The sequence below is a fragment of the Amblyomma maculatum genome, chromosome 4 (assembly GCF_055883805.1).
Source record: "Amblyomma maculatum isolate TAMU_Amacu chromosome 4, ASM5588380v1, whole genome shotgun sequence".
In the NCBI taxonomy this organism is placed as follows: domain Eukaryota; kingdom Metazoa; phylum Arthropoda; class Arachnida; order Ixodida; family Ixodidae; genus Amblyomma; species Amblyomma maculatum.
Window position 1 is genome coordinate 90666553 of NC_139347.1, and position 65464 is coordinate 90732016.

The window sequence follows — 65464 nt, forward strand, 5'->3', positions numbered from 1 at the left end:
ATCATTGGATATAGCTTATGCCGAGTATAACTGAATTTTACTCAGACGTGTAATTAATTACTGTTGATTAGTTATTTGTGATTAAAAATTGTACTTTACGCTACAGCTTGAAGTCTTATCGTGTTACAGTTTGAATCACGTAAGCTGCCTCACCTATTATACAGCGGAAGTTGCGGGACCTTCTACCTCAGATATAGAGCGCAACTCAAGAGATCCCGCTGCTCCTCTGAGCAAGATTCAACAAGTCGATGGGGCGGCGACCGCACGTCCTTGACGCGGACGCTGCGCAAAATTAAGCCGAGTGTATAAAATGACAGACCGCAGAACGCTCGCGCTAGTGCGCTCTGGGAAGATTCAGACTTCCTGGCCACTCTCGCGGCCGTTCCGGGAAAGCGTATTGTGTTTCATCGGGCCCGCCATCGACGCATCGTTCTCCTCACCTGTACGGTTGCCGCTACCGAGCAACCCAGCCTTCGACGCCTCAACTAACAAGAAAGCCGTGAGAATTCCATTTCGCCGCCGACTGCTGTTCAATCGAACATTATTTTCGCTTTTGTTAACCTTTACCTGACTTAGTAATATTTTACGCTGTGTTTGCTATGTTAATTTTGACTATACTTATTATATCTAGAATACTTGCTTTGTTATCTTTATGGTCATCTTTTGTCGCAGTGTTTTGTTCATTGTCGAGTTTTCCTCCTCTCATTTAACTAATCATCTTTTATCAATATCTTGTCGTGGCGTTTAATTTCTTTTATTGTACTCTATTATTATGCCCTATAATTTGGACTACTATTCATAAACATTCAATTGTTTGTAAAAAAAAGTGACCTTTTTTGAACTTATTCCTCAATCACACACCGACACACGTACTTTACGGGTTGACCGGCCTAACTTTTAAATGTGTTCACAAAACTCAGAGGGACGGCGGGTAACCGTAAAGGGGATCCCGCGCGTCTTTTGACCGTAAAGGCGGGGGTTTGTGACAAGGTCCTATTTACCTTTAACTAATTATGGATGATAAAAAATTCAACTACACTACAACGCCTTCATATATCAATTTGAAGGTGTCAATGAGTAGAATCCAAAGGCAAACGTTAAACTACGCAAAACGGTGTAAAACCGGACCATCACTCTGTTCACGGCCGGGCGCGGTTCACGGCCGGACTCTGTTCGACTGGTTCTACCATGCAACTCTAGCCACTGTAACCATGCATGGTTAAACCACTGCCATTTTTCCCCCGACGGGTTTTAGGTGGAACTAGCTGTGTACGCTGTCGTGTACTGAAGTTAAATATTAGCTCAACTACTTTCTTTCAGGTAATGGCCCTTATGAAGATAATAACGCATATTCGGCTGAGCTGGAGCGCAGGTAATATGTTGCAAGTCAATGCCTTTTTTACCCTGCCACATTATATTTGCGCCCCACAGCACCGGTGCATAGCCCCAGACAAGTGTGATCGACTCTGCAGACCTCAGAAAAGCTATCTGGAACAGGCATCACAGTATCTCGCAGTTTATTTTTCTTTCGCCATTATTTTTTTTATTTTATTTTATTTATTTATTTTATTTTTTTTTTTTTTTTTTTGCGGTCAAAAAAGCACTCCCGGGAGTACGTCATGCGCCGGCGGTTCTTCTGGCGCTGTCACATTGAGTGTCCGGTTGTAGAGCTCCGTGTTTATGCTGATCCACTTGCGCTGTAACAGAAAGAGCGAGAGAAATATGCAAAAGTACATGGAGCTTGTTGCCTTCACCTTGAAGGAGCGAATATATATATATAGCAATTCTAAACAGCATATTCTATATATAAATATTTTCATCTCATGTTACATCAGACGCCATAACACAGCTAAAAGGCAGCATATATGGTAAGTCTGCACACGAGATGCGTTAAGAAACAAAAGAACCTTCATATTACACATCACTGTAATTTCAAACGCCCCGCCGCTAGCGGTGGGGGTTAGGTCAATCGACTATACTGATCCAGCAGACCCGGTTAGATTTCAGCCGTGACGGCAGCATTTCGATGAAAGCGAACACAAGGCGCTCGTTTACTGTTCGATGTCAGTGCACGTTAAAGAGCCCCAAGTAGTAAAAATTATCCAGGGCCCTCCACTACGGTATCTGTTTAGGACTTTAACACCATAAACCATTCGCTGAATGCTAGTTTCGTAGCTGCAGTCGGCAGACGATGGCCAGCTTATATTCCAGGAGCAGCAAACGACACTTAATAAGTATAATGGCATGTGTGTTTTTCCGCGCAATTGCAATGGCTCTTGGAGGTTTCTCTTCAACCAAAATACACGCTACATTAAACTAAAAAAGATTTTCCCCTCAAATTTCGACGTGTGCAAAGAAACAGCCGAGAATGCCCCATACTGTGGTCTGATCGTTGAGGTTGTTCAGATCCATGGTGAAGCAAGAACGGGTCACCCAGCTGGGCAACTCTGTTCCCGACAAGTTCCACTCCGGATACCGCTGCACCCAGTCGGGGTAAAGGTAGCCCTCGTCCAGGAAGCCACAGAAACCTGTGGCGAAAGAAATTAACCCAAGCCACGCTACGTATATGGCATCAGACGAAGTTTAGCGCACGGCTCTGAAAGCGTGAGAACAAGCTGAAAATCACATATTGAGTTGAGCGGCAATTTGGTCTATGCGTCCTGATTGGAGCGCAAATAATTATGATGCAGCAAGTAACTTCTCGATATCATACGGCACAAGAACATATGCATAACGCTTCTAAAATAAAAAGTTTTGCTGCGAACGCTTTGGGCGGTTCGCCATGTTGGCGGCAAATTAACTATCCCCCCCCCCCCTACAATAATGCCCCAGCGAGAGAGCTGTAGGTACTGCGAATAAATAAATAGATAAAAATTAACAGCTTTCAAACGACATGCCCTGTGTAGCACGAAGTGGACTATGAAGTAGGGGCCCCGGTGGATCCGATGTGGACAACGTGGGTGAACCCTGGTGGGCTAAATGCGAGTTCTGCAAGGAGCTAGGGGCCGACGTAGGTCTGAAGTGGTCTTCCGATAAACACTCCGACGGGTCCCACTTTGCAACTAAAATGCAGGAAGCCCACGTGGCGATGCCCACGTTCTTCATCCCTCGAAATGATAATTGTGGCCATCCCGCCAATTTTCCCCACTGGTCCTACTTTGTACAAATGTGGGTAGCCGCTTTTTAATTTTTTCTACTTTCAATTTTTATTTTACTTTTATTTTTAGTTTCCTTATTGTTTGTTACCCCTTCTATAATGATATTTATTTATTTATTTATTTATTTATTTATTTATTTATTTATTTATTTATTTATTTATTTATTTATTTATTTATTTATTTATTTACATATACTGAAGCCTCGACGAGGCTATTGCAGGAGTGGGGTACAGGGAAAAACAAAGAAACAGAAGACAAATATACAACGTTACGAACAGGCTTCTAAGAATTCCTCTAAGGATAATGAACAAATAATGAAGCCCATTTAGGCTTGTCCACATTATTCCCGTAAGGCCGATAGGTGGGCAGCCGTATAAAGTCGAATTTCTTTCCAGAACCCTTATGGTCCAACATCATGAACTCATTTTTACGTATCTACACTTTCTAAGCAGACCCCATTATAGACCCTTTGCAAAATTTTGGAGGAGGAGGAATCAACATTTATTAAGCCCGAAATAATTCGGTGGTGCATGCTTGCACCAGACGGGGTGGTTCCCTAGTTGCGGGACCCATATGTTTCCAGCAGCTCCTGGCCCCTGTCTGTCAGTGCGAGCTGGATCGATAGGGCGGGGCTGGACAACAAGGTCTCCCATCGCTCAAGGGGTTGGGGATTGGGGGTGTTGGCGGGAAGGGGAGGAGGGGAGTCAGCCTCTCTGAAGAGCGAAAAGCCCTTCACCATGGCGGGCAAACCTGTTTTGGGGGCCAGAAAAAGGGTGCAGCGCTGAAGACATCCACTTGGACAACAATGGCCGCCTCCCTTTCCTGCACCCTTCTGCTTTGTGTTGGTGTCGCGATTAAGAAAGAGTGCCTCTGCCTCGCAGGTACCACTCATAATAGCCCCCTTTCCCTTCCGTTTTTCAATATCGAATGAATGCTAATCGTCAGGTGCATGGCATGAGGCTTCATTTAAGAGCATTTTGTGCTGCACCCAACTTCTGGCCCAACGACTGGTCGCACCGCCAACGTAAAAAGGTTTTGCTATGCAGAAAAGCTGACTTACGGATTCATTGCATATGAGCCACGTTGTCTATACTGACTTCCTGCTCAGCATAATCCAGACAGTTAAGTCATTATGTTGTGTGGCTTGAACGGTACTAACGTTGTTGTGAGTGTAGGAAGGAGGAAAGTAAAATGCACCGACCTGTCAAATGGCTCTAGCTGAGCCACCATGCTCACCATGAGCTGCCTCATGCGGACAGACGGGAATGGAGTGATGAGATGGAAAAAGAAAGAAGTGAAGAGCAAGACGCGCGTTGCGACTGCTAATGCCCGCTACCGAAGATGCATGCACAACAGAAACAAATACGCCAGAGGTAAGGAAACCCCCGCAAAAGGTAAAGGCGCCTACAGTTTCCCGGCATCGAAGGGCTGGGAGCAGCCACGACTTCGCCACCGAAGATATATGCACAACAGATACAAATACACCAGAGGCAAGGAAACTCCACAGCAGAGTACGATGGCGCCTATAGTTTCCCGGTTTCGAAGGGCCAGGAGCAGACACGACATCGACGCTCCCGGGTAATAATGTACGAAAAGTTGAAGGCTGTCAAGGACAACCTCTTAAAAGGTACTGTCACGCGTGTGTATTGTTCAGTCATTTTTTTTTTTTTGCGCATTTTACGTGAGCGCGAGAACCGAAGCCATGAAAATTTTCTAACCGACCAAAAATGCTTACAGTTGTTATACAAACCGTATATAACAACATCTAATACAAATGAAGGATGGAAATATGCATACTCAACGGTCGTACCTTGCTACAACCAATAATGTGACTGACAGCGGAATTGAATCCGTAGCCCCATTTGGGCTGGCGCTATTTTTTCACGGAGTCCACATTTAAGTTGAGTCAGCCCTCAGGTTCGTACGAATTCTGAAGTAGCTAGGCAACATTCCGACACGCGAATTTACTCCCCGCCAAGACCGATATGAGACCTGCAGTGGTTTTTCGTGGGTGGCCCCAGTTGGGTTGGATGATGTTTTGTGCACTTAAAGCCCACCATGATGTTGCACGTGCTTTCAAATTCCCTACGAGACCGATTTGGGTAGCAGATGTGGGCCCGACCCTCTCCCAGCCATATTACGGCCGATGTGGGCCTAAAGCGGTTTTGCGTAGGCGGCCTCATTTGGGCTTCGCGTGGGTTTGCCCGTAAAAAGCTCTCATTCAGATTGCATCGGCCCTCAAGTAATCTACAACGAACCGATTGGGAAAACATGCTGTCATGCCGGTTTTTTTTTTTTTTCCTGCTATTTCCGATTTAGAACCCACAGCGATTTGATGTGGGCGGTCCCATTTCTGCTTGACAAGAGCTTTCCCACATACAGCCCACATATTGTTCGTTATTCCATGACGTTGGGGAGAAACTTTTAAACAACAACAACATGAATTTTAATTATCCAAACTGCACTCACTGTGGACACTGTTCGGAGAGCGTCTCCATGAACTATGCACTGCACTGTTCCGTAAACGCTGAGTGTCTCTTACACTTGAAGGGAGCACGCGCACGAGCGTCCCTCTCTCGCGCCACCCACCAACACTCCACCCAACACACGCGCACACAGCCGTACCCCGCGGTGAAGAATGGGCGATTCCAGTTCGTGCACATCCATCCCCCGTTGTCAGTGGGATGGCCCAAATGTCGTGCCGTGAAGACCGCGGAGGCAGCACCCGGATTATTCAACATCCTCCCCGCCGAATGAGCGCTAGCTCATTAATTTCTGGTTTCCAACGGCTACAAAAAGTACCACCTGGTAAACGGATCATACAGGATCGCGTTCTTCGATCTGGCCCAGGAAACTCCTCCGTGATGCGACCATTTCTGCGCCTGTTGGATTTCGAATGCGCAGAGCAGGCCCTCAAGTCGATCCTTGTTCCGATCACAGTTACGAACAAAGCGTCGCATCCAAGCTGTGACTCGCTGTAGGCGATTCAGATTGCTGAAGCGCTTAATTTCTATCACCGGAAGAGGTGCTTGTGCTGTGATTGGTACTGGGCTCAGCAGACCGAGGGGATCGAAGATTCTCGCTATGGCCTGGATCACGAAGCGTTTAGTGTTCCTGTTGACAACAAGAAGCTCCAGCGCCGTTTTCAGGGAATACTTCAGCTCGTCGTTTCCTCGGTCCCACTCGAGCCCCAACACTCTTGCCATGGCTGAAGTCGTCGTCGCAGTATCAGCGCAGGCATTTCCAACGCCGTCAGCATCGAACCGTTGTTGTAGGAGTTCGTCGGCTGGAACCTTTTCAGCAAAGCCTTCATCTAGGTAGTCACGGATGGCTGCATCATAGACCACTAGTCTGCTCTTGCTGAGTCTCAGACGCGGCTTCAACTTGGCGAGGCTTTCTCTTGCTACAACTTCGTTGCTGGCTAGCCTTTGGTCAAGTGCCTTCCACGGGAGGCTCGCTTCGTATCGCCCATCGGTCAAATTCAGAGAACGAGTGAAGTCTTCTCTCACCTGCTGCTCCTCGCTTCCAAGTAGGCAGCTGCTTGAGGAGATACCGAGGCTCTCCAGCTCCCAGAACGCTCGAAGTTCGTCTGACAGGTTGGCGTCCATGTCACAGACGCTGGTGCGCAGAACGGCAATGGTGGAACACGACACACCTGAAGCAGAAAGTGGTATCGGTCCTTGCAAAGTCCAGCCGAAGTCAGTCTTAAGCGCAACCAAGGGCCCTTGCACTTTCTTTACTTTTGCGTGCACAAAAGTCCAGTAATAATCAGAGCCTATTAGAACTTCGATGCCTTGTGTGAAGAGGCGAGTTGGTGAGATGGTAACATCCGCTAATTTCAAATCAGCCACCTGACTCATCTCAACAGCGTTTTCTGGAAGCAGCAGTTGGTCGGAGCAGATTTCTTCAATTTCGAGGGCTTCGATGCTGTGCTCCTTGCGGTCGTACTGGCTTCGTAGCCGGAGCTTCACTCGGCGTCGTTTTTTCTTTATAACGTTGGTCGAGCCGCCGAAAGGGTAAATGGTCACTTCCTCTTCACCGATCACCTCAAGATCCAGTATTCGCGAGAGCTTCTCTGTTATAAACGATCGTTGACTGCCTCCGTCAAACAGACAGCGAGCGAGGCGTTTTCTTTTCGGTCCGTCGACCCACACCTGCGCCGTCTGCAGCAGCACGGCGTTTTTATTGCTGTTGCTAAGAGACGCTGTTGAGTGCAACCCAGTAGCGGTCTCGCCCTCGGCGTTCGGTGCCGGTGGATCACAAAGCGAGGTGATGTGTCGTCGGCCACACTTCGCGCAACGTAGTGTCCAGTTCTTACACCCTTTCGTCATGTGCCCTTTCTTCGCGCATCGGTAGCACCTCCCTTCCTTTCGCAATTTTCTTTTCTTCTCATCAATTGATATAGGAGCATTGCAATCTGCCACCTCGTGCCTCTCCGAAGCGCAGAAAGGGCATCTTTCCTTGCTCGATTTGGCACCCACCTGGAGGCTGGCCGCTGTGCCTTTGCCGTAGACGCTGTTGGGACGCCGTTCACTGGCGTGGTCCGGTCGCGTTTGCTGAGGAGCGTTCGTGCTTCCTCCGTGCGCCTTTTCCCTGCTCTCCACTTCCAGGCGAACTGATTGCAGAATGGCTTGGAGACTCGAACTGTCGAGCACGTCCTTGTCTGCACTGTGGGCCTTATGGTACTCAACAGCCCATTCGTCCGGCAATACCCGAAACAAAGCCGCGCACAGCATCGCACCATAGCTGTCCGATTTGACACCTAAAGTTTCAAGTCCTGCGATGTTTCGCTGAACATGATCGTGGAGGCGTCGCAGCGCGTTCACGTCACTGAGAGCTCTAACCTGGGGAAGGTTTAACAGCTGCGTAAGGTGTTCTTGCACGAGCACATCCTGACGCCCGAAACGCTCTTGGAGTGTCTTTACAGCGTAGTCGTAATTCTTCTCCGTCGCTTGGACGCCGGTCAAAGCTGCCGCCGCCTTTCCTGTCAACGCTGTCCGCAGGTACAAGAACTTTTCTATGCTGGTCAAGCCGGTATTCTCGTGAACTGCTTGCCGGAATTGTTGCCAAAATGGTTGCCAGTCGAGCTTGCTGCCGCTGAATTTCTGAAGCTCCAGCTTAGGCAACCTCAGTTGTCCCGAACGGGCAGCAGGTAATCTGGACGCGGTTTCTTCTGCATTCAGTGTGCTTGTTGCACCGTTAGAATTCGTTTCACCGCAACGCCGAAGCTTTGTCCGCATTCGTGTCATCAGAGCTTGGCACTGACGAACGCCTTTATATTCTTCCGCGAGGCCTTCGTCACGCACATGCGGCTCAATCAGGGCATCTAACTGTTTCAAATCTCTCGAAACAATGTCCAACTCATCTGATATTTCCGCGAGGAGGTCTCGTTGCTGGGGGCCGAAGTCATCCGCCGTCGTTAGTCGCTCAAGCTCCTCGTTGAGTCGGTTCAGTTCGGCTCGCGTAACTTCTCTCTTCGTTTGGAGACGCTCCATCGCTGTCGTCCGTTGCAGTTGGAACGCTGATTTCAAGTTGCCGTTGTTTTTCGCTTACTCCCGGGTTTCGGCACCAAAAAATATGTTCGTTATTCCATGACGTTGGGGAGAAACTTTTAAACAACAACAACATGAATTTTAATTATCCAAACTGCACTCACTGTGGACACTGTTCGGAGAGCGTCTCCATGAACTATGCACTGCACTGTTCCGTAAACGCTGAGTGTCTCTTACACTTGAAGGGAGCACGCGCACGAGCGTCCCTCTCTCGCGCCACCCACCAACACTCCACCCAACACACGCGCACACAGCCGTACCCCGCGGTGAAGAATGGGCGATTCCAGTTCGTGCACATCCATCCCCCGTTGTCAGTGGGATGGCCCAAATGTCGTGCCGTGAAGACCGCGGAGGCAGCACCCGGATTATTCAACACATATTTAGCTTTGATCTTCCCCCAAATATCCGCAAAGAACCTTTGTGGTCTGGATGCTGGACTGTGGTCTGCGTCAGCCCCAGTAGCGCCAATAAGAGACCCATGAAGCATGAACACGACCCCATCGGGGAGCGCTGCTGGCGTTATGATGGTTGCTCCAGCTGCACTTGCCTACATGGAACCCACTGGGGCCCCATATCCGTTGCTACCTAGGATATATGCGCGAATGAACTTTCCCTCTGTAATACGTGTCCTGAAGAAGAAATTCTACACTCAAAGCTGCTTGCGGTAAGGCGATAGCCTTTGGGGCTATAGTTCTCCCTTTTTCGTTATTGGAGATTGAGCAGTCCGTTGAGTACCATTAGCCTGCCGTCTTTCGTGCGTCCAAGGAGAGACTGGCTAAAAAGTCGCCAGACACCGCCTCACTCACATATCCTCCGCCGAGGCACAGTGGCGCCCCCTACGTTTCTATGGAGTCAGCGGGCTTGTCGCTAGACAGGCAAGCTTGTCGGTGTAGACAAAGAGAATTGCGGTCTGCTTTTCACGAATCCGGCGTGGACGTCACACCCCACGTGACACTAGGGTGAGAGCTAGGCTACCAACTCAAGCGGTCGGCGTAGAGCGGCCGCACCCACATGAAGCTGTGACGTCACTCTCCAAGTGACACTAGGGTGAGAGCTGGGCTGGGCTACTAACTCAAGCGGTCGCAGCCGCGGCGCAGCGTGTGACGTCACACCCCACGTGACACAAAAGCGAGAGATGGGCTAGCAGGAGCTGCCAACTTGGGTCTCTCGTTTCACATGGGACGGTTATGTCAGAATCAGCCTGCTAGGACCCTGACATTCACGTTACCCCTATAGGCCACTAAGGCACGTTCATATCGGTTGGTTAAAGCGGGGCTTTATATGTAGGCTGAGGAAGAAGAAAAAGAGAAGAAGAAGAAGAACGCTTGGTCACCCGCAACTAATGCTTTCGCTCAATATTTGGTTCAGCAACGCTGAACCCTTGTTATTTTCTTTAAACGTCAGTGCTAAGGACATTTTCTGATCATACTTTCTGTACAAGGCGTGAATTAGACGAAATGCTTGCTCCATATAATAGACACTTTCTGCAAGCTTCCTCACAGCACTTTCCTCGTGCAAAGCGCACATATAAAGCGCTGCTCGAAGGCTTGCATTAAACGTTTACTTCTTCATGACACGCTGCAGGGAAAGTTCATTCGCGTATATCCAAGTTGTACTGTGTTATATAGTAAGAGGGTTATAAATGTGGGGTCGGGGAGTTTCGATGGTGTTAAAAGCCCCAAAAGTAAGAGTGTGCGAATAATTAAAAGGAAATCAAACAGTGAATCGAATATGCCCTCATATGATTATTCGAACGAATCAAATATAGCTTACGTTCTAAATTATTTGAAACGAATTGCATATATTCATAACTTTTCTTAATACGAGTGACACGTGGTTCGAATAAGGCCTACCGTATTTATTTATTTATTTATTTATTTTTACAACTTCAAAAAGCAGGGTGCATGAATACCGACGCCACGTGGGTTCAGCGCCACTACACGGCCTATACTCGTGGCAGCGTTTACAATGTTCACACATGGGTTTTATATGACGGGGCAGGGGCTCAGGACAATTCAGCAAACCTTGCCTCGATGTCCTTAGCTTAGGAGGTCGTGATACATGTACAGGGTAATCCACTTCTAGCTATAACACTGTCACTACATTCCAATCAACATTGCGTCCGATGCAGGCGCTTATCAAAGCAAATCGATGCAAGCAGGAAGGGATCCGGAGATGGTGCTTAGCATGGTCTGCCATTTAGCTTTATTCTGGATTGGACGTAATGGCACTTTGAAAGCAGTGACCGTGTTATAGCTAGAAGTGGACGAGGCTGTCCCTGTCGCCACTCTCACGTCCTGAAATATGACGCTAGTTTATTCTCGTCATCAACAGCAAATGTTAATCTTCTTATAATAACCTGACGATCATATAGACTAAATTTACTGACTTCGTGCTAAGACCCATTAGTGCATGCGATTATGTTCTGTATTTCAACGGCTATAGCTATAGCTCCGTAAGCTTTAGCCCCGTACCACAGTGCCACCGCGCTGAAGCTTCAATTTCGCACGATCGCGCGTCTTATACGAATGTCGGCGCAAATTGTGGACATTTAGCAAAAACAAGGAGGTTTGACTACAAATATTCCATTCGTATTCGATTCGGTACCGAAACTGCAGTAAAACTCTCACACCCCTACGAAAAAGGTTATGCGCAGAGTCTGAATGTGTTTTAACGGCCACTAATCGAGATCACCTGTCACGGTGTCACCGTCGTCTTCGGCGTCTGCGTGCGCGCAGCGCGGGAACGTGGCCACTTTGGAGGCTCGTTCCGTCGCCGCGGCTGCAACAGTGCAGCCCGGCAGACGCAGTGGGGCATGGTTGTCTCCTCTGCGCTTGCCATGTCCGGGCCACGTGTGCACCAATCGGCTGGACTTTCCCCTGTTCACGGCTGAATTGTTCTGCAAGATGTTCGGGTGCCCAACGAGAGTGACTCAGGTTTTTGCTCATAAAACATCAGCTCACCCCCGCGGTGACCGCATTTCGATGGAGGCGAATCTCAAAATTCGCCCATTTGCTGAGCAATATCATTGCACTTTAAAAATTCCCATGTAATAGCGAAATTATTCCAGTGTCGTCCGCTGGTTCGGACATAAGCGCGAGCGCTACAGCCGATGGACTGCAGGGAGCAAGAGAGAGCTCTAGTCCGGCGGGCCTGGGATGCGTCGTCGGTCAATGTCGTACTAACTAAGGACGTCACTCAATGATCTTCGGGGCCTTACCTTCCTCGTTTATCAATAAAACTTTTCACCACAAGCGCATCGCGCGCGGGAAAATCGCGCTTTCAGCAGGCGCGACTATCATCTAAACAGCAGCAGCGCGGAAGGAGCGAATTTCGCAACGTTTTACCAAGTCGTGGATAAGAATGCAGCAATCATGGCAGACTTTAGCGCTGAGAAAGTCATGTTTTTTTTTTATTATTATTATGTTTGTAAGTCTTTGGGCCGTTATTTTTGCCAGATAGTAAGGGCTACGGACGAAAGAACCTGGGCCGGACCCTTAGGGCTCGACAACTGCTCTCCACACCTGAACATTCAGAGCGATATATAAAAATAACTAGTTAGATTATCTATATAAACTGAACAAAAAAAAAAAAAAAGCTGGCAGCGGTTTGTTTAAGAGATCTAGAGTTATATAGGGGTGATAGCTCGGTTTTGCATGGTTTTGTGGGGTTTAGCATTTTGTTTTTCGTCGCATAATCGTCGCTCGAGAGGAAAGTATACAAAAGTTGCATCTTACCGATACTCGCCTATATATGGGGCAGAAATGTAGAAGCTAAGGGGACAGAGAGCTATATTATAGTGCCTAGAATATACTGGCTAGTGTGTCGAGCGCGCCGGCTGGGATGGCTCGGAGAGCAATGAAAGCCGCCGGCGGCCGCATAGCGGCGCTGTGGTGCGAGAGGGTGCGAGCCGGTTTCTCGCGCACATTGCGCCGCGCTGCTGAGAGTTGGAAAGGGAGCTGCGCGTTGCTTTGGCTCACGTTTAATACTTTGTTTTAGAGCTCTTCCAGGAGCTTAGGATTGATATAACGTTTTAACATGCTAATGTTAATATCGAATTGCTTTGTACAGATTGCTCGAACTTGAAAGCTCAATCGGTACGTGAGCCACACGCTAACCCGGTAAACGCACATGAGAGCTTTCGCGTTTGGAGGAATTCAAACTCAAAGAATACAAGTCACGAAACACAGATTCGGTTTAATAGAACGAAGGCAGCATGTTTAATCAAAGGTGACAATGCGAGTGGAAGGCAATGCTGGCATGTTCTTCCCACTTATCCAGATATCCTAAAAAGTCTTCCAAGAAACGCATGTCTGGGCTACCCGGCTTAAGTGCACGCTTGGTTATCCTGGAGTTCATTACTCGTATCAGGCGATTGATTAGCGTGACGAAGTCTTCTGTTGGTTGCACCCGAGTGTATATAGTCTCCACATGCCGCCATTGCAAAAAAAGTCCTTTAATAACCTCATCTCCAAAAAGTTGGAATGCAAGGTCAACCTTCATCTTTTCAAAGTTATTGGGTCTTAAGCATAAGCTAGGCTGTTATCCACGGAAGGTATCCGCATCCATGTAACCGGAATGAGAATGTCCTCAAACGAATGACGGCCTCCGTGGTGGTTAGGTGTCTGCAGTGTAGCCTGGCTGCCACTCTGTTCACCCACAATGCCCGCTTCACTGGAGCCGGAGGAGTCGTTACAGTCTTGAAAGCCAGCTTCGAGAAAACAGGAGCCCTCGTTGATTTCCGAGCCCGAATCGCCGGGTCCAGTCCCTGCGTCCCGCTTATGGCGTTTACGAGGTGGTTGCTGCTCGCATATGTTTCTTTCCTTCCTTTTTGGTGCCGTCTTGGGCACAAGGTGTGGAGGGTATAATGTTAACGGTTTGAAAATAACGATGTTAAAATAACCATCTTCTACATGCTTCTGTTTCGCACCCCAGTTATGTAACCCCCCTCACATATTACTCCAATCGGAGCCCGTGAGGTATTTGAATAAAAAGAAAAAAAAACAGCAGAACACAAACGAGGAACCTTTACTTACAGCGGCTAATTAAGGTACATCGCGGCCTGCGATTGCACAAGGTTTTGCCGAAGTCACCATCTTTTGAATAAAGAAGCTGACGAAGTTTCTTTTTTTTTTTTTCTCAGATACGCAATATGCACGAGACGCGGCCGGTTAATCGCGATGAAGCTCGTTGGTAATGCCGCGCTTACGGTGAAACATGCGCCTAATATATAACTGCATCCATATGACATATGTGTAGCGCAAAATGACAATCGAGGGACACAGAAAAGGTACACAACACAGGTGCTGTCTGTAGCGCACTCTTTGCGCTACACACTGCCATGGAGCACCGTTACCGACTCGCCCAGGTTTGCATCCTTGTGAATATAAGTGCATGCTCTAAAAATGTTTCTCGCCAACAAAAGCAGTTGCCGTTTACCTTCAGTCATTTCTATCGATGCTTCGTTCCTATTGTACAGAATGCGTACTTACGTAGCATCAGATAGCACAGTAATACGTACGCTCCTTGTTCTAGCGGTAGCCCCGTTTGCCAAAAAAGACCTTCTCTGTGCACCACCGCTTTCTCTTTGGCATTTTTCTCTGCAGTTTAGTTAGAGGCACTGGGGAAACAACAATCGGGAACCGCGCTTCACCACTGGCGACACAGTAAAAAAAGAAGGGATACAGGCGAGCACAGAACGCGCGCACAAAACGAGGAAAAAAAAAAACCGATGCAATCGTCGCCGAGCAGGTAGAAGTGCGGAACGACTCGTATGAGCAAACACCTACTCCGTAAATAAACTACTGCACCTTCGTGAAAGCAAAAGAGGCGCAGAAGCAGGTTTAACACGCACGCACAACACCAACAGATTGCCGTATTCTGAAGAGAGAAAACTGCGTCGTCTGCTCAGGTGGCACCCTCTTGACAAGCAGCGCCCTCTGCCGCTAACGATTGGCTTTCATTGCAAATAGCACCATCCTCGCCCATAGGGAAGCGCGGGCGCTCGTCACACTAGCCAGTATATTCTAGGCACTATAGCTATATGGAACGAGAAATGGTGTACGTAACATTAAGAAAGGGGAAGCGAGAAATACTCGATTTAATGACATTCTAGACGACATGCATCAAGAAGAAATGAGCATGGGCCGAACACGTATGCGAAGAGAGGATAACCAGTGGTAGCTAAGGGTAACAAATTCGATTCCAAGGGAAGGGAAAGTGTAGCAATGGGCGGCAGGAAATTAGGTGGACGGAGGAGGTGCAGGGGTCAAGTGGATGCAGATAGCACAGGAGCGGGAAGCCTTCACCATGTAGCGGATATAGTCTAGCTGATGATTATGATGACTCGTCGAAACCTTTTCAACGATATATCACTTGACATTGTAGTGTATAGGCTAATCTTTTTTATCACAATTAGCTAATACGCGGCAATAATGAGCTAAAATTGGTGTAGTGCAATCGTACTCAATATAAGCAATCCAGCGATGTATATGACGACGGTGTAGGGCAAAATTCAGTGTTAATTACGATTAACTATTTAACAAAATAAAGTATTAGATGTTCTGTATTAAAATAATATAGAAACGGAAGTAAAAAGTTTTTGCCAGCTCCGGTATCTGATACCTGAAGCACCTGAACTGGGGCGGCGGAAAGAAAGAGATAGCGAGGGACAGAAAAGGGAAATCGAAGAGGTGAGCGACATGGACAAAGGACAGAGGAGGATAAAATAAAATAAAGGTATAATGCAGTATAGTAAAGTTCACAGTATACGTTCTTTGAGGCCCGTCCGCGATTATCTTAGTCGATTGAATCACTCCGCACTGCGGGCGGGCCATTGGTCATTATATCCGGTGTCAGTCAGTCGGCGCTCCACCTCCCCTGTGCGGCCCGAGACGCTCCCCAGGAAGTGGCGGTGTTGAGGAGGAACAGTGCGTAATTATTAAAGCTCGAATATACACGACATAAGCTGTCCAACAATATAACACTTTTCCCCTGCCGAGCGCGCAAACCAACTCCACGCGCGCGCGCGCGCGCGTGTGTGTGTGTGTGTGTGTGTGTGTGTGTGTGTGTGTGTGTGTGTGTGTGTGTGTGTGTGTGTGTGTGTGTGTGTGTGTGTGTGTGTGTGTGTGCGTGTGCGTGCGTGTGCGTGCGTGTGCGTGTGTGTGCGTGCGTGTGTGTGTGTGTGTGTGTGTGTGTGTGTGTGTGTGTGTGTGTGTGTGTGTGTGTGTGTGTGTGTGTGTGTGTGTGTGTGTGTGTGTGTGTGTGTGTGTGTGTGTGTGTGTGTGTGTGTGTGTGTGTGTGTGTGTGTGTGTGTGTGTGTGTGTGTGTGTGTGTGTGTGTGTGTGTGTGCGTGTGTGTGCGTGCGTGTGTGTGTGTGTGTTGAACCGTGGACGATCTCACATGCGGCGGCGTGACCCAAGAAGTGGGTGGGTCGGCCATGATCATGTCCTTGATCTCAGCGTGCCGCCTTGCTTCTCCTTCGAGGCTGTCCACGAACTGAGACGCGTTGCAGTCCACAAACGAGTCTGGCTTGGCAGCGTCGGCAGCGCCTGCCGGCTGACGTGCGCTGGTTTTGCATGACGAGAAGATCTTCTGCGCGGCGCAAAAAAAAAAAAAAAAAAGAAAAGAAAAGAAAAGAAAAATAGATATGGTTTAGCTCTGGTTAACCCTAGTTGAATTGCGAAAGCAACGGCGGAAGCTTCTTTTGCCTGCTACATTATTTCCCTATCACGCCCCATCAGTGTAAGGAGCTATATCATGGGGACACTTAAGCTCATCCTTTAAGAGCATGACGCGAGAGCGTAAGTTACCAGCCCACATATAAAGTCACGCTTCAACTAAGCCGTATATGCGTGCCTGCGTGTCTTAGGGGTAACGAGAATGCAAATGGTTCTGGCAGGCTGATTCTGATATCACTCTCCCATATGAAAGGAGCGACCCGAGTTGGCAGCTCCTGCCCGTGGCATAGGGCGGGTAACGCGAATTCAAATGTCATGGCAGACTGATTTTTTTTTTTATTTATTTTTTTAAGAGGAGACCATAGCTACGCCTCTTTACGGCGTAACTGCCTCTTCACGCCCTAGCTGCGGCCGCCCGAGTTCTCGCTTTGGCTGTCGTAGTATATTGAGTTCGCAATGAAATTGTAACCGGACATTAACGTACTGTTTACGCATGGACGACAAACCAGCTTAAATTTCCATGACGCGCATGCCCTCCTCCTCACAACCTGCGTTAACATACTGCTCGCTGTGAGCCATAGAGCTAATGTGAGTAGGTGCCGAATCATGCAGATAGATAACGATTCTATATCCTACATCAATTCAGTTCCAAATTATTTAGCCTTTTTCATTTCTTAATGTCACGACTCCCGTATGTTCCGCTCTGCACACTAAGCGATAAGAAAGGAATTCAGGAGCATCGGTTTTGTTGCGATTTGTCATCACGACCTTGGGAAATATCAATGTCTGGTGCAGCATTACGACAAAGCTTTCGCCTTCGTCGCTGTGTAAATAAGAATGTGGTCGTGTTTACTGACGAAAATTTCCTGGGGCACCTAACTTTAAGGGCGTGGCAGCGTTAAGTCACTTCGTTCTTAAATTGTGACTCTGTCCCACAATACTCCACAAAAGACCGCCCAACATAGATATAAAGACCAGATTTAAACAAGCCGTACGGACGTCCCTGCGTGGACTAGGAGCAGCGTGTCTGATCGGGATCAAATGTCCCGTACGTTCGATTCCCATCTCACTCTCCTATCTCAAAACATTTGCCTGAGTTGACAGCTCCTGCGAACTTGGCAATGTCATGTAGTCTTGTGACGTCATACAACCCGCCGACTTATCAGTTCTTGCTGCCACATGCCCCGCCCTGCCAACCATATACCCCCTATCAGAGGCATGGTTTTAGTTTTCCGTTCACAATGGTGGCAGCGCCTGCACGAGATGTTCTGGAGGGCGAGAACCTTTAAAAGATATATCGCGATAAAATGTCAGTGGACGGTAAAGATCCCCAGGTGGTCGATATTACTCCAAAGCCCTTAACTATGACAACTCTTTCTCTCCCTTCTTTCACTCTCGTGTTGCTCCTTTCCCTAACTGCGCGGTTCGGGTGTCCACAAAAAAGTGAGAAAGTTCGTTAATTTCCCCAAATCCAGCTTTCAAGTTTTTAATGAAAGCAGTAATTGTTTCACCTTTAAGTGGAGACCTCAATCGCGCTGTGAGGGAGCGCGGGAGGAAAGTGAGAGTAAAAGGAGGAAGAGGTACCATAGTGGAGGTCTCCAACCGCCCGGGACATCGCACAGCACACGGGAACCATCAAAATGCGATCTCTACACCTGATATTTCGATGCTCTGAAAAGATTAGCGAGAAGAAAAGCTTTTCTTCGGATATTTGGAGCTCCCATGATGCCACCGAGCCCCGTTATATGGAAACTCGTTTTGCCTAAAGGGAGGGAAATAATTGAGAGTCCTCGCCTTCTCGTCAATGTCTTTCCACACATCGTCCAGGAAGATGACCAGGCAGCGGACCACCTTGACCAGCGAGGCGTGCTCCGCCGCCTCTGGGTAGGTGGCGAACTGTGCGCCGGGCTGCCACAGCATCGAGGGCCCGACGAAATGACCTGCCAGCGCGGGAGTCGTGTGGCTTCTGGGCACAGCGCGGCACGTGTTGCGCAGCACCAGTAGCCACTGGCGCAGAAGCTCCTGGTGACAGTCGGGGAGGCGCCGGCAGGCCCTACGCACGCAGTCACGGTGTACTCATTTGCACACTTTTCGGCGGTCGCGCAATTCTGTCCCTCTCTCTATAGGAAGGTTCGATAAGTTAGATTCCAGTACAATTAGACCCGGTAAGTAAGGAAACAGCTGATTTCCGCAAAAGAAGGAATTCTGCTGCTATTTTCTTATTGAATTTGGAAATTTTTCATGGGTACCACAACAGTTCATAGGGAAAACTGAAACAAAGGAGAGGTTCGTTTTTCACTAAGGAGTAATGACGGTTTGCATGCGAATAAAATGTTTGCTTTCATTGCGGACTTATCTGCATGAGTTCCTGCACGCAGGGCATGCATGAAGGAACCCAGAGGGTGTTCCTGTATTATAGAGTTACTGTATAAGCCATTTTTAGTAGCATATGCAGTGACTCTATTCCTGTGCGCACAACGCCGGTGTGCTGGCCGGGGGCTCATGCAGTTGTTTTCTTTTTTTCAAACTTACCAGTTCACCTAACTAAATGGTGGGGTTGTCGCTTTAGTAACGCCCCCGAACCAATATATCTAAGGCTTTCAAGTGGTGAGGAAGAAATTCCTCTCGTCCTCGAGAGATCAAAGACTGGTGATTAGACAACCCAGCGACCCAGAAGGAAATCCTGTGGCCTGAAAACTCCAAAAAAGGAACTGCGCGAGATCTCACCCGAAACTGCCTCAATAATGAAAAAGAAAAAACGATGCCTGCGAAGCAGCAGCATACACAACCTGAATCAAGTAGGAACTGTAATACAGAAATCTACTGTATAGCAGAGTAAAATAATAATCACTGATCATGTCTTCAACTTACAAGTGACCGGGAAGCATACATACCTCATGAGCTTTGCCTTGGTCTCCAGCGTGTTCGTGGACGCGGCCACGCCCATCCATTCGTCGTACAGCTCATGTGTGAGCAGTGGGTTTGGCAAGCACTGCAGGAAGTTCTGCACGTTGCACAGGACAATTACCAGTAGTGCAGCACCCCATTTTTTAGAATTGTTCGGTTCCGACACTACCAACTTGTATCAACGAAAGAAAATACACATTCGTGAACTTTGTTGACGAACGTTTATGTCGCACAGATGAAGGAATTTCTGGGTAAATTGTTTGTGCGTTTATGGGAATGTTCAAAATTCAGGGGACATTTCAGCATAAGACACAAAACGTTAATGGCTGCCGTCTACGGTTGCCCCCTTGCTGTTTTTCGTTCGCGTAGGTGTAGTTTGCTCCCTGATCAATCGTGAATCTCTTAAATTGTGCCTATAATATCTCACACACAGATATATGTCCCGCTTTAGCGGACGACTACAAACGTACCTGCATGCGCGGATAAGGAGCGTCTTACTGGGTACAAAGGATTCCAAAGGTTTTTTTTTTTTTTTTCAATCTCAAGTATGTGGAACCATTGTTGACAGTCATGTCATGTCATGTGGTTTCATGATGTTGCACAACCTGCCAACTAATCAGTGCTTGGAGGTATCGCCTTCCGACTACCACATTCCAGAATCATGCCGTAATATTTCGTTCACAACGCCGACAACGCCTAACTTCTTGAGCAATATAGGGCTCATGACGTTATCGCGTTAAAATATGTCTAAGCCTTGCCTCAGAAAATCCGGCGTCGACGTTGATGGCACTGTGATAAAAAAAAAAAATCACTTAGGGCATGGCTCTGTTATAACTCTAGCAGTTGTAGCTGGCAGATGACATGGGCGGGCACTGATTGGTCGTAGGACCGTGTGATGTCACGTGACCGTGTGACGTGGCCAATTTGGTAAGGGTTGCCAACTCGGGCTTCTCCATTCATATGGGAGAATGAGGGGAATGGAACCCTCCAAGAACATCGACTTCCGAGTCTGCAGAATGCTATACCATGGCGTCACCATACACATGATAAATTTGCGTACCCGAGGCTTTGAGGATAAACAAACATGATATGGTTTCGAGCTAATATTCTTTGTCAAAGTAATGATCTGTGGTGACCATGCATGGTCAAATTCCCTGTCCCACCTTCAAATGAAACCGTGCTTTAGATTTCCGTTCAGGCCCCGGAGGGATTGCGGAAATCTCTCGGCTGTCACTGCTAGATTTTTATTTCATTCCGGGATGTTTGCGCATGAGAAATACTGACACATACTTCTGTGAAACAGGTACGTCAAGGCCAGTTTACAATGTTTGCAGCAATTATATGTGTCTATCGCTCTCTTTCTCTCTTCCCGTGGGCAGGGAAACGTTTTCTTATTTCTTTTGAATGCCAAAATCTACGAATGCGTCCAAACTTACGGTGGTCACTAGGACGCCGTAAGAATTAAAACGGAGTGTGTAGAATATATATATATATATATATATATATATATATATATATATATATATATATATATATATATATATATATATATATATATATATATATATATATATATATATATATATATATATATATATATATATATACGGGTGTCCCAGTTAACTTGAACCAAGGGATACAAAATAATAAATTTGAGGTAGGTCAGTGAACCCAATTGCATTCAACTGCCAGCCTCCTTACGCACTACAGGCAATTTTTTGTTTTGCAATGAGTTAATTAGCTAATTATGTTAATTTTTCTAATTTAATAAATATCGACTTTAGACCAAACATGTGAATTGGAAACTTGTAAAGCACCTTCAGAAACCCCCATTCGATTAATTGCGATAAAGAAAGTCTCACGTGTATCTTTTTTTCTGGGTTCAAAAGAAAGCCCGCGAAATACAAATAATATCACGTGACTAGCGCATTTGTGCGCCGCGATTGTGGTGCTCTCAGTCGTGGTTAGAGCGAACGAAATTAGCGGCGGCAATTTCTCGTCCCCGTTAAAGCGGCAGGCCGATATGCCTGCAATGGCTTCTTCGCCCGCGTCAGACAGCCGGCCCACGTGACGGTGCAAGTAGCGGCGAGAGCGGCGAGCCGACACCACGGAGATTCTAACAAGGCCTGCTTCTCTCCCATCAGCGAACGTCACGACAAACTGATGAGCGATAAGGTATCAGCCACTGAATCTGCGCATACAGGCTTGGGTAAAGGGGCGAGATGACATCATGTGACTCGACTAAAATTAGCGCTGCACCAACTTTGCCGGTTCTTTATCGTCATCCGCCTGTCGTGATGTAGGCTGCTGCGGTGCGTAGGCCTGGCCAAGATCGCGGTGGCGACGGGCGAGCTCGAGCTCGCTCCAACCATCGCCAACATTTCTGCCTGCCGCTGCAACGGGACAATCGGGTCACGGCCGCAGCTGATTTCGTTCGCTCAAACCACGACTGAGAGCACCACAATCGCGGCGCTCAAATGCGCTAGTCACGTGGTATTATTTGTATTTCGCGGGCTTTCTTTTGAGCCCGGAAAAAAAAAAAGATACACGTGAGACTTTCTTTATCGCAATCAATGGAATGGGGGTTTCTGAAGGTGCTCTACAAGTTTCCAATTCACATGTTTGGTCTAAAGTCGATATTTATTAAATTAGAAAAATTAACATAATTAGCCAATTAAGTAATTGCGAAACAAAAAATTGCCTGTAGTGCGCAAGCAGGCTGGTAGTTGTATGCAACTGATTTCACAGACCTACCTCAAATATATTATTTTGTAACCCTTGGTTCAAGTTAGCTGGGACACCCGGTATATATATAAACCTGTTCATGGCCTTACCAGGAAAACAGCTGCGTGGACGTAGATGGAGTAATCGTGCCAGCGGACGCTGTCTCCTCGCTCTAGAGCCAACTTGAGCTCCACGCAGTCTGACACGTGGGGGCGCACTCCGAACACGTGCACACTCTCCGAGGCATGCGCATAGAGGACGTCCAGCAACTCCTGCGGCCGGAAGGTCGTGCCCTCTCTTCAGTGGGTTCGTAAGAGCGGAAGCCTTCGCAAAAATTCAGCTAAAGCGTTGCCCTGAACATTTCGCAATAGCACAAAGGCGTCACTGCAGGAGCAAATTAAGCTGGCGTTACTGGTGTCAGACGCTTGCCATTCCTTTCTGCTTGAGACACTTGTCACAGACCAAGGCACGAACAAACAAGCCAGCTGTGATCGTTACCTCCAACCTCTGGCAGATGGCACAGTAGAGGGAGGAGGATCCCGATCTTCCAAGGGAGAGGAGGGAGGAGATGCCACGAGAGGATTGTAATCAGTTTAAAATGCGTTCCTTGGATGCCCAGCTTCTACCTGCCACCGACTTCGACTCCAGGCTGGCTATCGGAATCTTGGTCTCCCTGACGGAACCAACTTTCAGTGCATCCTCTTGATCTTTCTGGAGGAGTCTGGCCTGACCGCTGCTCTTTAGACCTGCGGGCCATGTACGTATTCGGCGGAGACTGAAACTCCTCTTCCCCATCTCCACCCTACAACCTTATCATAACTCCACTGGTCACCAAGAGTGACGCCACTATGATGCCCAATATACGACCACCCTCCCAAATTATCCCATAGTTACCAACACCACCACCACCACCGCCACCACCAAATATGTGTTTGGTGATTGCATGTGCGCCCGTGAGCTGTGTGCGTGGTAATGCATTGTATGGGCGGTGTGTGCGGTCGTGTGGTTTAGCATAGCAACTCGTAATGTTTTTGAGCTATCGCATGTCACAGATGATGGCAAATTGGATGTCCTCCAATTTGTTTGGGTATAAACGTTTCTTCACTATAGTTTTGTTATTAGCGGCAATATTAAACGGGCCCCAGCGTATTTTCTCTGCCAAATATATGGATATATTCTCTACAATCCTATGTTACTTCGAATACTGTTTTCATATTTTTTTTGCATCATTTATAATTCGCGCCATTTTTCCTTATGCTATTTTAAGCGTTTTACTACTGCACTGTCATGTCTTCCGAATGCCCCGATCTTCCATATAAAAACAATCCCTAGCTGCCCCTCTCATACTTTCTTTTTGTACGTATGTGTGTGTAAATATTTTCTCGGTGGATCGGTTGGACAGCGCACATGACTATCGACTCGTCTAATTTTGAGTTCAGAAAAATTCGCGATGTATGGCTGCGTGATGTACATAGTACCTCATTTTGCGCAAGTGTCGAACATTATTACCTTGAGTTTAGAAGGAAGCCCGTTACACCGGCCGATTTTTTGGAGAGGTAATCCAAACTTCAACCTGCGTTAACCCAGAAGAAGACCTCAGTCACCTTTTGAACACCAACATATGTCTATATCCTTTCGCAGGTAGTAAATTGCTAACGTGTACGCACGTTTTATCCGTGGTGTTGACGCCAGCTGAATTTCGAAAAATTTTGTGCACAGCTGTTTCATTGCCTCTTGTACAACATGCCATTGTAAAATATTCTTTCTCCTCATCATCACATGGGTGGTACAAGTGATATTAAATGCAAAAAAAAATAAAAAATACGTGGCATTGTCGGGCTTATGGTCCTTGTATTGTATTTATATGCATAACGCAATGAAAATGACCGCAAGAAATACAGTTCTACGCATCTTGTCTTTTTTTTTTATATATGTGTGTGTGCGTCGCTTTTCTTTTGCGCATTTTCACCCTATTATAAAACTGGGCAATCACGGTTAAGATGTCCAACTACTATGCCGGAGTACCCGGGCTCGATCCCGACAGCCGACGCCTGCGTTTCGATGGAGGCGAATCGAAGAGGCGTCCTTGTCGAAATTACTCCCTAGCCCTCCAATACAGCTTTCTCTCTATCCACTTTCACTCTCACCTTCCTCCCTTCAATTAGTCCCGCCGGGGTGGTGCAGTGGTAAGACGCCCGACTACTGTGCCGGAGCACCCGGGTTCGAACCCGACCTCGGCGGCTGCGTTTCGATGGAGGCGAAACGAAGAGGCGTCCGTGTGCTGTGCGATGTCAGCGCACGTTAAAGATCCCCAGGTGGTCGAAATTACTCCGTAGCCCTCCACTACGGCTCCTCCTTCTCTCTTTCCACTTTCACTCCCACCTTCCTCCCTTCCCTTACGGCGCGGTTGCGGTGTCCACAGAAAACAAGTGAGACAGTTACCACGCCTTTCCCTACCTATAAATAAATAAGTTAAAATCCCTTCTATTACGTGGTAGTTCAGGTGTCCACAGAAACAAATGCGACCGATACTGCATCCTTACCCTTCCTGTGAAACAATTATATTGATTGATTGATTGTTTGATTTTGGGGTTTAACGTCCCAAAGCGACTCAGGCTATGAGAGACGCCCTAGTGGAGGGCTCTAGAAGTTTCGACTACCTGGGGTTCGTTAACGTGCACCAACATCGCAGAGCACACGGGCGCGTAGCTTTTCGCCTCCATCGAAAAGCAGCCGTCGAGGCCAGGATTCGATCCCGCGTCCTTAGGCACAGTAGTCGAGAGCCCTAACCACTGCGCCACCCTGGCGGGCGAAACAATTCAATAATTATCAATAATTAAGTTGGTTTGGTTTGTTTGTAGGGTTTAACGTCCCAAAGCGACTCAGGCTATGAGAGACGCCGTAGTAGAGGACTCCGGAAATTTCGACCACCTGGGGTTCTTTAACGTGCACTGACATCGCACAGCACACGGACGCCACTCCGTTTCGCCTCCATCGAAACGCAGGCGCCGAGACCGGGATTCGATTATAATTCGATCCCGCTTCCTTGGGCTCAGTAGTCGAGCGCCGTAACCACCAGGTGCGCCATCCCAGCGGGGCTATCAATAATTAAGTGATTAAATCACTTAAAGCTCGCGGTGGCATCAGGGGCAATATATGTTATCTGAAGTATATTATCTGAAGAAATTAGCAGGCCATGATACCAAGGATATCTTCATTCGTTTCACGAAATTGTGATTTTAATTCTGTTACCGACTCGTTTCAACGCGGCTTTTCATAGTGGTGCATTCGCCTCTGAAAGAACCTTCATTCGCAGATTTGGTATTCTTTTTCTCTTTTTTTCTTTGTTGTCGTCATCATCATCGTTGCACCGTAAGAAAATCCAGAAAAATCCAAATCACCAAATCCAAGAAAATTGGCTGCAGACGACTAGCAAGTCGTTGTGTGGCTTTGTGCGCTGCGATTGCTCGATTTCAGTGTAAGCAGTGTTGGTATTCTGTGCAGGATCTTGGACTGAATCGGAGCTTTGTTTCGTTCTTTCCCGTCAAAATTTAACCCTTTAATTCAGGCAGCTTGGCCTGACCGCAGGACCCTGTAACAAAATGGCCATGGAAGTGGACGAGGATTTGGATGTGGACCAGTCTGAGCAGCCGAGTTCCACCAGTTCTGCCAGGGGAGACAAAAAGAGGTTTGAAGTCAAGAAAGTAAGCAACATTTTGTAGCTCAACTGGAATTATTTTTTGCGCCTTTATAGCGTGTACTAAGTAAGTCTGTGCTTATTTTGTATTTCAGTGGAATGCTGTTGCACTGTGGGCCTGGGGTAAGGCAGACGCTTCAGTACTGAGAGATTGTTGTGGCGCATTGTTTCTGCGGCCTTAAACGCAGAATGCTTCTTCCCTTGCAGATATTGTCGTGGACAACTGCGCAATCTGCAGGAATCACATTATGGATCTTTGTAAGTTTCGGGTGTATTGGCCCATTCGTTTGGTGTCTGGCCTGTCTGTCACATAACCGCTTATTCATTCCGACTGCGCAGGCATCGAGTGCCAGGCTAATCAAGCTTCGGCAACCAGCGAGGAATGCACCGTAGCTTGGGGAGTGTGCAATGTGAGTGCTTGTCTGCGCTTCGGCCGCTTATTCTTTATTTTGTTCTGGGACTGAACACCTGATGTTAAGGCATCGATTGGCGTCTGTATCCCGTGCAGCACGCCTTTCATTTCCACTGCATCTCCCGGTGGCTAAAGACGCGCCAGGTTTGCCCACTTGACAACAGGGAGTGGGAGTTCCAGAAGTAAGTGAATCGTGTTACTAACAGTTGCTTCGACTTAACAATGTGTTGCGCTAAGCACGAATTATCCTGTAGTGCTGTTCTTCGATCAGTTCATATATGAGCTTTACCGTCTTCGTACAAAGCGCTTCCTCAGTACAGGCAGGCAACAGGCCTTTATTTGAAAACTTGTTCGGGAAATATTTAAAGCTATGGGCTGTATCCATATGCTGTTAGAGTTTCAGCATACATTTTCTAGAGATGGAAGCAGGCTCAATCATTTTGGAGCAGCTCATGGAGCAATTATAAAGCCATTTTGAAGCAGCTTTAAAGCAATAAAAATAAGTTCGGGAGCATTCAAATTATGTTGTGAGCATGTTTCTAAGATGAAATGCTTACAATAACGGTTTTCTCTTCCTAACGTAAAAAAAAAATTTAATTGCTTTTTATTACAACATTCAATGCTTTGATGACTATGCACATATCTCTGACAAGACAAAACCTGTACACAGGCTTACAATAACACATATGGCCTGCGAAGCAATTTGGAACAGACTAGCAGTAAATGATATGCTTGCTTCTATACTTCGTAACTGAACATTGTGCTTGACTGAAAGCTTTAGACTACTTTAATTTGATGGATCCAAAGGTGGAGCCCACAACTTCGATGCACTCGTGAACCGCGACTAGTTTGGAGCTCACATCAATGAGCAGCACATTTCTGCTCTTACCTTGTGCATATCCCTTTTGATCCTACGCCTCTTCTGATAAATTTCTGAGCACTGGTCTGTAGCGCCTTCAGCAAGGACGAGAGACACTGAAGGGCAGCCTTTTCCCCCTTTAGTTTCTTTACATCACTGCCTTGTGCCAATGGTGCCTCATGTTTTGTTTGAGCAACGCTGGAGCTTCCTTTGTTTCAATACATCAGCGGTAGACCTTGTATGGCTTTCCAATACTCATTAGAGCATTTCTAGTGATTGGCACCTTCGTGGCATGATGTCCATAATGCTTCAAATATGTGTTTGTCTGACATGTGCTTGACACACTTGTTATTAACAAAGAGGCTCGGTGATGTATCTGCTTGTTTTCACAGCAGAATAATTAGAACAACTCGTGCAGTTCTTTGTAGCTGGACAAGCATGGTAGTTTGCAGTGTCCACTTCCCTCACTGCTCTCACTTCTTTCACCACTGGCGATTCAAAAGCATACAGAAGGGGCTATGTCAAGTGGACAGATCATTTTTCCGCAATTAATTCCCTCCAGCTGCTTGTTGCTCATCTGAAGTTTGTTTGCAAACTAACATTTATTATGCTCCATTCTTTTCTAGAGTATAAAATGCTTATCTGTATTAGGCCCAGTGCAAGATGAGTTGTACCTCTGCCTCCGGTCTGCTACCATTATTTAGAGTATGGCAGCCCCTATAGTGAGTGCACACAACTCACAACATGCAACAGCCTTGCTGCACTTCTAAAAGTTTTCTAAATAAATTGCATAAGGCCACATTTTTTTGCAGGCTATATAATGGCCTACTGTGTTGCAAAAGCGCTTGTTCTGCTGAATTTGGTGTCAGTGCACATAGGCAGCTGGTTTTGAGCAGTCTTGGAGTAATATTTTGCTTTGAAACAGGATGAAGCAGGACGGAGCAAATTAAGCAGCACTTCCACCTCCGATTTTCTAATGCCCACATTTACTATGTCTGTGATTTTCTTCTCCCACTTAACAGGTATGGACACTGAGCTACTGGATTTCAAGGCACCAAAATTCAAGGAGCCCTCCGTTTGCTGTGCTTCATAATAAACATGTAACTTTCCTACTGGCCTGAAAGTGTGCGTTTCAGTATTATGCTATTCAACTTCACACAATTGCTAATTTTTGCTAGTTTTCCTGGCTGGTTTGAAGCAAATGTGAATCAATCTGGAGGCAGTTTTTACACAAATGCTTACATTATCCAGAAACAGATCAAGAAAGATTTATTTTTGGCATATATCAAATGCTTGCACATGTATACTGTTTGCATTCAGAATCTGAACTTCTCTTCCAGAACAGTCATTTCTTGCAATTGCTCTAGTATTAAAAATAAGAGCAGCCTACTCCATCACCGTGGTTTGCATCCAAGCTGCTAGGAGGTGGATGCAGTGGTAATTTGCATTTTGAGCCATACAAGTGGTTGTGCCAGCGCGGTGTTGGTGACAACTAGTATGGTCGTGGGGGCCATCTTTGTAAGGAAGTCATCCTAGAAATGTGATTTGCTGGCACCTTTGTAGGATTTGTGTAGCTACTGAAGTAGGCAGTTTACCAATATGCTTATAACTGCAGTGATATCAACATGTAGTGCACTTTGCACAACACCAAACATATGCTAAAATTTTACAATATGAACCATGAGCGAGAGTAGTTTCTTTGCACCAAAATGCATACGTAGTTAGCACCATTTACATGGACAAATGATATAAACAATTTTTCTGGGGATCACATTTTTTCACTGCTTTTTAACTCTCTATAAAAACTTTCCATACTCAACAAAATCTTGACAGTGCGCACCAGATTGGTCTTTTTCGAGGCTTTTAGTGTAGCACTTCGTAAGAAGGCAGTGTTTTTTTGTTTTGGGGGTTACACACGTTACAGTGGCTAGATGTCTGGTCAATGCAACTTTGCATTGCTTCTGTGCGTTAATGGATGTGAAGGAAGCTGTCTCAGCAGCTTCTGCAGTGCTGAGAAGTGTGTTTAGTAAATGTTGGCCAACAGGGTACATATACTGACTGGTTAGTAGGATTTGAACATTCGTAGTAGGACACAAATGATCACATGGAGGCGAAACGAAGTGGTGTCCGTGTGCACCGTCCGTGTGCGATGTCTGTGCACGTAGGGTCGAAATTTCTGGAGTCCACTATGGAATCTCTCGTAGCCCGAGTTGCTTTGGGATATTAAACCCTAAAAACAAAACCAAACACCACGAGGCTCCATCATGTACCTCGTGAATGGTTAGGTGCTTCCAAGTGTGCTGCATTTTTTAAAAGTATGATGCATTTCAAGCTTGCGAATTTAGTCCGATTTCCAGTTTACCGCACGCCACTATACAGAGCGGCAGTGCAGTGCTTAGGGTGCTGGGATCAAATTCCGACCGCTGCGGCCGCTTTTCGATGGAGGCAAAGATCTAGACACCCATGTGATGTCAGTGCACGTTAAAAAACCCCCAAGTGGTAGAAATTTCCGGAGCCCTCCACTACAGAGTCCCTTGTAACATGAGTCGCATTGGGATGTTAAACCCCATAAAACCAAACCAAGCACATCACTATGCATAGAAGCAAACATTCTCGTGTTTGTTTTGAATATTTCTTTTCTTTTTACAATTTTTACTATAGACATGCTTCATGCGCACCTTATTCAACAACCGTGCCTATATTAGTGAAGCATGAGTGCAACGCGATTTACTGACTGGCCAGCTTCTTCAGTCAGCAACTACATAGAAATTGTTTGGTGGATATATATAAGATTTCTGATATCTAAGTGCAGTGTCATTGTTTACAGCTGCTTATTATTCAAGGTGGATAATCATGATCACAAATAAGGTGATTAATTGCAGATTATTGGCTCAATTGGTTCATGGACAATACAATGAACCCTGCGCAAAAGATAGAACACAAAAGTAACAACGGCTAGTAGTGTTCTAATGGTTTCAGAAAGAAAAGTGACAGCTTCAACCAAGCCATGATTGCTTGGGTGAAAAAGCTAGTTTAGTTTAGTTTGTGGGGTTTAACGTCCCAAAGTGACTCGGGCTATGAGAGACACCGTAGTGGAGGGCTCCGGAAATTTAGGCCACCTGGGGTTTTTTAACATGCACTGACATTGCACAGCACACGGACGCCTTGCTTTTTGCCTCAACCGAAAAGCAGCCCCTGAGGCCGGGATTCGGTCCCACATACTTGGGAACAGTAGTCGAGCGCCGTAACCACTGCGCCACCCAGGCGGGGCGGGTGAAAAAGCCTCAAATCTTATTTGTTATGTCCTGAAATTCACCATGAGGAATAAGGCATCTAAATCATCTTTTCAGGCAAAAATAAGTTTTCTTCATTTCCGTGTATTCTGATATAAAGTATTCCCCCTTTTTTTTTCACAAACATTGTTGCTTGAAGCATGCGAAGTTTCTTTTTTTTTTTTTCACAGTACCTATGCTAGAACACTCAAAACAACTTTTTTTTCCAGTGCCTTGCATCATTAGTTCGAGAACTTTTTATCATTTTGCAACATCACCACAAGCAAATAAATAGAAGTGTAACCAGTGGTAACACCAGTGTGGACTGGCCTTGTACTATGTTTACTTTTGAACTGGGAGCAGCAACAAAATTTACCAAATTTTTTTGTCTTGCATTTGAATATAAAGATTGTATGCGAGCAATCCACAAGAAACACAGTTTTCATACAAGCATTTTTATTTGTCAAAACTAAATCCGCTGCACAAGCAACTTTGCGTAATCTTCAGTCGTTTTTTTTTTTTTTTTTTTTTCGGCTATGTGGATGCCCATGTCAACTCACAGGCAAGCTCTCCCCCACCCCATCAACAACGAAAGCATAGAAAGCTTTTAGAACAAGCACGACAGCTTTTCTCATATACGGAAGCAATCTTGCATTATTTATCTGTGCCATTTCAGAATCAATGCCTCATTTACTATGCTTAACCATACTCCATTGCATTAAATATCACACATTAAATGAGTCTTCAAAACTTCTTGACGCCTCATGCCCATTGCAATGTGTTTTAAGTTGCCACACGAAGCACATGGGGTGCGTAAGCCAACACACAGTATGGGCAACCTCTCATCAATGACTAAGTAGCTAAGCTGCAGTGTCTTACTGAAGCACTGCGCTGAGTTCACTAGGGACTGCCTACATGAAACTCTTAATATCCTCAAAGTTTTTCTTCAGCTTTTTCAGAATCAGTGGGAAAGTTGCTTGTCATTCTACACTACTTGCAGATTATGTCAATTGAACTCTTTGCATCAAGAAGGCTATTAATAGTTGTCCTCGCTCTCCCTCTCTCAACCTTTTTTCCTTTCGCACTAGAAGATATTACAGCTACTGTGAAGCTGGTTGGAGCCATAGGGTGCTCTCTTGCTCTCACTGAAATAAATAGCCTTCTGACGTGACCTTTTTTTTTTTTTTTTTTGCACTGCTCTTTCTGCAAAAACACTGATTGTCAGACTACTAACAACAGAGAAATGAGATTGGAGAAGCAAAACATTCAACAACTGCAAAATGATGAAGACTGCAGCGAAATCTGTTGGTGACAATACGCCAATAACAAAGGTTGCTCTGTACGTGTCCTCATGTATTGCCTAATTTCATTATTTGGTCCAAACGCTCAACAACTACTATTGCTTTGTTCTGTACAACAGTCTTGAGACACTACAGGCATTTTCTTTGCCGCTTTTATAGGCATGAGACCAAGTGGGGAAATTACAGAGGCAGGCCGAGACTGACTAGACGATACTTAGAATGCAAAGCCGCCAAATGATTCTGCTCTTTGGACACTTAAAGCACCGTGACGAAAATGAGCACACCGCACTTGAAACAAACAGCAGAACTCCTCTCACCATGCATATCTAGTACTACCTCCTCCTCAAAAAAAAAAAAGCAAAATGGTCAACCTTGTGAAGTGCAACTGCTCCTGAGATCTACAGTAACACAGAAGCTGCTTGCCTTAAGTTAGCATAAATAATCATGAGCAAACCACATGCAACAAACTGCCACCACTGTTGGCAGTGTGTCATGGCTCCCTTCTTTTAATTGTTTTTGGGTTCTCAAACACCAGCATCTCGGGATGGCCATGACAAAGGAGGATTCAACATACAAAGAACAAACAAAAATACAACATATACCGTATGTGTACAGGTCACCCTGTTGAACCTATCATGTGCCGCATGTGCATAGCATGTAGGCAATAAATTCGGGCAGTGGGGAAACTTTTCTCCCATTCTTTACACACCATTTACAAAAAGCTGCTGATGCTCTGAAGCCTGTCCCTTTAGCTCAGTTGCACTGCAAAATATGAGCTGGAAAGTTAAGGATGGCTGTGTACAAGCCTTTTCAAAAGTTGCTCTAGGTAGCAATAATGAGTCTATGCTTTTAAGCATCAAGACAGCTGCGCAAAAAACTGCAGTCAAAAGACTACCCGCTGCTCTCACTGCATTTGCTATGACATTATGGTCACGATTAGGTGGGCCATGGATTGCATTTCTCACCTGTGTCGGCAGCAGTTCATCTCACCCAATGCAAAGCTGCTTAAGTTCTTCTGAAATCGAAGTAAAGACAGGGCTGAACAATGACAAAGAATGACATTTAGGATGAAGTAAAAGCACAAATGGGGCCATACATCTTAAGCTTGTAAGCCATGTAAAACATGATTACGGTGCTTCAAGCATAGATTGCCTGCATGTAGTAGTTCCCTCATCTAAAAAAATCTAATTATGACCACAATCTCACAACAACACTTAAATTTAGCACCTCATACATATTTTATGTACAGAATAAATTTGTGCCAATTGCAATACCAAGGATATGAGTCTAACTTGGAGCAAACAGGCCATTAATACCCGTAGCTAAGAGTATAACTAGAAAAATGTTTGCAGCAAATATACAAGACTAACTCCTTTCTAAGAAATTTTTGCTTGAAAAGCCTATTATCCACTTAGCAATACACAAAATAAATTTTATGTACAATGAAATTAGCCCTTTTCTTAATAACCTGGAAGCTTGTCACCACAACAAAAGTGTTAGATATCTGTGCTGCTTTACAGAGATGAAAAATCAGAGCAGATTAACTCACAAATATCAAGGCTGAGCAGCAAATGTTTGTAGAAAAAATTTAGAAAGGAAAAAAAGGCTTTACTACAAGTTTCTGTGAAATCTGTACACTGAAATAAAGCTGTTTTTAAATTAAAGAAATGCAACCCATGAACAGCTATATCAGCATGCTTTTGAAAATTCATTACCAACAATATGAAGTCAATCATTACGTTATGCCCAATTGCACCAAAGCAGTGAGTTCCAAACATTTCTGAATGAGAAAAGAGGTCACCAATAGTACTCTCCGGTGGAATTAGAAAAGTGAATAAAAGCTTTTTTCCCCTGACTACTTGTGATAACAACACAATTTAGTCTAGCCCTTGTCATGGATGTTCTAAGCACCAAACTTCTGAAGAAAATTAAATGATGCAATTCTCATTTTTTTTAGCTAAAGGACAATGTCCACGCGTGTCTTCATACTGAAACAGAACAGATTATTCTGGCTTGGACGAGGGCATTGCAATTCACTGATGACATATGCAGCAAAGATATATTTCCTAGCTCACTGCAACATTTCTAAAAGGTTGCACGTTCAAAGCATCCGTCCTGGACAGGCAGCCTACCCATGTCTCATACAATTTCTACAAATTCCGTCAGTTCGCCAGGGAACGCCCTTAACACAAGGAAGGATATTCACTGTGTTCAACGAATCAGGCACAGTGCAAGAAGTGTGCGATGAACGAGTCTTTAAGGAAGCAACAAAGTGCTAAAAATGGTGTGAGAAAACTGATCACAAACAAGAGTGCTCCAAGAAGAGGCCCACAGAGAAGCAGCACCTACGAAAACCAACTCTTCAAATAAAGGCACGGAGCGCATTCTGGCAGGGGGAAACTACAGCTGGCTGCAGCTGCTCCATTTTAGCCGAGCCCTGCAGGAGACACCACCCAGCACTGACTCACACGTCTCTCACACAACTGCCTGTGCAAACATTTGGCAGAATATAACCATCTGCCCACAGTGAAGGCTGTGGCAACACACACCGGGCAACCCTGACAACAAGCAGCAGAGCGACCAGATCAATGTCCCAGCCAGCGATGAAACACAACTGTTCTCATACTGGAAGCTTGATAGCTTGATGCTCCCCTCCATTCCAGAGCTGTCACACATCGCACCTGGATACAAGTGCGAACAATACCACGTAGCGAATAAGGAAAAGATGCGAGCAATGTGCGTGTTCTTGAGTCCCTAATAACACGAGGCCAGCGTTACAGGGGCGTCTCTTTCTTGACCGGAAGCACGGCCCCTTTCACTCCCTCCCTGTAGTTGGCTACTTTGCTATGCAGCTGATCTGAGGTGGACCGCTTGCCCCCCTTGCAGTTGGGGTTGGTGACGATGCCGTTGCGCCTCGGCCGCGCGTCTACAGCCATCACCGGGGGGTCTGGCAGCGGACCGCGGCGCGGCGGCACGACAACGGCTGGCGGCCAGTTGCAGCCCGGAGGACTGGACGGCGAGCGACCCTCGCTATTGAGGGGTGAAAGCACTCGACTTGCGCGGTGCCGCGAGCGTGTGCACTGCTGGATTTGCTGAGTGAAGCTGAGACTGGATGCACTGGGCTCCGCGGAAGAGGCAGCACTGACACCAACATTGTGCTGGGAGCGAGCTGTTGAATCAGTTCGATTGCTCGACGATTTCGAATCGGAACGGGTGGACGCAAGCGAGCGACGTTTGTCACTTGTGGATTCTGGTGACTCTGGGCAAAACAGAGGAGCGGCACACGGTGCGGTGGAAGCTGCAGAAGCGAGCGACGAAGTGCTGATGGATCCTGCAGCCTGAGCCGAGCGGCCCACAGCCAGGCTCTCTTCAAGAAGTCTGACTACATTGAGGTGACCAGCCTTGGTGGCGACGCGCAGCGGAGATCGGCCGCACTGGTCGGCATGGGAAGGATCAGCCCCATGCTCAAGCAGAGCACGCACAACTGCTTCATGGCCTTCCTGGGAGGCAATGCCCAGAGCTGTGGCACCTTCCACACAGATGTGGTCAACCTGCGTATCACAAGAAAAAGCCGAATGATTAAATTTGTACCAGTGACCATCTCAAAGTGACTGTAGGACACGCTCGAATCCAAAACAGCACTGATTTGAATGCCAATTTTTTTTTTGCATACTACCCCAGTACTACACTACACTACTACCCTAGCACATAAAGAAATAGTATAGGGTTTAAGCATGGCTTGAACCTGTGATAGAGCTAAAGCTGCGAATGTTGCAGCAATAGTTTCTGTAACACCGCCTTTTCAATCCACGACTTTTTATCATTTTTCTTTAAATTAGGTTTTGGGGAAAGGAAGGCACAGTATACTTTTGGGTAGACACTACAAAATCGAGCACACCCACACCTAATTAGGCCTAGGTCACTTGAAGGTCAAATTTAGTGCCACATGAAGACCGGCTCTACCTAGCGTAGTGAAGCTTTCGCTTCAAAATTCAAACTGCCTACAGCCTGGTATGTGACGAAATGAATGGCAACATGCTGAGACTAGCACTGGTAGTACAGTCGAACCCAGATATATCAAACCCAAAGGGGTCGCGAAAAAGTTTCATATATCAGTAATTCAGTATACAAAATATGGCAGTAGATGAGCTCTTCTGCAGCCCAGAAGCTTGAATAAGACGTACCCACTCTGGTCACGCACTTCCTGCAGTGACGTGCTGCCCACCGGCATAGTGGCAGCGCACTGCTCATCAATGACCACAAGCGCACCTAGCAGCACCCTCCTGTGCGACTCCATGAACCATACCTGATTGTCGGAGATCGCGCTGCTCACATCTCGCGCAGCGCGGCAGAAGTGCCATTGGGGTTGGGGCTCACATAAGAGCTGCAGCAGACAGTGCTTTGGAGCCGCCACTCATCATAAGAAGTCTAATTCTGTTACTGATACACTACAAATACAATCACAACTCAATTACAACTGGGTACTGTTGATTTCTGCGTTGCCTTCAACAGCAAAACAGGCCAAGCAAGAGACACCGCAAGCCTTCAGCCACCTAGTCTGGCTTCTCTCTATAACAACAGCGTCGTGCTCAAAGCAAGCACTCTAAACTGAAGGCCACTTTCAAGAGGACTCGATGTTCACTTCATTACACAGTTTTACAGTGTTAACGCTGCCAGCACTTTCCTAAGGAGGCTCGGCCGATCTGGCTCCATGCACGCAGTTATCATGGCAGTGCTCTTAGAACTGTCCTCTGCATAGGGTAAGTTGCGCAGTTCAATATATCAAATGTTCTGCTAGTGGGAGTGTGATAAATGCAAATAACACTACAACTGTTTGCAATGCTTTTGCATGGGATTTCTTGGGAATATTCAGGCAATTTGATATACGCAAAAATTTGATGTACTCTGGCTCTATATATCCGGGTTTGACTATATCCTTGTGGTCCTGGTTACTGTTCGTAACAGCCATCAGGTTTTAAATTTGGCACAGTGACCTATTCCCAGTTAAAGAAATTGTAAAATCTACACTGCAATTTATGTTACTGCCCTGTTCCAAGTTCTGTCATTGTAACGGTTGATGACACTGTGACTTTAACTGGGCAAGGTTGAAATGCACTGCTAAAGGGGACTAGCAAAAGCAGTGAAATGCACACAAAGTAGAAAAACGCACCTTTAAGCATTTGCAGCAAAAAGAAACATTCATGAAGGAGCTTCTTTGATTTTCCTGGCCAAACGAGTCTTCGCATGTCAATGACAAATAAACAGAGAGAAGCTGCTTTTCCTATAAGATCACAATGTAGCAGCACCATCCTTTCACCACCGATTTTGCATTATTGGAAAGATAGTTTAATTTAGTTTGTGGAGAACATCCCAAAGTGACTCAGGCTATAACAGCCGCTGTGGTGGAGGACTCCGGAAATTTCGACTACCTCGGTTCTTTAATGCGCACTGACGTCGCACAGCACACGGGCAACTTGCTTTTCACCTCCATCGAAAAGCGGCCGCCAAGGCCAGGATTCGATCCTGCATCCTTGGCCACAGTAGCCGAGCGCCGCAAACACTGCGTCACCCCGGCGGGGCACATTATTGAAAAGAAAACAGGATGAAGGGACAAGAGCCTGGGAACTACATTAGTGGCCAATCCCCCCTTGAAGGGTATGTGCCATTCTCTAAGGGCAGAATGGCAACTGCTATGTACTGCACCCAAACAAATGGCCTTACGAGCGCTTTCATCGCCATTTCAATGACGCACTCAGAGCGTGCGTGCCATACCAGTGGAGTGGGTTCGGTGCATGCTCCTTGGGAATTCGCTGCACTTTCGTGCAAGACTTTTCCTGCCTGTAGGTACACCTCCACATTAAGTGGGGACAAGAAGTATTTTGCAACTGGTCTCCTATGTCACACTCAATCAGTCGTTAGGCTCAATGCAGCTAAGATGCTACGATTTCGTCAGCCCTGGCGAGGTGAAGAATAGCTATGGACCGAACAGCCCTGGTGAAGTGAAAAATAGCTATGGACCGAACGGTCCATAGCTATTCTTCACCTCGCCAGGGCTGACGAAATCGTAACATCTTAGCTACATTGAGCCTAACGACTGATTGAGTGTGACATAGGAGAACAGTTGCAAGGAAACTTCTTGTCCCCACTTAAGGGGGGACGCGGGCTTCGAAATTCGAAAAATTGCGAAAAGGTTGGCTTTTCAAAAAGTACATATCTCGGCTGTATATGTTATAAACTACCTACAGTTGACAACCTACAGAACGCCTGTTATGTGACTGCATGATTTCTTCAAGCGTTGCGAGTGGCACCATGAAACATCTAAGCTGTGAACAAGGTCAGCCTTAGATGTGAACAAGGTCAGCCCTGGGACCCTTGGAGTGACATCCCTACCTGAGCCCCTCGCTCCAGCAAGAGCCTGACCACGTGTGCCTGTCCCTGCCAGGCGGCCGACTGCAGAGCAGTGCGCTGGTCCGCATCCTCGGCATCAATCTCAGCTCCACGACTCAGCAGCAGATCGACCAGGTCCACATGCCCCTGCCAGGCAGCAACGTGCAACGGCGTGCGCCCCTCAAGGTCACCAATTTCAGGGTCGGCCCCTCTGGCGAGAATGTAGTCGGCCATGTCAAGCCGGCCCTCCAATGCTAGTACGTACAAAGTGGAGCGGCCATCTGCGTCCTGGTAGTTGACATCTGCATTGTAACTGAGCAGGGCGTGTACCTGAAGAAGAAAAAAATTTGCACGTGCTGAGAACCAACACTGCACAAAGAGTAGGGCACTGCGAAAGTGTGGGGCACGAGCTTCAAATTCGGCATGTGGCTCTGCAAAAACGGATTAGCATGTCCACCACCATCACCACAATGGCAGTAACAGGTAAACTTTGGATTGCTCATCACAGACATTTTGATGTTAGTTCTTCAGGTGCACCTTGCATAGTGCCACCATTTGCTCATACTCGGGAACTTCACCGAATTTTGGATACATCACTTTCTCATTCTTCATCACTTGCGACGTCACTTGATGCAAGTACACCTGTATCTTGGCAAGTGATTACGGTACCATTTCTTTCATAGCACCTTAAAATAATGGTAGCCAATGACATTGTTATCTTTACAGTTTCCAAGAGATGAGTACGCTGTGACATGATGCCACGTAGACTGCCACACCAATGCACTAACTAGTAGGAAGGTTGGCTGAACCATGTGTCAAGGAGAGCTAAATGCGTCTTATGCTTAATACAATCCAGTTCGTGGCAAAGCCTCAGCAAAAGCACGACATTCAGTCTTTCAGCTCAAAAACAGGTCAGAGTGTGTGACAAAGAGTACAGGAACACTCCCTGCTCTTCATATGGTGCCACTGCAATACATATGACAGGTGTGTCAGTTCCTGTGTGAGAATTTCTGCACACTTCTCTTACTTATTTTGGACACACACCAAAAGTGTAGCAAGAAATGTAACATATGATAGATCTCACCTCTTGAAGATGTTAACAAAGAAGCTGAGGCCTATGAAGTGTTCACACATACCTCAAGTAGCCAATGGTACGGAGGTGCTGACTTACTGTGCTCAGCACACGAGGGAGTGAACTCAAATGCACATTTCTTTACTAACGAGCCTGTTTTAGTGCCTACAATCCTTCAGTATGCGAACAAAAAGTTGAGGCTGTTACTGGATTCAAATGGCAACTTCTCTGCTAATGTGGGTACGTTTTACTGCTTATAATGTTTCAATGGCTGCAGTGGATAGCAGATGGGCACCAGGCTCGCGACTATGCCACAAGGTACCAATCCGGTGCACTACAAGATTGCCCAGTGCAGAGCAATGGTGGCACCTGCGCTGCACTCCAAGATGATAGAGTTGGAGAAAAAGGTCCACCTTTTTTTAGTTGTAGCAACATTGGTTGCAAGCAACCAGTGTGCTGTGTTCATGCATAACAAAATGGTTCTCCATACGCCGCACACTTCCACGATCAGAAGAAACCCAAACAGTGGGCTTCCTCTGCCTGTGCCTTGCTACTGACAGGGCTCACCGTTTCCTTGTGCTCTTCAAGTGCGGCAACCCGAAAGGCTGTGCGGCCGTCGTGGGCCCTGTGGTCTACCAAGGACGGTGGGTGGCCCCCGAAGTCAAGCATGGCGCGTACGGCTGCTGTGTGTCCCTCCTGTGCGGCCAGGATGAGTGGTGTCCGCCCCTCGTTGTCTGTCTCCGAAGCCTGGGCACCGGCCTCCATGAGCAGTGTGCACACCTCCGCGTGGCCCTCCAGTGCGGCATAGTGCAGCGGTGTCCAGCCCGCATTGTCCCTGTGAATTCAGCGCTTCGGTTAAGGGCAACAGAAGAGAAGCAGTGACTTATACTCACAACTTTTCGTTAGGCTCAGTAAATGTGCCTCAATGATGCCACTGCACAGTGGTGCTCAACCGTCAAATGGTGAGGCTTGAAGAATTTGGAAACAAAGTTATTACAGGTGTGAGGTGCTTGATTACAAAGCAAATACTAATAATGTCTTTTTCAATAACAGATGAAGTGTGTGGGATTTACAAGGTGAAATAGTACTAAGATTATTCACTCTGCAACACTAGTCTGGAGTTCTAAAACTGACAAAGCTGATTAAATGGAAATAAAAATGAAGCTAGCTGTTAGTGATAGCACAAGTAATTTTACTCAAACTCACGAATGAGGGTAAAGTATGGTTTTCTCACCTCAAAATATTTTAAACTGTGGCCGATCTCACCTCAACCTCACCTCACTCCATGAAGTTGAGGTCGTCTTAAGGTTGAGATTGACCTCATGAGGCTTCCCACCTCTATCACGCAGGGAAGCAGGGAAGTGTTCTTTATTAAGAAAGATAACAGCTGTGTCAGTGATGCATCACTGATAGTGTGCAAAAACGAATTAGCATTTTGGATTCTGTTCTTTAACGTATGATGTGTGTGCTCCTGTATAAATAACCTGCGCACTTGCGCCATCTTTTTCTATAATCAGGGGTTCAGCCCGTGGATAAATCAGTTATTAGTTTGCGCTCATCTTGTTCTAAGCATCCTTCTCTTGTGTGTCATGTTTTTCGGTGCATGTTCCCATGGCTTCTTCAGACAATCACCAACTAGACCAACAATTCTTGTTAAAAAAGCACGTTCTACGATGCTCATGGTCACTCTGCACAGAATGACGACATGAACCGAAGCAGTTCTTCGGTTTCTCAGTACACCTAAGGTGTACTGAGAAACCGAAGAACTGCTTTGAACTCTTTTCTTCCATGTAGTTAGTATTCCTATGAGTGCTAAGCCTATTTTTCAACCCCAGTCGGCCCAGCTTGGCGAGAGCAGTGACACCACTTGTTGCTTATGCCACAGATCGGTGTTGGTCTATATAGAAATATGTTTCTCCAATTCTTTACCTCAGCATACTGCAAAACTAAACTACTACCTAGAAAGCTTCACTAAAATTTTGTACTAACAAGTACGCAATCATTACCAATTCATTTATATGATACCTGCATCACGTTACGACATTACAGCAAAAGGGGAGGAGGTGCAAAACATAATGACTAAAGCAAAACAATGGACCAAAACGAAAGCACGAAGTTTCACAAAACAACTTATAATACAGCCGAAGAGTGAACAAAAGTATAATTAATGGAAACAGCATTGGTGGCACAAAACGTTTCATTTGAAGGCTGTCCAAAAAATGAAGGAATAAATAACTGGGTACTGTGAAAAGAACACTATTCGACTTTTTGATCAGAATCCATTTCTTGAGAAACATCGGAAGCAAGTTGCATGTATTTTAAAATAACAGCCGGAGGTGCGAGTTGGTGCATAGTACCCAGAACTGCGGCGCAGCGTACACAAACACGTGGATCATCACTAATTCATCTACATGATACCTGCATATACAGGTGCACTAACACGTGTGCATGTATTTTCCCCGGTATGTCTGTTTCTGAGTAATGGAGACTGTGGAATATTTTAAGGCAAAGGTTTTCAGGGTGGTCGTTCAGTCCACTCCGCAGAAGATTACCTTTGCTGCTGCTCATGCTTAATGTCTTATTGTAGTTCCTGATAACAAATCAAAATGCTTTATTTTGTAGTCTCTCAACTTTGTCTACATGCTTTAACAGTGTAACGGTCCCAGAAAGCGCAACCATATTCGAGGATTGAGCAGACATGTAAAGTATACATGCTGCTTGAGATTACTAGGAAGATGATAAAGTGGTTGTTTACTAAATAAGTATAAAAAACAGAAGGAAAAGATGTTTGCCGGCTCCGGTATCTGCTATATAATACCTAAAGCACCTGTACTAGGGCAGCAGAAATAAAGGGTTTGGTTTTGTTTGTAGGGTTTAATACCCCAAAGCGACTTGGACTATGAGAGGTGCCGTAGTGGAGGTCTCCGGAAATAAAGGGATATTAAGGAAGTGGTAAGGGAAACTAAAGAGGAGAGTGACAGGAAGAAAGAACAGGGTCGGACAAAAATAAAACTGAAGGTGTGTACACTATTGTACAAAAGAAGATGACTTCAGGTGTAAAAAGCCAGCATGGACGTGGCTTTATTGATGACATACAATAGAATCTTGCTGAAAGTACCATGATGAAATGCGGAAATAAGACTGGTCCTTCGGGAGTCATCTTCAAATCTGCCTCTAGATAAAACTACAGCAAATTTTTTTATATTAAACTTATTATTATTGCCACCTTTGGTCGAACCGTGCGTTGAATTGCTGTACTTGCACATTGAAGAAACTAACTGGTCTCCTTGCAAACGCAACAAGCTCCATTTTCACAACAATGCTCTCATACCTGTGCAATTCGTCGAGGCCTCGGTTGAGAAGTTGTTGCACCACTTCAACGCTACCCTGAGCGGCTGCGATGGACAACACCGTGCGTCCTTCGGCATCGATGCTGTCCACATAGGCGCCCCAGAAGAGCAGGAGGCCCACCACATCTGCGTGGCCCATGGACGCCGCCGCAAACAATGGCGTCCGCCCACTGTGGTCCGCATGGTCCAAGTCAGCTTCCGCTGTGGCAGCGTAATAAAGAGGCATTCTCCAATATCGTATTGTCCTGACTGGTCATGTAATAGTCATCAATATGGCTACAGTTGCAAAAAGAAAAAAGCTCCCGATCTCAACACACACTGTCATAAAAATACAAACCAACACAATGAACCAGTACATTACTCATAATTTCTTAAACATCATAGGTGTGAAAAATATAAACCAAACCTCAAGATATGGCAACAATATACTTTTAATACTTATGTTTAATTGGAGCAAACAAAAGGCTCTTCTGTGCTAAATGTGTCATGCATGTGTAGCAAGGCTTATATTAGCACGTAAGATGTATATAAAATAGGAGCAATTGTGCAGCAAGTCAATAAGCACTGCAAGCAATACATTTAGTGACCTCCAATGCTTGCTTACCAAGAAACTTTTCCATAATGCTATGGGAGGGTTTCATACACTGCTCATGACCGCTGCACTGCAGTGCGCCACCATTTGCAGAAGGGCACCGTCCTAAAAGCATGGCTCAGTTGCGACCGAGAAGGAAGCTTTGGATAATGCAATTAGACATTTACTGTACGTTTGTGCATTCAGGTAATGTGATCTGTGCACCATGATGAACACTTGCTATGTGTTGTCTATGGAGGTGCAACCAAGAAAAGGTGAAGCAGAGGGGCGAGAATTGCTGAGGAAGGTGAAGTGGGATGTATAGTGCCGCAAAAAATGGGTAGCTTCATTTCTGCCTTGAATAAGTGCGTGTTAGAAAAAAATACATTCAAAAGGCCCCTGACACGGTACCTGCAGTGATAGGGGGGGCGAGAACCAGTCAAGCTGCGGCCGCAGCTTTTAGCTTCGTCTCCCTCCATTGTTGATGGAAAATAAAGTTTATCTTATCTTATCTTTAATAGAGATGGTCTTTACGAGTACTAGTATTCGAGTCAAACTTGAAAGCTTTGCGTGGGGCCTAAAATTTACAAATAATACTTAAAAAGTGCTTCTGGCGGCCGCTCGCAACAGAATAGGACGACACCTCTCCGCACGCTTCTTCCCTGATGATGTCATAAGGGCTTACTGGGTGGGCCGGTCATTGGATGCTCTCAAGAGAGGGGGTGGGATAAAGCGTGGTCGCTTTGCGAAGTGTGAGTGCGCTGAGTTGCTAGGGGAGGATGAAAATCATTTTCGATCATCAATACGTTCAATACTAATGAACCTATAGCTTAAATATTATTTTTTTGTTGTGGCAAGGATTGTTGGGGTACCTAATGCTTCTGCACGTTTTTTAGTTTTAGTGAATAGCTTTCGATGGGAGTCATTTAAGGTTTTTCATCGCAGGCCCCCTTCCCGACCAGCAGACCCAGTGAATACGCACAATGCGCGAGTGCAATTTGAGCGATAGTGGTGAGCTTCAGCGAATGTAAATAGTGATACCATGTAGTCTCAAGAGCAGTGACATGAAATCAATGATTGCTTAACTTGCAGCATGCACAAATGGTGAGTGGGAGGCACCTGCACGACCCGGTCTGCTGAGCAGTGCTGAAAGTGGCCAGCAGCTGTCGTCTGTATCACTTGCGGATAACAGATCACACTGTTCTAATTAATGCAAAAGGTCGTTGAACATACTAGATAAAGTGATTTAAAATCAAGTACTGGCCACCTTGGTGAAAGCAGATACCATTAACGGGAAGCACTGATAATAAGTGGCGGCATCAATGTTAACCTGGTTATCAGGTGTTTCCCGGCCATACACTCATATCTACCGCGACTGCTTCAAGATACATGATACTGTGCAAAACAAGCAAAGCTACGACCAGAAAGAAGATAAAGTATTTAACACAAGGAGAGCTCAGAAGGCATTTTACGCCATGTAAACAGCAGCATTTCTTTGTACGTAGCTAGTAAACAAGAGTGGTGCCAGAGTGCAGTCATCAACGGCGCATTCTTAAAAAAATATTGTAGCAAATATTCAATGGCACGTTACAATCTTGAACCACATAATTAGAAAATGCTTAAGATATTTACTAAACAAGCAGCAGAAAAAAGCAGGCAGCTGATATCTAAATCAACACCACAAAAGCTGAAGCAGTCGAATAATGTGGACGTGGGCAGGGCAAAGTGAAAATGGTGACAGCTGCTATATGCGGTGCGAACAGCAAGACGTTGTGCGACCATGGTGCGTTGCCCATGTTGCCATAGTGGGACAAGAGCAAAGGCAGCCCAGAAAATGCGTTTGGAAAGAGTCAGTGGAGTGAGATTGGCTCAATATGACCGTGCCTTTGAAGAGGCAATCATGAGTCAAGTGCTGGATACGGACTCTAATGACATTTAAACTTTTGTACTGCAAGCGTTACAGTCTGATAGAACAAAATGGGCAAGAGACAAGCAAATAGCATTGTGGCTTATCCGATTGGTATTAAGCATGCCCTGTCAGATTTCATTTCATTCACGACAATTTTGAGTATTTAAAATGCTGCAGTTAGCTTTATGCCTAATGTCTGCTACAGTGATGCAGTTGTACATTAATAATAGTGTTGCCCTCATCTTTCCTGCAATTGACTAATGGAAGGCGCTAATTCCATTTGCAAACTAAAAGCTGGAGCACATTCTAACGCAAGTTAATAAGCCAATTGCAAAATAATGTTTGAATGTTTAGATGCAGACACTGCTAAAGATATGACTGCAGCCAGAAAGTTCTATAGTAGCTCAATGCACTCCTGCAAAAGGTGCACCACTAGCGACTGGCACTGACTCTATGTGAAACTCGAGTGGGTGCAATTCGTAAACAGAAGCATTGAAGGACCCTGGTCTAAGCTATGTTGTATTAAAGCGAATTTTAGGGCCCCTCCTTAGAAGCTCAGATGACAGAGGTGTCAACGATTTCCGATGAGTGTCTAAATGCTTTCCAGTGAGTTAAATGGCTCAATGTCATACTTCAAAGGTCACTCTGGCACCTCTCCAAATACTTTTATCCACAGCGATATATACCATTGAACAGCCGCAATCATCGGCACCTGCCTTTCATGGGTAAAGGTGGCTGCGTTTAAACGGAATACAAGGAACAGAGCAAGGGTGAGAATGGGTAGAAGGACACTGGCCTATTGACTCCTAACCGATGCTTGTTAGTGACACACTAAAAAAAATAATAAACTAATTAAGTGCAAATGCTTAGGCACAAAAAGGATATGCTGCAACCCAGATTCACCACAAATTAGTAGATGAGGAAATATAGGCCAATAAGTCTGGTTTCCATTGGACATTTCATACAGTCGAACTCAGATATATTGATCTTGAAGCAGGACATATCAATAATCACACACACATGCACGCACGCACGCACGCACGCATGCATGCACAAGACTTTAGGTAATTCTAAAGAGTACTGGGTTTAAAATAGAACAAAATTATTTGCAGAAACAAACTTTCTGCTGTGGCCCGCACACTATCCGGGAAAACTTGTCTCTAATTAATCATTTAATTATTGTAGTAGGGTGGCTAATCCCAGTAGGGAATTCAAAGCCGTGAACAAGGCGATGCCACATCAGTTTTTGAAATGATGAAAATACTAATTTTTTTTTTTTAAGTCCTACAGTGCGATGAAATCTGAATTTTTTTTCTGTATGAAATCAACACTGAGTGCAAGAGACACTCAGGGAAAGAAGCAACACCCAGTGATGACATGATGCAGTGGAAATGGCAGCAAATTGGAAATGCCAGCACTACTGTGATGTGTCATGCATTGTATTTTGCTACGTGGTCATTGCCAAAAATAATGACCACTTAGCTGGCAGTGACTTCTCCTTTCGTTTGCACAACCCTTCAAGACAAAAGAATGCACAAGTCGTGGCACTCAGCCACTTGCAGTTCGAACTGGGCGCCGTTGCCCCTGCATCCTCTCATCACCGGACGCTGTCTGCGTGCCGAGCTTCCTACACATTTCTTGCACTAGAGTCAAATTCATGCGGGAAAAAAAAGCATCAAATTTCTTCGTCCTGCAAGGCTTTAGGAAATTAGCTTTTTTTTGTTTCAAAACCTGACATGGCATCGTCTTTTTCAAGGCTTCGAACTACCCATTGAGATCAATTACCCAACCACAAAAAGTAGGGAGTTAATTAGTGGGTTTTAGCTAATTACCCATGTAATCAGAGCAGTTTTGCAGTATATTGTGCCTGCCACTGCAGAGGGTTTGTTCCTGAAAATATTTGTTTTCTATGCTGAATCCACTATTCTTTTGAAACCACTTGAATCTTCCTTGAAAGACCCTGTATATATAAAAATTTCTAGATAAACCTATCTATGACCTAGAAGCAAGAAGACATAGCAGTCACACTAGTGACGTGCTCCTTGCGGAGGGGTACCATTACCAGCATGCTGACAGCCCAGTACTCACTAGCTGTTGCTCAGCCTAACCTCATTCACATCAAAGCTGCAGCAGACTGTGCTTTCAAACTAGCCACTACCATAAGATGACTGCTCTTGTTACCAGCACATTGAAAAGAGTTAAGGTAAAGTATGTTTCCACGACTCCTTTGGCAGCAGCATACAACGACCAATCACTGATTCGGATTAAAGTGCAGTTTATTTCCACAGTGCATTCGCCAACAAAACACATCACACCAGGGCTGTGGCTATAGGCTTTAATTAGTTAGGTTGGCCTCATCGTAGGATGAAACATGACGTGGGAAATGAGTGCAAGAGAGAGAGGGCCACCCTCCCTCAGCGCTCACCCTGTCATGTGGTTTCACAGTGCTAGAGCTGCCAGTTAATGCCTAAGGCTGTGCAACCAATCCCTCTTGGCACATGAAAAAAGTGATCGAAGGGCACCATCATAAGCTCCACTTGGAGGGACGCGGTGGGTTGTTCAATTTTTCAAAGAAATGGCAAAATTAGAGTTGGATATACCGCACCAGTTTTCTAAACTTTTATACAGAATTTTCGAAGGGACAACCTGTGAGCTCAATAATATATCCATTAACTTGAAATGTCTGGGATCAAGAAGAGCAGGCTCAATTACATTTGTTTTCTTCTCTTGTTCATCTAGTTCTGTACTTAACAATGTTAATGAAAAGCAAACCTGATTGTACAGCAATTAGCGGTTCACACTCACCATCCAAAAGAAGCTCGCAGACCTCCCGGTGACCCTCGAATGCAGCGACCAGCAGCGGTGTCATTCCTTCATTGTCAGCGTGGTCCACATTGGCTCCTCTCTCGAGGAGCAGGGCCACCACACCCACGTGCCCCTCCGAAGGTCGCACGCACAGTGCTGCCACTGACAATGCCGTGCGCCCATCGTTGTCAGCGTGGTTCGCCTCAGCTCCGCCATCGAGCAGATGCTCCACAATCTCGGCATGGCCCATGTATGCCGCAGCAATTAAGGCTGTGCGGCCCTCACGGTCTGCGCGGTTCACGTCGGCTCCTTTCTCCAGAAGCCTCGTCACGATCTCCTCGTGACCGCCCCAGGATGCAGCACGTAGCGCTGTCCGCTGCTCACCATCTGCCAGGTCCACCTGCGCTCCACCTTCCAGCAGAGCTTCCACAACCTGCAACCATTCAACCACCGTGTTGTCAGGCCATGGATGACTGTGTGTGCCTTGAACACAATTCAAACCTTGCGTCCCATTAGTTGACGCTGACATGCTTTCTACTGATGATTGCGCTTAAAGGTCCACGAAAACGGCCCCCAAGAAACCACTGATAAACGTGTTTAGTGTGTAGAACACATCCTTTTGAGCATTAACGCAAAGTATAACTCCTTGGAACAAAGCCAGCGATTTATTATTAATTTTTAAAAACAGCGTTTTTTGAAATTCGCGGGCAGAGAGATTGTCGCTTGGCGGTGTTGCATGGAACTATTTCCTAGTCCCGTGACGTCACAGGTCGGTTGACTGGCAAGGCTTGCTAGAAGCTGCCATTCGCTGCGGTCACTGCAACCCTGACGTCACGGACACACTTCCGATAGCTGCGAAAGTCGTCTGCTCGTGCACTGCTCGAACTCTGTGCGGGCTGTTACACAGCTCGCCGCCCTTATCGGTTAGGTGGCCATTACCCATTAAGTGCAACAACCGAAGCGACGCAGGGATCGGCAGAACGAAGCTGCATTTACAAATATCTTATTTATATAACGTGGTTTCAGGAGTATCGGAGTGTCGTCCGACGAGGCGTCAACAGCACGGTCAAGCACCGCACGATGGCAGCACCTCCTCGACCGCCGTAAACACCGCCGTTGTGGCCCCTCCTTCCGCATACCGTTCGCGAGCGACACGGCGGATCGTTAGCACCGATGTCCGAAATAAAGCGTGCTAAAATTTGTTGGCGTCTGGAATACTGAGCCGAATATCAAGTATGAAGCCCTCGTGAGGATCGCTGACCAGCAGCAAATTGCTGGTAAGAGCGATAGCCGTGATACAAGCTGGTTTCTGCTCAAGCCAGCTGCCGCTGGTGCATTTCGGCTGATCCGATCTGCTCGTACTAGCTCTGCGATTAATGCGTCGGCTAAGTTAATCCTATAATTATTTTACTATGGCAGGATAGGAATCACTATAAGGCAGTTTCATAAGTAGACGATTTACGACAGCGTTGATCATGTTCCAAAGCGTCTACCGCCGCGGCTTCGAAGCGAAACAATGTAGGCCTAGCGACGACTAGGGACGGTCACGCACGGCGCCGGCGTTCGCCGCGCTCGCACGTTCCACCCCCGCGGTAATTGTGTAACGTACCTCAGCCTGCTCGCGGCATCCCGTGCTGCAAGCATTGCAAACTCGTGTACTTTCATAGCTAAGGCCGCGTATTTTTTGACGTTCTGTTCAGCAACAAGCCGTTCAAATGATACTGTAGGCAAGACAAGGCTTCAGTACGCAGTCGCTGCGCTGTCGGCCGTAATCGAAGACGTCAGGCGGCACCATAATCTATACATCGATCTTTAAACGTGATACAGTGGGCAAATGAATAACTTTGTGAAGCAGACCCGCTCGTACGTTTCGCGCACTCGGGCGCCGACGAGTAGCTTCCGTCAACAGACGCCGTCATAACCTCGGTTAACGCCACAAACCGAGGTCGTCAAGCTCGGTTTGCGGTAACCGCGGTTAGTGGTGCAACCGTGGTTTGGTCCGCCGTGTAACATAGGATAACCACGGGTTCGCGGTTACACTAACCGTCGCTGCGCGAACTGGCGAACTCCTCAGGCGTGTGCGAGCGAGGACGGGTTGGCGCGACTACGCCAGTGAGCGCGCGGCAACCGGAAGTTCGTCGAAGTGACGTATGTCTGGGCGGAGCTTTGAACTTGCTTGTATTCTTTGTTTTTTTATGGCTCCCTTCGGCGTATGAGTTGAGAGGGAAAATTGGAAGGGTCATTTTTAATCGCCGATATCTCTGGTGTTGCAGAAGCTAGATCGAAAATTTTTGCAGGAGAATGATGGGTGGTTCAATAACTTTCAGTGTTATGGCGTTGTTTACCCTTCTTTGTGACCCCTTTCTGGGGACCTTTAATGGCGGTGAGCCTCTTTTTCTTTATGTCTTGTAATATTTTGAACGCGACAGTGTTAACGACTCCGTTCACCGAAAATCCGGTGTCGGCGGCCAGTGATGCCATCCGCTGGCATCGCCGTTGTGAGCAAATAATCACATGCAGCTGGCAGGTGGTAGCTGGCAGCTTACATGGTCGAGCACTTACTGTACGCAAGGTTGCCTGACATTACGTTTGCCAGGGGCTGCCAACTCGGTCCTGTCCTTTCATATGGGAGAGTGACAACAGAATCAGCTTGCCAGGACCCTTGCATTAATGTTACCCCTAGGTCACACAAGCATGTTCATATGGAGTGGTTAAAGCGGAGCTTTATGCCTGGGCTGGTAGCCTACATTATCGCGGCATACCCTTAAAGGAGGAGCTTAAGTGTCCCCCATAATCTACTTATTACAGCCCTGTTATTCTTCTAGCTCATTGCTTTGCTCACATTTATGCAAGTGAATGCTGTGCAGCTTAAATGAGGGCTTTGGGGGGCTTTGGTAGCAGCTGATCAAATAAATACCGCCCAACCATTGCTCAACGTTCCGAATGCTGTGTTGTTCAAAGTAACATCATCTTCTCTTTAAAGAAGCCTTGCAAGTATAATGAACAAAAATTTAAAAAATTATTTTCACATTATATATACTGAGTGGAATATTTCTAGTGCAACACATAAGGGGGACCTGACCTTGATGGAACAGTTAAGCATAAGGGTGACTCGCTACTCAGACGGCACAACTATGCGACATCGAGAAAAGTCCGTGCCCACCACAAAGCTCTAAAAATGGGACAGCTTCTGTGCCACCTGCACATTGGTATCATTGAGACAGTGAGCTGGTCTATTTTCCCTACACCGTTTTTTCCAGGTGGAGACAACCCAGTCACAGCAACCCTGAGATGCAAGGGAAGGGAAGATGAAGGGAACAGATGGAATGCAAGGGATGAAAGGGGAAGCCACACCTGCAAGTGCCCTGCCCAGGCCGAAGAGCGCAGTGGCGTCCAGCCCTCATTGTCAGCATGGTCAGGGTTAGCGCCGGCCTTGAGAAGCAGCAGCACCACATCAGCATGGCCCTGTCGAGCCGCTGCACACAGCCAGCATACATACAATACATTCAAGTTGCACCGTGCACACGTGGGATCCGCTGAAGCAGATTTGTGACAATGAAGTCTCTACGCTTTACTGAAAGCCTTTCCAAAACAGGCAGTGCAACTGCATGCCAACTACGGCACAGGCTAAGACTCCAAAAACAACTGCTTTGGTACATACTACATATACCACAGCTAGTCCAGATGAGCGTACCAAGACCCTAGACCAAGTGGCTATACGCCTGCCTGTATGGTCTGTTCTAAAATTTAACTTCAGGTGAAATATTTTTAAACTTTTCCACACACTCCAGCCGGTATGTAACCAAGGCTTCAGTGCTCTATTAGTGAAGAATAAAAGAGTGTCTGCCTACTTTAAAAAGTGAGTCTAGTTAAAGCAATATACAATACATGAACTGCGCATTAAGGTAATTTTACATTACTGGCATTTATTTTTCAGTGTGCAATATTTAATGAGGAGAATGCAAGTTATTCTACCCACCGTATACTGGCATCTATAATTTCTGCTCATCACCTTTCTTATTTATGCTAATTAGTTAATAATATTATATTATTACTGCTGATGACATATTTATTTTGATGTGGCTGATTTCATTTGCGATTCTTTCTATGTACAACATGACATTGGCTGTATGTCAAAAAGGTGCCCGCAGGAAAAAATCATCAACGAATGTGTAATTATTCATTGGCATCCACTCAAGCTCAGCCATACTGCTAACAGTATGGCTACGATTGTGTGGATGTCAATGAATATTTACTCCCTTATGTCGAAGACACACAATTATGTACAGGCACATATCAGCACATGTTTGAGAATGGTTTACACCAAACAGTGTGTAGAATTATCGATGTAGCACATTTTATTCATGTTGTTCATCCACACTAAACAGTTCCTGACAAGCCCAGCTTTCCGATGTACTTCAGTGCGAGTACAGCCTTCAATGAAAGCAGAGAAGTATATGCAGTATACACAGCGCAAAGCAACAAAGCACATCTTGAATAGGGTTGCAATGAGTTCCACAGATTCCAGTTTGACCCTCTGTGCAGCACTGTCAAGTAATGGTTCCAAAACACACATACTGTAATCATTTACATCTGGCTGTAGAGCAAATACTGCACTAGAATTCTAAGGTCAAAACAATGCACCCAGACTTGACTAAATGACTAAAGAAAGAATGGTAGCAAACAAGAAACATTAGACCTTGGGAAGATGCTCCAAATGGTCAACCTCCCCCTCTCACACTTAAAGAAAGCTTGAGCAATACTAGTTGGCACCTTGCAATACAAAAATTAAACTTAAATAAAAGGAAGTACTAATGAAACAGGCAGCTGTGCTAAACTGGTTGATCACCCTTCAGGAACATTACCAGCATTTTGTTCTGCATGAGGAGGTGACCGCACAGCTTAGAGAATCGCAATAGAGTTTCATACCCCGCTTACAACCTTCCCAAATGCAAATATACGCATGTGCACATTTAAATGAGAGAAATTAAGAGAAAATGAGAGACAGTGAAAATGAATACAGAACCCCTTTTCCCAGCTTCACAAATGATCTTCATTATCACACCAACATATGATGCCGCCATGTTGTCTGCCTCGAAGCCCTGTTCACCACTTTTTGCGCTAATGGTGGCCTCACTGTTCAAAAAGGTGGTGAATGAACCTAAAAAGTCTTAGAGGGAGTTCCTGGATGCATTTTGCTTCTACATGCCTTTCTTCAAGCTTTTCAAGGCAATTCGAGCTTTGCCCTCAGTGAAAAATGGCACATTTCTGATCAGGGGACACTGATCGCTCAAACCAGCTGAACTTAAGAATTCCCTTTTAGTGTTTAACATCACAGAATGCAGCTTAGCCATGGATGACTTGAACATATTAACGTACCCAGGTTGAGTGGAGTCTGGCCATTCCTGTCAGCCATTTCGAGGGAAGCCTTGACCTCCAGGAGTCGCTCCACCAGTGCAGCGTCCCCCTCATATGCAGCTGTGTGCAGCAGTGTTCGCTGGTTGCCGTCTACATCATCGACTGATGCCCCTGAGCCCAGAAGTGCGTCCAGGGGGTCAGGAGGAACCGAGGGCACAGGAGAGCTTCCTTCATCTGAGCCTGCCATGCTGGTGGATCCGCTCTCAGTCGGAAGCCTGGCTCCAGCTTCCAACAGTAGCCTATGAAAAATCCATTGTTACTAGATTGTTGCTTATCACAATGATGAAAATTCTTACACCTTATCTGCAGCAACTAGCAGCTTAATTATGTGCTTTGTGGACACGGCTCGGCAAGATGTAGGCTTTGGCTGGCTGGTGATCCAATTATAATGCTCCGCAGTACATGTTTATGAGAAAATCTCTGGCTTTAGCAGTATGCTACAAATATGAACATTCTTTCAGGGCCAAAGAAAGAGGAAACTAAGGTAACGGTCTGATGCTATGCGGCAAGGTATAAGGTACTGGTGCAAAAAAGCAGCCCTTAATTTGGAACCAAGCAAACAAAAATAAAAAGATAAGAAGCAAATAATATAGAGCAACAACCACTGAAATAAAGAACACTGCCTCTCTCATAATAGATAGTGGCTGTAAGCATAAAAATGTTATGTTTCTGCCCGTTGCCCTGAAGTGATTGCCTGCTTTTCTGCAGCCTTAGGCTCGCCTTCCTCAATGGCCTTGCTACCTTTGTGAGCAGCCACATGATCCAAGCACTGTCTATGCAGTCCAGCAATCTTCTGCTCTGGAATATAACTTGCAAAGTGATCCAGTTCCAAAAGATGCTTCCTAACTCTCTTGCCATCTGGTGCCCCCAGCAGACGAAAAGTTTTGACAAAGTTTAGGTTCCCCCTTTTGGTTTACCACTATATTCTTCCTCCACTCGAGTGCCAAAGTCACCTGCAGCCCGCTGACTATGGGAGCTAAAAGCCTTTCATGCTTACCAAAGGTCTCAACTTGCACAAAAATATGGGACAAGAAGTATGGTGAGACAAGGTAAAGGGATAAAATATAAAACGTCCCAGGCCTTACAAAAGCTAAGGGACAGTCGAAAAGATAGCAAATATTTTAGGAAACAACGTTGAAATGTTTCCTTTCCGTTAAAGCTAAAGCAACTAACGATGTCTTGCAATAAGCCCTTGTTTGTGGGCCCTATTTCAGGCTGACAGCCGCTTTATACTGATGGAAAAAAAAAAGTCCAACGTCAAATGAAAATGTTCTCCAGCAAAAGCAACGACCCCATGGGAGTTTGCTCCCCACCCCTCCCATTCTGTTGCTCCTTCACAATGATAGAACACAAGAAACCTTAATAATTACAGCTACAAACACTGAAAATCACACTTAAAGTTCCTTACAAGAGATTACAATGAGTCAACTGCAGCACATACCTGGCACAGATACACACATAATAAAGCAAAAGTGCGCAGGTTTCAACACAAGGAGTAGGAACGTAATACACACGGTGACAAAAAAACAAGTAACAAATTATAACTATGCTCATGTCATTCGTAAGCAAGCAAGCGAGGAAAGACATCAGAAATGCTTCTTCATGTAGCAGTTCCATAGCTCTTCCATTCTTATATTTTTCTCAATATTGGCATATAAGACTGACATTGTGGCTATGGCAGGATACAAAAAAACTGTAGTTAACTAACTATTGGCCATGGTATGTGGTGTGTGCATTCCTCTGCAATTTTTTTATATTTGACCACTAAACAGGCCAGAGGCATTGAAATTCATGGTTATCTTTTCGTTCAGGTAACAAGAAAAGCTTTAACAGGTGACGACTTCTGGCCAAGGAGTAACTGTGCATGGCAGCTACTGCGAAGTTAAGCTGTAGCCAACTACGCAAGCAATGACTTGGCACAACCAAGGGACTCGGTCAGAAAAGAAAAAGGTGAATAAGAATAATACTATATTACAATTTTTTGCACAAAATACTACCATCAGTGGCGCATTGACCTGAGAGTGCTTTTTATGGTACTAGTAAACACAGTGACCAAGTTTATTTTTATTTATTTGCTATCTGTAACGGCACTACTGCTTGCTGTGCGCAACCTTTAACACCGCAGACACAAATACGGACTACATACTTTTGTAATCTGCAGAAATTTATGTTACTGGAAAGCTGAAATCATTTATTTCAGTTGAAGCTGAGCACATTTCAGCAGAAGCCAACTATAACTTTTAAAATTGTATTGGAAATAATGATCCCTGCAAATCATCTGTGAATCAATGTTTACTTTCCAAAATTAGCAAATTTCTATCGGTGAAAATAAGACTGATGCGAGCAATTCCTTTCCACTTGGCACATAAATATAATGCCAGGGGCACACACAAGCAAAGAGGAGTAGTCGTTCACATGCATATAAACAAAACAGCCCTGCATTTATAAAAGAATGCGAACATACAAATTTTACATCATCTAAAGCAAACAAACTATAAAAACTACCACTTCCAACTTGGTAGAAGAGAAGTATGATCCCATGTCGGCTCAAGCAACAATGATAATGACAATATTAATAATTATGACAGTAATATATTTTGTGCAGACAGCTGGCAGCGGGATAAGATGATGGTTGACAATATATTCTCGCTGATGAGAGCCCTGGTAAATTCAAAAGACAGTATCTTAGAAGGCGGCTGATAAAATTGCTGACAGGATTGAAGAAAAACCCCACCTGAGCACGGCTGGGTCCCTTGGTATAACCACACTGCCCACTGTTGGACAAAAGGCCCACTCCAGAGGCACACCTGAGTACAGCAGCCACAAGGGCAGATGAAAAGGCTCAATGGCCTCACAGGGGGGCAGGCGCAGCAGGTGGTGGGCCAGGTCCTGAACCTATAATGCGAAACATATAATGCACAGCTGTCAGTGATGAGCAGGAGTAAAAATAAACACCAGATACGAGTCCTATACTGGCAGCATAATTAAAAGAGTGTGTCTGGTGTTGATTATGCTGTCAGGGTCTGCTGATAGGAGTGACGGGGCTCGTGACTGATAAGTCTGATGTATGGCATGACAAACTGTGGAAGAATCAAATGTACACTGCACTTCGTACCTGCCTCCTATTTTCAGACGGCTACGCACACCGTCGGCAAAAGTCGATTTGGTCGAGCTTTGCACGAAGTGTTTCAGCACATACCCACAAAACTAGAGGAATGTGTGTGCTTTTTACAAATAAACACACAGTGAATGTCACCATTTTTCTCACATCTTGTTTAATGCACTACCTCAGAATAAGAAGAAAATGTGCTTCAGCCTAAAAACTTGAAATTTCATAACTTTAGGTAACTACCTTATGCTGCTGCACATTATGAGGCACATTCATCTAGCATGCCTCTACGCCAAGTGTCATGCTAACCCACAAGACATTCCTGAAGGACAGTGCAGCATCTCGCATATTTACAGGGAAAGCGACAGAGAAAATGGAGGAATCACTAACTAATAAAAAGAAAACTGACAATTGTTTACGATATGCTGCATAATGTAAGAGCAGCAACTGCTGCTACGCTGCGCCCTTTTGCGTCATGCCGCAACATAATCCCCTCGCACCCTCCGCATCGTAGTAGCAAATGTCCACCCTGTGTGCTGTGTCCCTCGACTTCTGCTACTGTGACTCTACTATGCAGATACCCTCTCACTTTCTCCTTGCTGCCCTACACTGCAGTTTACTGCCACACATCATTGCCACACTATGCACTCTCCTACCCTCAATGGTATCACTCACGCTAGTGAGAAAAAAAGGGTGGTGGCAGACACACTTTTACTCCTCTACTCTCCTACAACCCTCCAATTCCCTCCTGTTGTGTAATGGCAGCATTCTAATGTGATGAGGTTAGCCCTGTTCTATAAAACAAAACTGGTGTTGTCGGCACTGTCAGTGAAAAACCATGAGTAAGCCTCCGAATGGTAGTAGATGGCAGGTGACTGGTCAGCAGGCTGTGTGACATCACGTGACAACGCAACATAGCCGAGTTGGCAGCAATTGCCAACTTGGGCTTCTTTGAGATGAAAGAGAGTGTTACAGTGGAACCAAACACTCTCAGGCTGTAGCTTAGACATACTGCTCCTAGGCAACACAAGACACATCTGTAAGGCTTAATTAAACTGGGGATTTCACATAGTGTGGCAGCTTATGACTGTATGCTAATGAGTGTGTGTGAGATAACAGAGGCACAAATTAAGAAACTAGTGATTAAGTGAGTAGCAAAGTGCACTACGCGAATGAGGATATGCAAGGAAAGCCATTACTGCTGTTAGGTCATATCCTTACAGGTGGAGCTTGAATGTCCTCTAAGTTTTTGCATTATTAACATAACAGCTGTTGCTGTGAAAAAACAAAAAATGGGAATGAGGGTGGGGGTGGCGAAGGGACACTCAAGTTCCATCTTTAAGGACATGATGCAAAAGCGTTAATGGCTCTGTTCACAGCTCTCGTTCACATACATACACTTTGCCCCTCAATGAACCTCTGATCCCATACATCTATAACATCCCACATGCTCTTTAGCATACAGTTGTAAGCTGCATTTTCATCTGACAGACCACTCGACATAGATACAGATCCCCGCTTTAACCAAGACGTACGAATGTGCCTGCATGGCTTAGGGGCAGCATGTATCACTCAGAATGTAAGGGTCCTAGAGAGTTTGATTAACCGCACGCTCTTATCTGAGTTGCGAAGCCAGAGTTGGCAGCATCTGCTACATTAGCCGTGTTACATGGTCTTGTGACGTCGTGCAACCTTATGGTCAATTAAAGAGCCCCGGGCCACGTCAGCTGCCCGCTACTACTTGCCAAAGCCATGTCTGTAATTTTCTAGTTGACAACTTCAACGCTGGACTATTTGGAGAGCTATCCATGCTACGTGATGGGCCAGTCTGGTGGTAGGGGTTATGTTAAGCCTTTTAAAGCAGCAGCGTTAAGAGTCCTATTTCCCAGAAAACCTGGCGCCGCATCTAGGCTGTGAGAGAAAACTCATCGGCATGGCTCTCGTGGGTGGTGCCTGGCATGGTCAGCTCTAATTGGACATAGGGTTGCCTCATGTCACATGACCACATGAAATGGCTCATTTGGTAGCAGCTGCCTGGTCCTCTCCTTTCAAGTAGGAGGATGAGATCAGAATCAGCCTTCCAGTACGCTTGCATACTGAGTCAAACATGATACCTAGGGATGATGATACATTATGCACGTTCAAATGGCTTAGTTAAATGGGTTGTTATATCTATGTTGGGTGGCCTTCACATATGACTATGTGATAAAGAGTATGTGTGAGATACTAGATGAAGGAACTAAGGGGTTGCTAATCAGGAGAGCAGCAAAGTCTATGTATGTGAAAAGGATTTACAAGGAGACTTGGGAATTATGAGAGCCATTACCATTGTCGTGGGACACATTAAAGAGAGTTGAAGAGTCCCTCCAAATTTTTTACCGCTTGCCACAGTGCCACATTCCTTCCCATCATGCTGTTGCGCAGCTGAAAAACCTATCAACTCTTTGGTATGCTGTAGTTATAATATCCTTTGCCCGTGCTGCACCTCTCTTTGCCTCTCTTTGCCTCCCTACTCTCTGTACTACACTCTACCTCCCTCCTATTACCATCTAATTCCCACTACACCCGCCACTTACATCGCGTCACCCTGCGAATATGCTATGTCAATGCTGTGGATTGAGGTGTCCATACCATTATCAGCTGTAACTGAAAAAAAAAAAAAAATCTGGGAGAGGTAGAAAGAGTATGATAGGTTGGAGCAAACAAATAACAATAAACTATACCAGTTTATCAGATAAAAAGAATTTAACAGGCTGGAATAAAGTGGACAAATATCGTGGTGGGCCTCAAAGCACCTCATTCATCTCTGGATCAGAAACTACAAGGGCTCCTGTACAGAGTTTAATGACTGTTCCAGTGGATTCACGAGTCTTAGTACGTTGGCCCTATCACACAACCAGTAAAAGTATACCTGCGCAGGCGGAAGCTGGGTCCCGCGCAGGGTCTGCATCATGGCCAGCATGGCGTGCCCCTCGGCTGCGTGGCAGAGGTACTTCTGGGTGCAGTGCTTCACGTCGAGCAGCCACTCGGCGAAGCTGTGGTGGAAGAGCAGCAGGCACCCATCGTCTCGCTCCACCAGCAGCCGCGCGAGCAGCGCCAGCCGCCGGCCGAACTCGTCGCGCGTCAGCAGCTGGTTGCGGGTCCACAGGCACAGGAAGAGCTCGTCCGCGGTGAGCGGCTGGGACGCCGCCAGCAGGACGTGCAGCACGGGTTGCACGCGACAGAACTGGCGCCGCTGCAGCCCGAAAAGGCAATGAAGGGTCAAATCGCCGAGGAGAAAAACTATTCTCGTTAAAATCCCTGACAGGTTGGCTCACCGGCCGCACGACCGCGCTGCGAAGTAAAACATCGAAGGCGATTTATGCGAGGCATTTGGCCGCAACGTCATGACAACAGGTCGGCGCCGTTGCATTATGCCGGGAGAACTTCTCTGAAAGGCATTTGCCGCTGCGTCATCGAGTTATATTGCAGCCCGGAGTCTCATGCATGCGTATATGATTCTAGCACCGGAAAAGCAATAAAAACGCGCGCACAGCTTAGCTTGCCTCCTTAGAGTAGGGCAGCCGACCTAATACAGAAAAATTGGGGGAGGGGGTGACACGGCAGTGTATCCAAAGCGATGACGTCATTCGAAAAGCTTTAAAGAGATTAAGAAATCGAAAGTGGAGCTTGGTTTTTGAGGAAAGGTAGCTAGTGATCAATTATCTCTGAACCAGCACCGTAGCAGGAAAGAGGAAATGAAAGAAATGACTAAGAGAAAGAGGTGCCCAAGTTGAGCTAGGCCAGAAGTGCAAGATGCCGGGCTAGTTGGTACTGCATAATGAAATAAAACAGCGCAACGAACGGGACAAAACACGAAGAAAGGGAGACAGCGCCTGTGTCCTTGTCTCCCTTTCTTCGTGTTTCGTCCCGTTCGTTGCGCTGTTTTATTTCATTTCATTGAGCTAGGCCTCTGTCCGGAATAATATTTCGACCACCCGGAGATCTTCGGTGGGCATGCTATATATATATATATATATATATATATATATATATATATATATATATTATAATTCACTATAATATACACGCACACACGCACACACACACACACACACACAAAGAAAGAAAGAAAGGAACCCTCAACGTAGAGTTACTGCATATATGCTACCAACATATACTATTCTATGGTGAGGCAGCCAAAAGTAAAGAAAAATAAACTGCCGCTGCACGTGCCACTAAGTATAACGGGCTACCAACATAACTCTACCTCAACGCAACGTGCGGCGACCTCTAGCAGCACAAGTTATTTCATACTTGCGCCATAGAGAAAGAAATTCTTGCGCAGCGAAGCTGTCATTCGCGCGCCATATAAATACCGCAAGTCGACATTCCACTCGCGCCTACATAACTATTATCATTACGCCTCTACTAAACCTCCCCAGTGACCTCGATCGTGCCCCTGTTAAGAACGCTCCGCCGGCGGGAAAAACAGCCGCGTAGGTTTTCGACCGCGACGCAAAGACAAGAGGTCACCACGGCGGCCGACGTTGGAATGACGTCAGCCGCCAATATGCGCACTGTCCCTTTTGCTTGGGTTACAATGAGTAGCCCAGTTTTTCCGCTCCAACTCTTTAATCCAACCAGTTACAAAACTCCAAATCAAGATATATAAGAACTCGTGGCTAGTTTTTGCTTTGCCTACGTACCGCTTCTTCTTTTTTTTTTTTCTTCCGGGGAAATTAACCGTGCTTTTAAAATTGCGAGCAGGTCATACGTAGCAGGTGGATGACATGAAATTAATGCAATGCCGCTGCATGTACCGTACCCTCATTTTCGTTCAGTTCCCTTGCTTCCATCCGTTCCTCTACCTGAACGATTCCAGCGACGGCGATCGCATTGTGAAAATCGAAGTGGAAAAAAAAAAAAAAAAAAAGAGAGATGATGACGTAAGCACTTAATATTGTATATCACCCCCTCCGTAGATAAGAAAGCTGTGTACAGTCGACCGCGTCGTGTCCTGTGTGCACACTGCTCGGTGATGTTATATATATATATAACGCTTGTATTTCCATAGGTCCTTTTAGTCCAGTGATGTCATCCTTTTGCATATACGTGTGGAACGTGTCAACGTGCCTGATAAGAACTGCATGCACTGTCATAAGGTCCTGAGAGCGTTTCACAGCAGCGTAGAAACCCGTTTGCATGCTCTCTTATGTTGCTACAACACCAGATAGCACACCAATCACCCTCGGCGGCTCTTTTATCTTGTTAGCTTGCAGGGACCTGAGTCACAGAACCCGAAACAAATATTTTTGCAGCTAAACTCCATACACCAGCGTCTGAATGCGCCGGCGTACCACACTGCCATGCGGAGTATAAACGACGCGTTCCCGCGCGCCGGTTTCAACTAGCCCGCGCCGCACCGCAGCGTTTTTTGCTTCGGGCAGCATTGAATGTGAATGTTACAAGCGGCGAAAAACATTGGCCCCAATCAGAGCCATCGATATTAAGCGGGAAGTAGTGGAAATTTCATTGCCCTCACGATGAAAAAGAGAGAAAAAAAAAAAAATCTCTGGGTCCGTATCACTCACTTCGGACAATAGGTACAAATCGAACTGACCGAGAATCTGCAGCGGTGATCACTATATATCGGCGCGCGCATGCACCTACATGCACCGCGACACACGCGCTCACCGCCGTTTCAATTCGCGTACGCGACGCATGGATTCTTAATGCGCATGCGCGGCACAGCTGCAACCAAAATGCCTGTACAAGCAGTCGGCGGGAGCACAAAAGAAGGGCGCTTCGCTTCCTGAATCTCACTCCCGGGGGTGTTTTGCACAACCCTATATATCCACAATAGCTTTGCTGAGACGAACCCGGCAAGAGCGGGCCGAGTTAGGCGTCGTGCATCCCGATTCGAGGACTGCACAAGGTCAATGACTGCACGCCTACACGGACTCTGCAGTCGCGGAACGCAATAGCAGACGAAATGGGCGCACGACAAATCGGTTGCAACCGATGCTCCCGCATCCACAAGAAAAGATCGGGGTGACTGGCCGCCTCGATACGACGTTGTCGAATTTATGTAAGCGCACAGAGTGCGACCACACAAGCAATGCTGACTGCGTATGCGCCGAACAATACCGGCCTCGGCGGCCGCTTTTCGACGGAGGCGAAAAGCTAGGCGCCCGTGTGGTCCCCCAGGTGGTCGAGATTTCCGGAAACCTCAACTACGGCTTCTCTCATAGCCTGAGTCGCTTTGAGGCGTTAAACCCCATAAACAAAACCAATTTCCGCTAATCATCTTTCACCAGTGCGAGGGCATACATACTTGGTGTAAGAATATGAACATGAAGCTTCGACTCGGTAAGAAAACTGCGCAAAAGGACAACCACAGAAGAGGAACCGACATAAAATCTCTTCTGTGGTTATCTTTTTTCGCTATCTTCTTACCGAGTATGATTAAGCCCAGCACAACGTTTTATTGAAGCTTCGAGATGTCATTCCATCGGTTCGATTCTCGTCTCGCTCTCCCATCTCAAAGGAAAACTCAAGCCGGCAGGCCCTGCAATGTCACGCGGTCTCGTGACGTCACACAACCAGCCGACCAATAAGCACCCAGCCATGTCGCCTGCCACCTATCCGCTGACACAGACATGCTCGCGATGTTCCGCCCACAAAGCCAGACTTACGACAGCCGTCAGTGTTTTGTACAGTGCGCCAGTGCGTGCGTTGTGAACACTTGCCTGGACGCAGAGCTATTGCGGAGGCCCGCCCGATGTGCCGAGTGCTCAGTGACCTAAGACATTTGCGGATGGGCTTCAAGCAAACTACCGCATACTGTACCATTGTGTATATATTTCTTTTATTTTTACCTACCCTTTTCTTTCTCCCTATCGCTCACCTCTTTGATTTCCTCTACCTTTTCCTCGCTATCCCTTTATTTCCGCCGCCCAGATACCGGGGCTGGCAAACATCTTTTCTTTCCTTTTGTATATACAACAAATAACCACTACCACCACCACCATACGGGGCCATTAACGCTACCGCGTACGGACTCGATGACTTGCGCTGGGCGACTCCAGCAATGAGCGGCTCACCACAACGCTTCCGGCGCTTAAGCATAATCTCGCAGCATAGTAACGAAGGGTGATAACAGCCCGGTAGCCCCTGGCAATGCGGGAAGGGCGCTCACCTGGAAGAGCCGCTGGCAGAGCCACAGGTAGAGGCCGTTCAGGGTGCCCGGAATGTGTCGGATCTCGCGCAGCGTGACCCACCGCTGGGCGACGCCGTCCAGCAGGCGCTCGAGGTAGAGCAGGCATCCGTTGCTCTTGATGTGCAGCTGGTTGAGCGCCTCGGCCGTGTCTCGGGCGCCGAGCTGCTGGCGCAGGGGCTCCTCGCCGTCCAGCCGGGCCAGGATGTACTGCTGCATGTCGCGCACCACCGACGCCTTGCGCAGGTCGTCCAGGCTGATCTGCGAACAAAGCTTCCTCTTCAGAGGCGATTCGATCCGTTCGGACGTGCGTGAATCCTGGATTAGTTCCAGCCTGCCTGACGTGGCATCGTCATAAAAGTGACACATCTATTTGTTCATAGCGGTATGAAAATGTTTTCTTTCAACCATAGGCTGACCGCTGAGGGTTTGCCATGCTCGCGATTATACCGCCGGCAAGAGAGTGAAGTTAAACAAAGAATTTACGCACGATGCAATGGAATTATGCCCTAGATGTCTGGCTTCTTCTACAAAGTGTAAAAAGGGCCGCTCGGCCAGGCTGCAAAGAACGATAAAGACAGGCTTCTGAAGTAGGGGAAAAAAAATCGCCATTTTCGGAACTGCAGAATTATACAGCGGCGGCTGTTGCCAAAATACAACGCAAGAAAAGCATTGAGGTGGCTGAATAAAATAGTTCTATAAAAGCAGGCTACCTAGCAGTATAGATATGCACGAGCGGAATTTCTGAGCCCGAGCTTGACCCTGTCCCCATATATAATGTCACGAAATCAGCGCACATATTAGGTAAGCGCGAAGGGAGCCCGCGCGGCGTCTTCATAGCAAATTCTAGCACATTGTAGAAGCGTCTCCTTTTCCTCGCGAAGAGAGCGCGTAGCCTTGCCTGCATCGGCATCACCCTCCTCCTCATCACTCGGCGGCAACGGTGACTCACCCAGCCGGAAGGTACTCGTCCTCTCCAGACGTTTCGGCCGCGCCTAGCCAATGACGACGCGCGGCTCAGCGGGAGGAAGAAAGGACGCTTAAAAGAGCGAAGTTACGTGTATGTGCGCGCCGGCCTTGTCGCGTTGTAACAGACAGACATGGCGCGCCCTATTTATTGAGGTCGCGTCTCTTGAACAGCCAGCCAGTGTTAGTGCTATACTTCGTCTCACAAGATGTTTGCAGCACTAGCTGCGAAAGGCAGAGACACCCCGGTCCAATCAGGATCACGCGCACTACAATATCCTACGCACCTCTCGCCCCCCAAATTGGCGGGGGTGACAGGAGGAGCACAGTTCTCTATTATAGTGAGCAGGGGCGAGAGGCACTTAGGAGCACAATTGCAAGGGCTCCTCTGCCCCGGTCCACTACAATATCCTACGCACCTCTCGCCCCCCAAAATTGGCGGGGGTGACAGGAGGAGCTTAGTTCTATATTATAGTGAGCAGGGGGGAGAGGCAATTAGGAGCATAATTGCAAGGGCTCCTCTGCCTTTCGCAGTGCTGTAGATATCTTCCGAGACGAAGTATAGTGTTACTGCGTGTTAGCTAGTGCTACTGCTCGGCTCCCGGGGTCAACCCGCTGTTCGGCAAGCCTACGAGATCTGCGAAGGAGCGGCGCTCGTCTTCAGGACGGCCACATCGTGACTCTCCAGACGTCGGTCTGCGACAGTGCCCGGTGAACAATTTGGTGTTTGTTTGACTCTCTCGTGTATTGTTCAGTGTTGTAAAGCCTCTTTAGTTGCAGGTTTTGCATTGCCTTTCTATGAACCTCGTACCTGTGTATTTTGTAATAAGGGAGTAATTGCTCATTGAAATCCACCCAAGCGCAACCATGCGGCTACAGAAGGAAAGCTAACAGCTTTCTCAGAAACGTCGCAGTTAAAATTCGTCTTCTGATTTTAAGTGATCGTGTGTATTCCTCTGTATCGTCTCTTGCTGTGTATAAAGTTTGTTCTTGTTTGTTACTTCTGACTCTACGCTTACTCTGGCTTGAACCAGCGAAAACTGGGCACCAAACAGCCGCCCCCTTCTGTCACTACAGGTATAGTTGACTTCCGGCTTAAGCTTGCCACGCAAGTCGAG

At 46.4% G+C, this 65464-nt stretch overlaps 3 protein-coding genes across 4 annotated transcripts in view; 1 reads left to right on the plus strand and 2 right to left on the minus strand.

Moving 5' to 3' along the window:
* Positions 1-1592: 1592 nt before the first annotated feature.
* LOC146191637 (T-cell activation Rho GTPase-activating protein-like) lies at positions 1593-23770 on the minus strand. Its single transcript, XM_084600359.1, has 9 exons — positions 23688-23770; positions 23530-23593; positions 22131-22292; positions 19284-19393; positions 18184-18442; positions 16112-16303; positions 11405-11609; positions 2380-2528; positions 1593-1697 (listed from the first exon to the last, which is right to left on the minus strand). The coding sequence occupies exons 1-9, from the start codon at positions 23768-23770 to the stop codon at positions 1593-1595; spliced, it is 1329 nt and encodes a 442-aa protein (XP_084456485.1).
* Positions 23771-25410: 1640 nt separating this feature from the next.
* Roc1a (Regulator of cullins 1a) lies at positions 25411-28105 on the plus strand. 2 transcript variants are annotated; one of them, XM_084602158.1, is made up of 7 exons: positions 25411-25498; positions 25609-25724; positions 25813-25840; positions 25925-25975; positions 26057-26127; positions 26226-26311; positions 28011-28105. In XM_084602158.1, exons 2-7 carry the CDS (start codon positions 25623-25625, stop codon positions 28021-28023), a joined length of 351 nt encoding a protein of 116 aa, XP_084458284.1. In that variant the 5' UTR covers positions 25411-25498; positions 25609-25622; the 3' UTR covers positions 28024-28105. The 2 variants fall into 2 exon arrangements, with proteins under 2 accessions (XP_084458284.1, XP_084458283.1); XM_084602157.1 differs by having other exon boundaries at positions 25455-25724.
* A 5161-nt stretch (positions 28106-33266) lies between these two features.
* LOC146191639 (uncharacterized) overlaps positions 33267-65464 on the minus strand; it is a 79254-nt gene continuing 47056 nt past the window's right edge. The window contains exons 4-13 of the mRNA XM_084602159.1: positions 63363-63641; positions 59094-59417; positions 55808-55968; positions 53035-53312; positions 51010-51131; positions 47656-48088; positions 42352-42571; positions 39588-39855; positions 37952-38278; positions 33267-35112 (exon numbers count right to left, since the gene is read on the minus strand). Of these exons, the coding sequence (XP_084458285.1) occupies positions 34336-35112; positions 37952-38278; positions 39588-39855; positions 42352-42571; positions 47656-48088; positions 51010-51131; positions 53035-53312; positions 55808-55968; positions 59094-59417; positions 63363-63641 (3189 nt within the window). The 3' untranslated portion in view covers positions 33267-34335. The remainder of the gene's footprint in view (positions 35113-37951; positions 38279-39587; positions 39856-42351; positions 42572-47655; positions 48089-51009; positions 51132-53034; positions 53313-55807; positions 55969-59093; positions 59418-63362; positions 63642-65464) is intronic.

What these genes read in the sequence shown, in the direction of transcription:
- Roc1a (XM_084602158.1), top strand. Translation starts at nt 25,623, where the DNA reads ATGGCCATGGAAGTGGACGAGGATTTGGATGTGGACCAGTCTGAGCAG. An exon ending in AGAGGTTTGAAGTCAAGAAA is followed by an intron (nt 25,725 to 25,812) that starts GTAAGCAACATT and finishes TTTGTATTTCAG; the next exon opens with TGGAATGCTGTTGCACTGTG. An exon ending in GAATCACATTATGGATCTTT is followed by an intron (nt 25,976 to 26,056) that starts GTAAGTTTCGGG and finishes CCGACTGCGCAG; the next exon opens with GCATCGAGTGCCAGGCTAAT.
- LOC146191637 (XM_084600359.1), bottom strand. Translation starts at nt 23,770, where the DNA reads ATGGCATGTTGTACAAGAGGCAATGAAACAGCTGTGCACAAAATTTTT. An exon ending in GGCTTCCTTCTAAACTCAAG is followed by an intron (nt 22,293 to 23,529) that starts GTAATAATGTTC and finishes TTCCGGCCGCAG; the next exon opens with GAGTTGCTGGACGTCCTCTA. An exon ending in CTTGGGTCACGCCGCCGCAT is followed by an intron (nt 11,610 to 16,111) that starts GTGAGATCGTCC and finishes AACATCTTGCAG; the next exon opens with AACAATTCAGCCGTGAACAG.